This window comes from Microcebus murinus, chromosome 13 (genome assembly GCF_040939455.1).
Source record: "Microcebus murinus isolate Inina chromosome 13, M.murinus_Inina_mat1.0, whole genome shotgun sequence".
Taxonomy (NCBI): domain Eukaryota; kingdom Metazoa; phylum Chordata; class Mammalia; order Primates; family Cheirogaleidae; genus Microcebus; species Microcebus murinus.
The window spans coordinates 58144045-58216133 of NC_134116.1; the positions used below are offsets into that span (position 1 = coordinate 58144045).

The following is a 72089-nucleotide window of genomic DNA, read 5'->3' on the forward strand; positions in this document are numbered from 1 at the left end:
CAGCATGCGAGTGTAGAGACGTAGGATGGTGTGGGAGGGCTCGGGGGTGGGGCTGGCTGGGCTGATGATAGAAAGGTCAGATGGCATTGTGCCGTCCACAGGCTTTCCCAGCTGGGCAGGAAGGCTTCCCCCCGACTGCATCATGGTACCTCTTACACATACTCACCCACAGAAACTGAACTCCACGTGGGTGGAGGCTGTGTCTATGCTGTTTGCCCTTGTATGCCCAGCATCCACCACAGTGCCTGGCTCCATCAGACTCTTAGTTGAGTACATAAACAAATGGCTGTAAATAGGCTAGATGCATTTCAGTTGGGATACTCCTGATTTAAAATACAAGCCTCATGGTCTTTGTATGTACATTTGTGTTTGCCAGAACAATCATGCATGTTTAATCAATATAGAAAACATGCGTCTGTTTTCCCTTTTCTATGGTGCAAGCAACCCTTCAAGATCTAGGAAGAGGCCGGGCGTGGTGGCTCACACCTGTAATCCTAGCACTCTGGGAGGCTGAGGTGGGTGGATTGTTTGAGCTCAGGAGATCGAGACCAGCCTGAGCAAGAGCGAGACCCCCATCTCTACTAAAAATAGAAAGAAATTAATTGGCCAACTTAAAATATATATATATATATATATATATATATAAAATTAGCCGGGCATGGTGGCGCATGCCTGTAGTCCCAGCTATGCAGGAGGCTGAGGCAGGAGGATTACTTGGGGCCAGGAGTTTGAGGTTGCTGTGAGCTAGGCTGATGCCATGGCACTCTAGCAACAGAGTGAGATTCTGTCTCAAAAAAAAAAAAGATCTGGAAGAACATACATTTGAGAGCAGCATGTGCAGGCCATATGTGACTTCCTGGAAAAATGGACTCCAAAGGCGCTCCCATCCTATTTGGAGAGTCTTGTAGTATGCAGGCTCCTCCACCCAAGACTGACTGTAATTCCTTTAGATCTTGGAATCTTATTTCTCTTTGGAGAGAAGCTCAAAGTCTAAAGAAACTGCAGTTAGTGGATCTGGTGAGAAGGAAGTTGAATGGCACATTTTAAGGTTATGAAAGTTTATGTTCTTTTGAAGAGAGTGCTGGCTGCAAGAGTATAAATTAAAGCTTAACATATGAATTGAGAGCCTTAACATTTTACCTTTTCATCTAGTAATTCTTCTAGGAATATAGCCTAAGAATAAAATATGGAAATCAGCAAAAGGTTTATTTACCCAATAAAATTCATTGCATCATGATACATGCGAGCCAAAAGTTGGAAACAATTTTAATGTCCAACAATAGGCAATGGCTAAGTAAATTATGGGGTGCAGCTATTAAAGTGGAAAGCAGGACATTTTGTTGTGGCTGTTTTGATACCATGGATGCTTTCTCTCCCTAAAGAACAAACCACTGAATTTCTATGTTGAAAAAAAAAAGTGATGTGTTGACCACTTGCCCCAGCTGTGGAACCCTAATTCTTTCTACCTTTGACCCTAACCCCAGGAGCAACAGGGATTGGGTGGGTTTTAGACATAAAATGAGGCTGTCTGATGTCCAAATAATTTGTGATTTGGAATGAAAAGCTTAGTCATTTATTCTTAGTGTCACCAAATAGCGGTGGACGTTAAACACGACAACTAAAAAAATAGAGTCATCTTTACTTATGAAGGTTTTATTTATAAAAGACATTTATTGATGATATGGAGTTAAATTATTGAGAAACACTTCTAACAACACATGTAAAAAATGAGACACAAATGTGCATGCATTTATATAAATATATAGGTATTCATATGCTAAATTATTTACATTGATTTTACCAGCAAGTGATTATGAATGATCATTACTTTCTTCTTTACATTTTTACACAGATACACAGATTTTATATTAAGTTAAAATTGTATGCACCATGTTGTATTAAAAATAAAAAAGGAAATTAAAATTGTATATTAAATTTATGTTAAATATAACTTCATATTAAATTGAAATTATTTATTGAAAATACTTAAAATCACAGTGTGATGGAGCTGGGTTAACTATAAAGAAGAACTTATTCATGGAAAATGTTTTTAAATACTGTGCTTTAAATGAGCTCCTCAGGTGATATGTGTGGCTACTTCCTCCCTGAAACTGATGGGGAAAGGGAGACAACTTTTCTCCCTGAAAGGTTAATGAATCTGAGGAATGGCAACCCTGGATCACTGAATACCTCCTGTGTTCTAACTATCTGTTAAATGATGGTGACAGAGTAAGGACAGTTTAGCAGTGCTGCAAGAAATGGGTCACTGCATTGCTTGGCCTTGGTTTGCTTTTTTGACAAACACTTTGGCCATGAAGTGTCTTTGATACCTGTCCTAGGGCATTTGTAATAACGCCCTCTCTTAATAAGTTCACTATTATTTCTCACCACCTCTCCCTGTTCAAGTCTCCTTTCTGTCCCCCTGGAGTTGAGCTACTTCTCCCATGGCCTCCGACACATTGTAGGGTGCTGGGTGCGTAAGTCATGCTGGTAGATTCAATGGTAGTTTCAGATAACAAAGCCAGGAGCAGCCTAAGCTAAACATTTTCTTGTCTTGTGCTTGGCTCTGACCTGTACTTTCAATCCCTGAGGTACAGTTCTCTCAGGGATATATAGATCTAGACCAGCTTAGGCATCAGGACAGGGCAGGTGAGTCTTCTGTGGTCTTCAGTAGCCTTTGGAGTTCTCAATATATAGTTACCCGTCTAATATAGAGGTTATAATATGGCAATCTTGAGTAGCAAAGGGAATAGCATACTTGGGATAGGTAATAAAGACATCTCATCTTTCAAGACAAATGAAAGACAATGTACCATTCATTTCATTAATAAATTTGATTCTTTGTGGGCAGTACTCAGAAGAAAGTATTTTACAGAGCATGTTTTTTTATTCCCAGAGATCCTGACAAAATACTACTTGAACCAGAAGCATTTGGTAAGAGCTACTATCCATGGCAGCCTAGGTTTTCCTAGGGTCAACGTTGGAAAATTGGCTTGGACTTTGGGAATCCATCAGAGCTTCCTTAGTGGGTAGGCTGGATCTTGCAGATGTTTCCCAGGACACTAAAGACAAATTCATTCTAGGCAATGGGAGAGGAGGAAGCAATGGGAGAGAGGTAGCAAGTGAATTGCTACAACTTATTTGCTACATTTGGGACAAAGGAGTCCAGGGAGGGAAAATAGTTCCAACCTGGGTCAGAGGAGTGCCCTGGTGTTTCTTCCAGCTCTACGTTCTGGGCAAAGAGATCTTATCTCTACTAAGAAGTCTGTGACTTTACAGAGATAGAGCTAGAAGAAGCCTATATTAGTTTGCTAGGGCTGCTATAACAAGGTACTACAGACTGGGTGGCTTCAACAACAGAAATTTACTTTCTCATAGTCCTGGAGACCAGAAGTCCATGGTCAAGGTGTTGGCAGGATTGGCTTATTCTTAGAGCCATGGGAGAAGGATAAGTCCCATGTGTCTCTCCTTGATTTACAATTGGCCCTCTTCTCTCTGTCTCTTCACATATTCTTCCCTCTGTAGGTGGCTGTGTCCAAATTTGCTCTTCTTACAAGAACAGTCATATAAGATTAGGGCCCAACCTAATGACCTCATTTTAACTTAATTACATCTATAAAGACCCTATATCCAAATACAGTCACATTCTGAGGTATGGGGGCGGGGTAGGACGTCAGTATATGAGATTGGAGGGGCCATAAGTCAACCCATAACAAAGCCCGTTTATTTCTTATTCCTCTGACATAGGAATATCTCCCAATCTTTAGTATTTATAGGTCTGGGGTCCTCAATCCTTTTCACCAGTGGGAGAAAAGTGGAGAAAATCAGGCAGCAAACACTGCGTACAAGGCTTCCTCCTTACAGCAGGTACTGAATGAACCAGCTCCTCACTGCCAGCCTAGGCTGGTCTGCTCTCCTTCTAAATGGAGCAGTTGCAGAAAAAGCAGAGTCCTAGGGTGAATCCAAACAGTCTGAAACTATGAAGCTGGGCAGCTCGACTGTGTGGTGGAACCCATTAATTATAGTGTGTCCTGATCATGTTTATTTGTCTAAGCATTTCTTGATGTTGCAAAACTGCCCTCCTTGGACATTAAACAACAAAAAAGTGAGAAACCATGCAGCTGTATTCATCTTGCCATCCCCTGTGGCTGTAGGTCTATGGCGGGGTGGCTTAGCCAGACTAGCAGGGAGATCTGGGCTCAGGGATGGGCCCTATAGGATGCGGGCTCACCCGGGTCCCCTGGAGCACAGCTGGGGGGTGACTGGAGGGTCTCAAGGACCAAGCTCCATCTCCCTTATGATCAGTCAAAAATTGTGCAGATTAAACTGATGAAATGGGAGAGGGGGGGATGAGTGATGGGGACAGGGAAACACTCCCAGTCCTTTCCTAAATGTCTTTTTCCTGCCCCAGACTGTGGTAAAATAGAGCAGAGACCAGCTGGCCAGCCGTGTTTGTTTAAGTTGTTGACTAATCTCTGAGTTCATGTGCTAAGCTGGTTCATGAAGTTCTTGAACTTTTATTATCTTTGGACTTCTGGCACAGTGAAAACGAAATAAGAAACTGGTACAATCTTTAAAAGAAGCCTATGGGATTGAGTGAATTAAATGTTTAATTTTGAATCAAGAGCTTCAAGGAATTCCAGAAAAATCTGTATAATACTCACGGAGAGCTACTCTGTCCCAGGCACTGTGCTAGGATGTGGGATAAGAATCAAGTTGAATTTCGTCTCAGTTCTATCAAGCACTCTTCTCTCTCCAGAGTCACTGGGTCATGGAAAGCCTCAGTGTATTTGAAATGCCATGTTTTAAATGCAAAATACTAACAAGCAGATGTAAATCAGAGATTTTAAAAAGTGAACGTATAGATCTGTGCTCTCCAATGTGACAGCCTCTAGCTTTCATTGCACCAGCCACATTTCAAGTGCTCTGAAGCCACATGTGGCTAACGGCTGCCCTGTAGGACAGGATAGATACAGAACCTTCTCATCATCGCAGAGTGTTCTACTGGATATAGACAATGAAGAATAAATATGGGTTCATATAGAATATTGCTCATTTCAAAGCATTTTGCAAACCCCAACAAGCCACACCTGGAAGGACAAGTTAAGATTGCTGGTTTATATCTCAGAACTGGAAACAGCTTTAATGATCACCCAGATTAGCTACCTACCCAGTGATTAATTGACTCTATAGCATCTCCACCAAGCCTCCGTCCATGCTGGGCTTGATAATTCTAATAATAGACATTTACTTTCAAAGGCACTGGCTTCCACCAATGAACTCTCCCAATCTCAAATGGTTAGTATAACTCAGTACACGGCTCTTAGAAATGCTAATTTTTCTTTGAAAATATTAAGGAATTCCATATTCTTACAAATGCCTTTACAGATGAGTCACACAATTTCCATTAAAATTGTGTATGGAAGCAGTAAATGTCAAATGTAAATGCAAATGTCAGAAATAAAATGAGCTTATGCAGTCTGCCCCTTTGTCCTGCAGTTACCTAAAATATGCTGATAATAATAAAAACATAACTTTGGACATGTTAACACGCTAAACAGATGACTTATTATTACTAATAATGTTCTTATATATTTCTCATGATTGTTTTCTCAAAAATATTTTACAATCGAAAAATGAGTGAATTTTCCAGGTAAAAAAATTAAGTTTTCCTTTTATAACACCCACATCTTGAGAATGATAATTAACCATGGTAGAAATATTTGCATAGAATGCCTCTGTTTGAGTAAGCAGGGCATACTGACATACTCCAGTTTCCCTCAAGGCCTTGCATTGACAGCACTATGGACCTCAATCGGACCATTGCACCATTGTGGTGTGCTAGCTGTGGAACCTTGCATCCACACTACTGTTTTTTTTTTTTTTTTTTTGGTTGTTGTTTTTGTTTTGTTTTCCTTTTATGGAGACAGGGTCTCCCCTCTGTTGCCTGGGCTACAGTGCCCTGGCCTCACCTAGCTCGCAGCAACCTCAAACTCCTGGGCTCAAGTGATTCTCCTGTCTCAACCTCCCAAGTAGCTGGGACTACAGGCATGCACCACCATACTGGGCTAATTTTTTCTATTTTTAGTAGAGGTGGCATCTTGCTCTTGCTTAGGCTGGTCTTGACCTCCTGAGCTCAAGTGATCCTCCTGCCTTGGCCTCCCAGAGTGCTAGGATGACAGGCGTGAGGCACCGTGCCTGGCCCCTTACCTTTTGTTTTATTTTTCAAATGATGAATCCTAAGGCACAGATATATAGATCACTTAGCCCGTAAGTGGCAGAGCCTGGATTGAATCACACGACGTGTTCCTCAGAGCCCTCTGTCTTTAACCACTTGGTTTTAGGGTAGTTTTCTAAAGCTTTCAATCTGTAACAAAGCATGAAAATATTCATGTTTAGAACAATCACTCATTTTCATCCTCTATTTTGCATGGGGTGCTTTGGTAAAACCTGCATTGGGTTTTATGAGAAGTGGCTTGTTATAACGGAAAGATACATATGATCAGTAGGCAGAAGTGATATGACATTTGTTCAGGCATTCAATACATATTTGCTTGAACAAAGTCCCATTTGAATATTTTAGTTTGTAGTCTTTTTCTTTTACCTTTCCTAGAAGGCTAATAGTTTGCAGATGAGTACGAGATATACGTTTGTTGTTGTGATGATAATGTCTGCCACACTGGTTATTTCTGAAATGCATCTGCTCAGAAGCATCTTATGGATGCTTCTGTATTGCTGCTTCAGTATTTCAACATTCAGGAGGATCCACTTTATTAAAAAACACTGATAAAGCGCTTACTATGTGCCAGGAGTTTTGCTAGGTGATAAGGGGGCCTGTGATGAATAATACAGATTCTATGTCTTCAAGGCCCTTACAGCCAACTGTAGAAGATGCTTATACAAATGGTTACTGTCACTGTGATGAAGGAAGTGATAGCATACAGGTGGGTGAGGGACAGGGATTTGGGAAAAGCCAGAAGGAGATATCACCAGGGCTAAGAGTTGCAGGTTGAATAAGAGTCAACCAAACATACTGTGAAGTAGGGCAGATATTGCAGCGAGCTTATCCAACCTGCTCTTTCTTCTGGGTTTCTCATCTCACTGGATGGTGCCTTCAGTTGTCAGAGACAGAATCCTGTCTCCTCTCTCTTTGTCACCTTTCTGTGGCCAGTCACCAAACCCAGTGGATTCCACTTCTAAGTTGTTCTAAGACCCAGCACTTCTCTTCACAACTCCTGCCGTGCCCACCCTGGGTCTTTGCCTGGGTCTGGTGTGGTTGAGTGACCATACCTCTGTGTCCAGGCCCCCTCTGCCCATCTCTGTCTATCCCCCTTCCCCAAGCCCACTCTCCACACTGCAGCCAATGCACATTCTAAATTACAAACCAGACATGCCATTTCCCTGAAAGGGGGGGGGGAAGCTTTTAATGACTCTCCATTGCTCTTAGAATATCTTATTATAAAATTCAAATTTTTATCATGAGTGACAAAGTTTTCCTACTCAATCCCTGCTTATTTCCTACTCTCATTTCACCCTATTCTTCCTCACACTCTGCTCAGGCTACACTAAACTTCTTTCAGTTCCTTGAATACATCCTGTTTTGCTTCTTGGCTTTTTTATATGTGTGTTTTCCCACTTTGCTTGGATAACTATTACCCATCCCACAAGTCTCATTTTAAATATGGCTTCCTCCAAAAAGTCTTTTCTGGACTCCCCAGTCTAGGTTAAGAACTTCTCTCATGTGCTGCCGGATGCATTTTGCTAATTACACTATATGGTAAGTGGCTGTTTGCTTGTGTCGCAGCATGTGAAAGTGGGAAGTAAATAGTAGGTGGCAAAAACTCCCATATTTTGAAGAAAGACACTTGCAGAGAAGGACTCTGGAAACCAGGTTAAAGATATAAATAATTGAGATTGAAATAATCAAGAAATAGTTTTGTGGTTTTTTTTAAGAGTTTGTTTAGAGAATCTATGAGAGAGGCTTTGAGATAATCAGTTGGAGAGGGTTGACATTTGTTGTGGAGTTTCAGTTGACAAAGAGACTGGGATTTGTCCCATGTCTAAGAAGACTAAAAGTAAATGGCTGTGGCTGAAGCTGCCTGTCTGGTGGCCGAGCTAAGAGGAAGCTGCACATAGTGAAAACAAGCTGTGTTTTCACTGACAACAGGGCAGAGTGCGTGCCAGGGAGGCAATGTGGGCAACCAGGCAGGGGACACTCTGAGGATAATTTTTAAAGGGACCCCACCCATCCAAGAAGGCTTTGATTGCATTGATTATTTTTGGAGGGGGGGGGAGGAGGTATCCAATCTGCTACTAAGTTCATCTAACTAATTCTTAATTTGAGATATTTCCTTTTTATGTTCTAGAATAGAACATAAAAATAGCTGTTTGCTAAAATATCCCATTTCTCTAAGTTCCCTGTCTTTTCATCCATTTTGTTTACCTTTTTCTCTGTTTTCCTTGCTATCCTTTTAATAGTTATCTTAAAATCATTGTCTACTATTTTCAGTATTTGGTTTAACTGTTGATCTGCTATTAGTGGATGACTTTTTAAATTCTTCATTATGAACTTACACATTTTCAGCTTCTTATCATGTCATGCCATTTTTAAATTTGTATACATTGAATATAAAAGAACTAATGTAGATATTATTTTGCAGCTAAGGTAAGGACTTCAATCAGGAATTGAGCTAGACTATAGCTTTACTTGGTTTCAGTGCAGTTCTTATTTCAAATATCTCAAAGGATATACCTGTTTTTGTGCTTATTTTATATCTCTCTTTCCCCAGCAAGATTCTCTCGTACAATACGGGGAGATCTCTGTCTACCTTCGAAGATCAGTTCCCCAGCTTCTTAGCAGAATAGGAAAAATTTTGAGGGGGAAGAAAACCAGTAGTTGGAGAAAACTAGCTGGGCATTTGCAGTTTCTCCAGATGTTAGTTTGTCACATCTTCTCCAGTAACAGCTCTGTCCCTATAGCAAGCTCAATACTAGACCTACCTGTGTTTATGCTTGACAAGTGCTCCCAGGGAGGAAAGAGGTGGCTGATCTTCCTCACCTAGAAAAGATTTTTCATATGGAATTTAGTCCCTTTGGACTTTTTTTTTCATCAGCTCATTGATGTCTTTAAAAATACATACTTCTCCTTTTTTCTTATACACTGGTTTATCTGGTAGCTTTGTCTAGTTGTTGTGATTATGGTAATAGCAACAGTATGCTGACATCTTCTACATAATGAAGAAAAGCAGTTTGCTGAATGGTTTTAAAGTCTCATTGCACAGAGGAATTAATATGCTTCTTTTCTCTCTGCCTTCATTAGATTCTTTTGTTTCAATGTTACTGCAGCATTTCCCTTAGAGTGTAAGCTTTGTGGAGGGAAAACTCTGTATCTTACATAGTTTAAGGACGAGATATAGATTCAGCATTATATCTCCTGTGCCTATCATAGTACCAGACTCATGGTTGGTGCTCAGTAAATGTTTGTTGAATGAATAAATGATCAATGTGGAAAAAGACATAGGGGTTTGAAATAAATAGCATAATGTGTGGGGAAATGACAAATTATTCTTAATATTCTAAAACTAGAACTTTAAGTGCAAGGCAGTGTTGGAAGATGAGGCTAAAGATACAGATGGGGAAAAATTGAAGAAGAGTTTGTAAAGAGCTTGGACTTTATCTTAAGACAGCTGATGGTTTCGAAACGGGGAGTTCCATGGCCAGTTGCACATGATAAATGGATCCATCTGGAAGATGGGTTTAAGTGGGAGAAGGTTGATGGCAAGGAGGATGATAAAGAAGCCATTTTAGTACGATAGGCAGGAAAGGATGAGAGGCTGATTTAGACTCAAAGAGGAGAGGACCAGCATGCTGGGAATATGGCAGCTGGGCAAACCGCTTCGGTACCCCCCACTCCCATCTCAGACAATAACGCAGATATTTGTGGTGATGGGAAGTTTACCTGAGGCTTCAAGTGCTGAGGAGACAGTACAGGAATAGAAAAGCACAGACTTATTCTTGGACAAAATTACTTATAGCAATGAGTGGATGTAAACATTTGTAGATTTTGGGAGATCTGTAAAGAGAATTGATTCCATAGCTCACTGACGGAGAGACACTGGCCAGGTGATCCTCACGCAGCCTCAGAGACATATAGAATCTACTAGAAATTCTCAGCCCTGAGACACCCCTCTGGCCCTCCTTAAGCTACTCTCCTGGTAAGGAAGCACCTTCCCTACCCGTCTCTTCCTGGGTGTCCACCATTGCCCAAGACACTGCCAGTAACCTGACATATTCGGGTGTTATGGGGACTCACACTAGGGGACACCAGTAGGTAAAGAAAGGTCAAATGTCATTTAAAGAGCTTTAGGAGCTTGAATGAAGGAATCAAGGAAAATAAACAGAGCAATTTCTTTACAGAGGAGGTTGAGTAAAGAAGCAGAGGTGAATTTAAAAATTTAAAACAATTGTAAGGAGAATTCTTTAGGAGATACAGGAAAGTATTAAAAAAGATCAATTGAAGAGACATAAAGATTTCTTGAAATAAGATTTAATTCTAGACTTTAAAATGCAATATATGAAGTGAATAATAGAATAGAAAAACTCTATTATTGCTGAAAAAACTAAATAAAGATCTAGATCAAATGAAGGGATATACTCATAATAAAAAACACAAATAAAAACAAATGAAATTGCAAGTTAATTAATAAGGATTATGGGAGACCTAATATGGTAACAATAGGAGTTTCAAAGAAGAAGAAAGAAGAGATAATAAAAAACTATTTTCTGAGCAAAACAAGTGAGGATGCATTCAGGAAGCATTTGGGAGAGGAATATAATCATACCCTTTGATATCATTTGATTATGTTTTCAGAAACAACTACGATCTCTCTGATTAATTTCTGTATTTCCCAAAAGTTCACTTAAGAGGTCTAATGCTTCAGATAATTTTATTTTAGGAACAAGTCTGAGATAATATTAATTAAAAACCTATCACATAGAGTTTCTTCTTGGGAAGCTAGAGGTAAAATTACTCTAAATATTTCCAGCGCTGTGCACAGAAGAGATAAACAGCCATGGACAGGTACACTTCCTCCACCTCCCATCCAGTTTTCCCTGGAGTTGGATGATTTACCATTAGAAATGCACTCCTTTAGGGGTAAATCAGTATATTTCCAGAAGACTGCCAACATAAAACTTTAATTGTCCATTGACACAAGTCAGTGTTAATTGGTTATAGTTTATTAGTAAATTTGTTAGCTAAAGGGAATGTGATGAGAACAGGATGCTTGTAACGGGTAATGGGAATGCTGGGTTCGATTTTTAGGGAGTCCAGACCTAGGTGAGAGGTTTCACTGGGTCTTCAACGAGCAGAAATAGCCTAGCTCTGAGATCAGAAGAGGCAGGAACACTTAGAGAAGGAAAAAGTGATAAAAGAAGAATTGGTGAGTACCAAAGACAAAGTACACCAGTTTTATGAGGTTGCGGGCTGAGCCAGGGTAAGATACTTTCATGTCCTTATTATCATGGTTAAACATATGTAAAAAATTGCTATTAGCATGAAGGATGCATATGCATGTTATAATACCCATGCTTGTAAATTAGTTGTAATTGGCTTCAGATTTAGCAAGTATATCATATAGGGTCCTGGCAGAAAATGAGTGGGAAATCCAAGGGACTTAACTGAAAAGGCTTTAATTTGAAGAGCTGAGGTCAAGGTGAAGCAAATTAACAATGAATGGTGAGGAACCCAGAGCCTTTCCCACATTGTAGTAGTCTGCTGAATGCTCTGCCCCAAGATATCCACATCCTAAACCTCAGAATCTGTGAATATATTACCTTATATGGCAGGAGGGACTTTGTATATGTGATAAAGTTAAGGATCTTGGGATAGGGAGAAGATTCTGGATTGCCTGAGTGGACCCAATGCAATCACAAGGGTCCTTATAAGAGAAAGACAGAGTTAGAGTCAAAAAGAAGATGTGAAGACAGAAACAGAGATCAGAGAGCATAGTGGTGAACTTTGAAAATGAAGAAAGGGGCTACGAGCCAATGACTACAGGCAGACTCTAAAAGCTAGGAAAGGCAAGAAACAGATTCTCTTTTAGAGACTCAAAAAAAAAAAAAATGCAGCCTTGCAGATGCATTTTGGACTTCTAACCTCCAGATCTGTAAGATGATACATTTGTGCTGATTTAATCCATTAAATGTGTGGTCATTTCTTATAACAGCAATAACAAACTAATGTACACCCCTTGGCCTAAAGGGATAAGGAAAGAGGAAGATGTTAGCAGAGCCTAGAAGGAGCTGGAGCTATGGAGGAGAGAAGGCCAGATAGCAGCTGCGGCCACAGAGGAATGCAATCAGGCCTAGCATCTCAGTCTGGGGGCTGAAGTGGGAAGAGAACCAAGACCCCAATTTCTCCCTTCTTCTGCCAGCGCCTCCCACTGGCTGAGCTCAAAGTCAGCCATGGGATGCCTAAGCCCAGATGTTGTAGGCAATGGAGGTCAGCCTCCTAGACACAGAGAGCAGCAGAGGAATCTGGTAAGGAGAGGGGAGTTGGGTGGGCAAGTAGAGAATAATGAGAAGGATTTATTTATTTACTCATTCATTCATTCATTCATTCATTCATTCATTCATGTATTTGGAGATGGGGTCTCTGTGGCTCTGTCTTCTAGGCTGGAGTGCAGTGTCATGAACTTCTGGCCTCAAGCCATCCTCCCGCCTCAGCCTCTTGAACAGCTGGGACTACAGGTGCGAACTATTGTGCCAGGAAGGATTCGTGAAGTATGCCATCCTCGAAATTATAATAATCATTATTTAGGCTCTTTTATACATAAAAGATTTGTACCATAATATTTCTTAGTTTAGTCATTAGAGTTTGGGAAATCACTTTTTTCCTTTCTCTTCTTTAGCCAGAAATTGTAGTTGCAACATCAATAACATAAATAGACAAACAGAAAAAATATTAAACACATACATAGCTCATTATTGTTAAGTTTTAATGGTGTGGTCACATTATTGATTGTAAAGTACCAAACACATCCCATAGTCTCTGTCATCTGGAGGTGTCCAACTGGATTTTAGTTGTCATGGAAGTCTGAGGCCTGGACATCACTCTTCAATAATGTTGTAACTCACCCAAAAGTTAGATGTGGTTAAAATTCCATGCTGAATATGTTATAATAAATATGAAGACATTGGATCTTCATTGAAAGCATCTAAAAGAAAGCTTCTCCATAGAGACACAAATCATAAGGGTAAATATATTATGGAAATACTAACAACTAATGTGAATTATCATACTTAGAAGTTGGAGAGGGAGGTTAGGGAATATTGCCATTTCCATGAAGATGAGATCTAAAATATCTGAGTTTTTCGTATGTATGTTCAGAGGGAATTAAAGTGGCAAGAAATGGAAAGCTACTTCTGGGATTTCTGGGGAGATGTGATTGACAGGGAAATCCTAGTGATCCAGCCAAAATACTTCACCCCTGAAGGGAAAAGAATGCTCATGAAATCGGCTGAGTAGGTAGAAATATAGAAAGGGAAAATGTATAGTCAACAACCAAATAGTTATGGAATATTTTGCTTAAATTGTGTAGTAGGGCTGGACCCAGTGGCTTATGCCTGTAATCCCAGCACTTTGGTAGGCCAAGACAGGATGATCACTTAAGGCCAGAATTTGAATACCAGCTGGGGCAACATAGTCAGACCCCATCTCTACAAAAAATTAAAAAAAAAAAATTAGCTTGGCATGGTGGCTTATGCCTGTAATTCTAGCTACTTGGGAGGCTAAGGCAGGAGGATCACTTGAGCCCAGGAGTTTGAGGTTGCGGTGAGCTATGATGACACCACTGCACTCTAGCCTGGGTGACAGAGTGAGATCTTGTCTTAAAAAATAATAATTGTATAGTAGGAGAATATCAGGAATGACAGACTTTATATTACCAAATGAAGACTATAAAATATTTGCTCTTTTCTGTGAAGATAGTGTGATAGTTTTATGTATCAACATGACTAGGCCACAGGATGCCCAGATATCTGATTGAGCACTATTTCTGGGTGTGTCTGTAGGTGTTTTCTGGAAGAGATTAACCTTTGAGTTGGTGGACTGGGTAAAGCAGATGGTCCTCCCCAGTATGGGTGGGCCTCACCGAATCCACTGAGGGCCTGAATAGAACAAAAAGGTGGAGGAAGGTTAAATTAACTGTCTCCTGGACTGCTTGAGCTAGGATAGTGACCTTCTCCTGCCCTTGATACTCCTGGTTTTCAGATCTTCAGACCATGGGCCTCCTAGGGCTCCAGCTTCCTGAATCTAGACCTAATCCTATATTTTTCAACTATGTAAACTAATAAATAGTCATTTGAGTCCAAAAGAATTCTGTCTTATTACACTAAGGTGCTAGGAAATATAGTTTGAGGAATGTTGATATAATCATTGTGCTGTTTACAGTTGAGCATTGACATAAACTTTGAATCTTTAATTATGTTCAATTATGCCCTGGGTCTTGGAATCTCTTACTATCTATTAGATTACTAGGCTTCAACTTAACTATCTTATGATTTTGCTAATGAATTAATCAGTTAACTGATATATTATTAAAATCATAAATATATTGATGAATTTATGGTAAATAAGAGAGACATGTGCAATTGGAAAGACATGTTAAACAAATAATTATAATAACACAAGCATATATTCTGCTTACAATAGCTCCCTGGTCACTTTCTCCCTGGGTTGCTGTCACTCTGGGATTAGGTTTAATCATTGTCTTTGCCTCGGAGCCTTCTCTGACTCCCCAAAATAGGTTTAGGCCTCACTATTATTGTAAGGTTCTCATTGTACTTTATCTTCAAAGTTCTTATCTTAGTTTTGTTAATTATTTGTGTGATGATTTGTTCAATATTTTTTTCCCACGAAAGTGTAAGTCCTAATGCTCTATCTTCATCCCCAAGTTCTACAACCCAGCTTGGTGCTTGTATACAGTGGGGTCTCACTCAGGTATCTGTACAGTGAGTGAAGAAATGCATGAGTAGTGTGTGGTAGGAGAAGTTAGGGGTGTCAAGGGAACATAAAACAGAGAGAGCCACCCTGGGTTAGGGGAGCAGAGAAAGACTTCTGCAGAAGTGACATTTGAGCTGAGAGAGGAACGACAAGCAGGAGACTTATCCAGGTGTGGGAGACGGAAGTGCACTCCAACTAAGGGTAGCATTTGAAGGTGACATAGAAAAGGAGTCTTGAGCCAGCTTGTGAAGGATCATCTGAAGTTTTTATTCTCCAGAGTTTAGACTTTATAACAACAGCAATTAGAAACTATTAAAAGATTGAGAGTATGGAAATGATATACATATTTGCTTTATAAAAAAAAATCCTGATCAGTGTGTACAGAACCTTTCAGGGGCAAGCAAGACAAAGAAGTGAATCAGTTAGCAGATGGGATTAATTCAGGCGAGAAACTGTGGCTTGGACTTGGAGAGTGGCAGAGGCTTTGAAGATTCCTTCAGTCAAGTATATACTTTGCACCTATGGTACCAGGCAACATTCTAAGAAATAGTGAAGTTATAGGGGTGAATAATATAGAAAAAGTCCTTGAACATATGGGGTTTACCTACTAACTTGGGAGTGGACTGTGACAAATGAATAAATAGATAAATTGGCAAGAAAGATACATTACTTTTGAAGGAGCAGCAGGTGGACCATCAGTGGGGTTTCCAGTACAGTGGGATGGCATCATTAGACTCCTAGTAGAAAACAGCTGCCAAGCAATAGGAACGTCATATAAAGAGCTGTGTAGGAATGTAACATATGGCCCCTATACCTGGGTCGAGCATACATGAGCATGATTCCGAGATTTGAGGGACCTTTTTATAACCTCAGGATCAAGATGTCAAGGAATAAAAACCATATATAAAATATTGTTGTACAAAGAATTCATTAAAAAGAATGGAAGAGACTACTGTAAAGTCACTGTGGGTTTAGCTGTTATAACACATTTGAAAAATGTTTGATCCTAATAAAGATTTATAAGAAGAAAAAAATGAGAAAGAAGAAGGAAGAGGAGGAGGGGGAGGAAGAGGAGGAGTGGGAGGAAAAAACAAGCCTACTTCCCAAAGTTAATGAACAAACAAAAGAAGGAAGAGGCCAAGGACTACCTAGAGTAGAACGGGGGTCTGCAATCTTTTTTTTTTTTGAGACAGTCTCACTTTGTTGCCTGTTGCCCAGGCTAGAGTGAGTGCCGTGGCGTCAGCTTGGCTCACAGCAACCTCAATCTCCGGGGTTCAGGCGATCCTACTGCCTCAGCCTCCCGAGTAGCTGGGACTACAGGCATGCACCACCATGCCCGGCTAATTTTTTGTATATATATTTTTAGTTGGTCAATTAATTTATTTCTATTTTTGGTAGAGACGGGGTCTCGCTCAGGCTGGTTTCGAACTCCTGACCTTGAGCAATCTGCCCGCCTTGGCCTCCCAAAGTGCTAGGATTATAGGCGTGAGCCACCACGCCGGGCCTGCAACCTTTTTGATACCAGGGACCAATTTCATGGAAGACAATTTTCCCACAGATGGGAAGGGGAGATGGTTTCAGGATGAATCAAGCACATCACAGTTATTGTGCACTTTATTTCTATTATTGTTACATTATAAGATATGATGAAAGAATTATACAACTTACCATAATGCAGAATCTAATGCCGCTGCTGATCTGACAGGAGGCGGAGCTCAGGCGGTGATGCCAGTGATGGGGAGTGGCTATAAATACAGATGAAGCTTCACTGGCTGGCCTGCTGCTCACCTCCTGCTCCTAACAGGCCACAGACCAGTATGGTCTGCCTCCCAGGGGTTGGGGACTGCAGGAATAGAAGATTAAAGTTACTTGTTTCTATGTTACAATTTTTTTTTTTTTTTTTTTTTTTTTTGAGGCTGGTCAAGTGGAGAAGTGGGAGTGGAGAAGGAACAAAGGAATCTGTAACTGGTTGTCATCAATTAGTTGTAAACACCACTGCACTCGGGCCAACCTATGTTAGAATTTGAAGATTGTTTTTTCTCTTTTTCCCTGTCAAACTAGATATTCATACATATACAAATGCTAAAATCATTTCTACATGTGAGCAAATCATTTCCTTTGTATGGGTGCTGTTTGTAATCCAACCTAGTCACTCTTCTTCAACATGTACTGAGGTCTAAGTGTTCAATCTAGAACACAGGGTTTAATAACTGAGAGATGTGTCATTTGTGAGAAGTCTAGCCTATAGAAGGGCTCATTCGAGAATTAGGCAGAAAGAAAATACAAAACAAAAAAGTACAGTCATTCCTTGGTATTCGTGGAGAATTCCATGAATTGTGTTCCAGGACACCGCCAACCCCACTTCTTATAGATACCCAAATCCACGGATGCTCAAGTCCCTTATATAAAATGGCATAGTATTTGCATTTAACATACGCAATCCTCACGTATATTTTAAATCATCTCTAGATTATCTGTAATACCTAATACAATGTAAATGCGATATAAATAATTGTTGTAGTATATTGTTCAGGCAAGGACAGGGGAAAAAAGCCTAAACATGTTCAGTCCAGACACAACTATCTATTGTTTTTCCCCAAGTATTTTTGATCTGTGGTTGGCTGAATCCAAGGATGTGGAACCCGTGAATGTTGTGGGCTGAATGTATTAATAGAAAAGTGGAAACATCCTAAGATTTATGGGTGTTTTAATTGGCCAGCACCTCCCCTCTTTCCTTCTGAAAGATGTATCATAACTTGTGAGCAATGTTAATATTTTCGTTTTCTCACCAAGGGCCACAATTCCGAGTAGGGGATTTTAAAAAGCTCTGGAAAGGTTTCTTTAGCAATGAAGCTAACACTTACCTACACCATGAACTTTGTGTAACATCTCTCTTTCCTGTTTGGGGAGACCTCCTCGGTTGCCTGCTTCTGGCTGCATACCCCTTCACCCTCTTCTCTGCACTGTGTTATTTTTCATAAAGTCGGAGTGGGTGTCTATGTAGGCTCTCTGCTGCCACGTTCAAGTTCAAGACCTGCTTCACTCAAAGCCACTTTGAAGCTGCAGAAAGGGATCTGGGAAGGGGGTTCTGGAATTGTCTAAGTCTTTCAAAATTCTATGGGAAGCTATAATCGGAACCAAGACAGAGGCCAAACCCTCAAGATCCCTGAGGATGTTCCTTGCTGAATTTGGGGGGGGGGCGAGCGGTGCAGATAGAAGGCATCTTCTGAGATCATCAAATCGAACTTTCTAAATCCTAGGGAGGAAACTGAGGCTCAGGGACCTGAACTGCCGCATGCAACCCTTGCGCTTCACCAACAGGCTCATCGATCTTCCCTAGCCATCCCTTGGATCTCCAGCAAGGCAGCTGAGGATGGGAGAGTGGAGACTGGAACCACGGGGACAACCCACAGCCTCCCCCGCCGAAGGCCCTGATGGGGAGGAGGCCCTCCAATGACAGAGCCAGGGCGGGAGGGCGAAAGGAAGGAAGGGGACCCAGAGGTGGGAGTGGAAGAGGCAGCCTCGCCCGGGGCTGATTGGCTCCCAGGGCCGCCCTCTCCACGCGCTTTATAAGAGTTGGGGCTGCCGGGCGCCCTGCCCGCTCGCCCGCGCGCCCCAGCAGCCACCGCCGGGCTCCAAGTCGGCGCCCCACGTCGAGGCCCCGCCTGGCCCCGCGCCGGCCCCGCCGCAGCCCGTGGAGCTGGCAGCAGGCGGACGAGACGGGGAGGGAGCGCGAGGGAGGAGAGCGCCCGAGCTGCGGGCCGAGCGCCATGCGCCGCGCCAGCCGAGACTACACCAAGTACCTGCGCGGCTCCGACGACATGGGCGGTGGCGGCTCCGGAGCCCCGCACGAGGGCCCCCTGCACGCCCCGCCGCCCGCGCCGCCCGCGCCGCACCCGCCGCCCGCCGCCTCCCGCTCCATGTTCATGGCCCTCCTGGGGCTGGGGCTGGGCCAGGTCGTGTGCAGCGTCGCCCTGTTCCTGTACTTCAGAGCGCAGGTGAGTGGCCGCCTCCCCACCCATCTCGCGCCTCCCGCACCTGTAGGAAACCGAGTCTGGCCGCAGTGCTCGGCTCCTCAGATCTTTGCAGACTCTGGAGGGGAAAGTGACTCTAAGGGAGGAAACTTTGGGCTGGGGGACAGCCTGGCGGCGCTCGCCCCTTCTCGGCGCACGCACCCACCCCTGCCCTGCTGCGCGCTGGGGCTGCGCTCCCGGGGCCAGAGGATGGGTTAGATCTCCTCTGCCCGGGAACAGCATTGGCCTCTCGCCTCTGCTGGAAGGGACCGCACACTTTCTCCCCCCTGCCGTTTCTCCCTTGAAGTTCAAAACCAACTTATGCTCTTGTACGAAAAAAAATGAGCGCCGCCTGCACTTGGGCATAGACTCTTTCGTTCCCTTCCCGCCCACGACCTGGTGGATGCTGGTCTCCGGGCCTGGCTTCCTTGCAGGTGTGTTCTGGAGCACCACGCCGAGGGGGCGCGCAGAGCGGAAGGTCGCGGTGCGCACGGCCGGGATGCCCAGGTGACCCAATAGGCAGAATGACATAGCGCGACCAGAGGCGCCGGGTCTGGGGACAGGGGCTCTGCTACTGCTGCTTCTGCTTTGTCCCGTGGGGCTCCGCTCGCGCGGGCTGAAGGAACAGGGACTGCCCCACGTGCCTCCAGGGAGGTGGGCGGAGGACGGAAGCAAGGTGTGTCTGACGATGGCACAGCCTCACTACAGCCTAGCGAAAACCAACCTTTGGAAAAGATGAAGAGGTTTTGCACGACGGCTCGGAACTGCAGGGAGATAGTAGGAAGGAAGGGGTAAATTTGTAATATTATGCTTTCTGGTGGTTATGCTTTTGTGTTTTCTTGGAAATTGCAGTGCAGTTGGTTGGATTCATTCAAATATTCTTGTCTGGTGCTGTGAACGCTTTCTCAGAGGAAGTGGGGGGCTGACTGTGCATTTTTTTTTATGGGAAAAGAAAGTTGGGTTTGGATTTCATTCGTTTTCAGATTCAAAGGTGATTACTAAACCAAACTGGATGCATCAAAACATGGCATTGCTTGGATAGTATGGGTTTTTGGCAGTATGGGTTTTTGGCAGTATGGGTTTTTGCCATGTGCCAGAGTCTTGAACTCCATTACTTTTAATCACAGGCTTATTGTTAAGCACTCATTGTCCACTAGTTTGCATTTTATACAACTAGTATGATTATTGACTAGAAAGTAGAAATGCTATGAGCAATATTTTGTAAAATTTGCATTTAAAAATAGTCTTTACCCATTGAGAGAATTTCTTTTTCTAAAAAGACATCTTTTGAGTTGTTTGTTTACTTGCAAGATAGATTACACAAGCCTATATGAAAGTGACTAAATGTTTTTCTTTCATTAGAGTACGTTGCGGTAAAAAATGAATGGTTTATCCACTTTCTCATCCAGCATTTTGTGTTAATAACCCCATTTAATGTTTGTGCATTGAGTGTCTGCATTGTGCAGGGTACTATTAAATGCTATGGGATATGAATTAAGAATCATTTATTCAATACACAATGTCCACCTGCTTTGTGCATGGTGCCAAGTAATGGAAGGGCCTCCAACTAAAGACTGTTAAAATTCTGAGTGAAACCAGTGCAGCATTCAGAAAAGGGACCCAAGATGCACTAGTTCTCCACTTTTCATCTTCCCTAACACCTTATGGAGATGGCATTTTTGTTGTGGTAATAGTGAAGTGAGTGTTTGGCACTGAAGAACAGTAGGGAATGAAGGAGTTCTAGGAACCATAAACAGCTTAGCTTGTCAGGAGCCATGGAAATTGGTGGCATAGCTGCGTAGGAAAGTGTGGCCTGCTGGGTTCTTGTGACAGTTGTTAAGCTTTCCCACAGAAATTTTCAATGGTCAAGTGAGCTAAGAGGTCTGGCCTTCTGATGAGCACCTATCATGGTTCTGGTGATCACCTGTCGTCATTTAGCAATCTTGATGTCACGTGGATAATAGCGAAACACTCAAAACCTCTTTCCAAAGTAAACATATGCGTTAGTAAGCCTCACTGGAAAATTTTCATCTGGAGAATTTAATGTCATCATATTTTGGGTACAGTTTTCCTGAATACCATGACAATTGGGTTTTCCTAAGACTTAGGCAAGATATTGGAGCCATTATTTTGAACGCAATTTTGTACTGCATTTTTAAAAGGCCATCTTCTTCAGTAAACAAATAATATTAGGAGCAATGTGTTCCTATGGCTACACAGCTAGATCTGGTTGCATTTTACTAGATATTGTATTCTTTGTTACCTAAAGGATCCCTAATCATTTAGAGATACATTGTAAAATCATTACAAATAAAATACTACCATGTCTGGAGTTTGCTTCAAAATAATTGGTGGCGAGGGCAGGGTGTAGGGAAGTAGTTGCTTGTAGGTGAAACAAGATTTGCCAAACATTGATAATAGTTAAAGCTGGTGTGGGAATTCATTCTGCAATTCTTTCTACTTTTATATGTGTTAGAGGCCTTCTTTCAAAGATCTAGCTAAGAGAATAGACTCAATTTGACCTGCCACTGATTTAACATTTTCACTTATGTCAGCTCCTTTGGATTAGAACTTGGTACCAAATAAGAAGTGGTAGTTGTTTGATTTCCACTAAAGTTGTGGATCAACTACTTGGGGTTTCTGAATGCACTTGAATGAGAATGAAATAATGTAGTATTAGGTAACGTGTTTGTAGTTTATAGTAAAAAAAATTAATAAAAGAAGCCAGTTTTATTGTTTTTGTTTAAGAGGTGTTGGAGAAGGTATGTAAATGCTCAAGAAAAAGCAGTTTAATTCATTTTAAATGCATTTAGAAGAATGCCTAGAATAGTATAAAAATTATAGTGACTCTTTAAAAAATTCCCTTTTCAACTCATGTTTGAACAGTTAAAAATGAATCAGCCTCCTGAATGTTTGCAGATTGCCTGTGCCTAGATTTTTTTTTTTAAATATACGTACTAGATCCAGTGTAGATTGGCTTTTTCTCCACCATCCTGCCAAAGAGAAAATAGCATGTGGCTTGTGCTATATATTTACCACATAGTATTCATGCTTCGGTTTACAAAGAAAAAAGAAACCCTTTCAAAAAGTTGTTTGTAAAATTTGTGTGTTTTTTTTACCATTGGTATAACCACATTCAAAGTTTAGAGTTTAGCTGTAAGATAAGCTTTTCAGAAAACTCAAGATCTCTTGCTCTTTTAAGTTCTTCCCTTAATTCCCCAATATGCACCAACCAACCAACCTCCCTGGCTGTCACCCACGACAATAGTCACTACTGAAAATCAGATGTCGAGGTGTGCAGGCTGCCTGTTTGAAAAAGCAGATAACGAAGTAGCACAAATGTCAAACATCCTGCCTCATTTAACCCTACAAATGATTAGGTTTCAAGAAAGTTTAAGAAAAAAAAAAAAAGACTGAGTTTATCTCATAGGCACTATCTCATCTGATAAATGTGCATTTAAAATCAGATATTCAAGAATTTATTTAATGTTTTCAAACATGTCTAGGTACAGGGAATCCATTTAACAATTCAGTTTATTGTGATTTTTTTGTGAATTTCTGTGTTCCTCAGTTGAATGTACATGCCATGAAGGTATAGCCTGCTTTGTCCACTACTTTACTTGTAGCATCTAGTCCAGAGCCTGGCATGTTTAACTTACTGGAAAGGCTTTTCAAATGATTTGCAGCACTACAAATATGTCCATTTCTAATTTTTAATATGTAAATTATCAAAATAGTAGCTAAAATAGTGTCACATTTCAGTCATTCAAAGCCTCCAACCAGACTGCTGTTTACCAGGAGTAGGTTGTTGGGGGAGGAGATAGAATTGTTCAGTCACTTGATGAGCATTTGTTGAGTGTCTAGCACCAATCTGGCTCCCAGCCCTGCAGTTTCTTCAGCAAACAGGCCATAGCCGTAGAGGTCCTCATTTTCCTGTGTGTGTGGTTGACCTTGTACCTTCAAACCTCTGTTCCTTCCTTTTCTCCTGGTCTCCATTTTCAGGAAATGAGACCTGCAAGAATGAGAAAGATATTTGATTATAGGTTAAAAATAAATTTCTTTTTTTTTTTTTGAGACAGAGTCTCTGTTGCTCAGGCTAGGGTGCCATGGCATCAGCCTAGCTCACAGCAACCTCAAATTCCTGGGCTCAAGGGATCCTCCTGCCTCAGCCTCCTGAGTAGCTGGGACTACAGGCATGAGCCATCACACCTGGCTAATTTTTTGTTTCTATTTTTAGTTCCCAGGCTAATTTTTTCTATTTTTTTAGTAGAGATGGGGGTCTCGCTCTTACTCAGGCTGGACTCGAACTCCTGACCTGGAGTGATCCTCCCACCTTGGCCTCCCAGAGTGCTAAGATTACAGGCATGAGCCACTGCGACAGGCCCAAAATAAATTTTTAATGTGTGATCCTTAAGTAAAGAAAATTAATGAGTATATTAAAACTAATTATGCCATGCATTCTTTATTTCTTCTGGGAAAAACAATTGATGAGGTTTTATGCATACTTTAGCTTTTGCCTTCCAAAACTGTGGCTCTCAACTGCACATTTGCATTTGAAGTGCTTGGGAAGGTGTCTACAAGTGGACCCTACCTTAGGGATGTTGATGAAACTAGCTGGTGGGGGGTGAGAGGGTCTAGAGTGGGGTGGGCATGGGACCTGGACATGGGCATTTTTAAGAGAAAAGGGATAAAATCTTTGCATTGAAGTTATTTGCATCAAATCATTAACCACTATTAACTGTCGCAGTAGTTTCTACTAATTGGTGTTACTTGCAAAAAAAATTTAAAATTGGTGTCCAGGGAAATTTGGAATAATTTTAATAGCAGAAAATCTCTATTTGTATAGTTGACACTTTAAAGCAGTAATTCTCAAACTTTAATGTCTATAAGAACCACCTGGGATCTGGTTAAAATGCAGATTGCTAGGCCGAGATTATACATTTCTAACAAGCTCCCAGAGAGCCCACGATGCGCTGGTTAGACGACTACACTTTGAGTACCAGGAATATGGGGGACTGCTGCTTTCGTTAAAAGGCTCTTAGCTTGTCCTTGGAACTCAAGCTTAACCAATGTTAGGGTCCCCAGGCATTTCCCCACTCAGGCCACATTGTTCCTTTAGCTCAGCAGTTTTCTGGTGGTGAGCCAACTGAGGCCTCTGCATTTTCTTTTTCCTGAGGTCTGAACGCAGTGACCCTTCCTATCAGTTGCCGAGGCTTTTCTGGTCTTGTGGGAAACTTATTGGCGTAAGTGAGGCTTTAAAAAAAAATACTGAGTGATTGAAAGTTTTCCTTAGATAAAAACTCACACATTCTGACTTGTACTGGTTATTCTAAAGAAAATATGAAATGCAACTACGGATTGCAAGTAGTTTCGCTTCATGGTGGTACCTCTCCCATGATTATTGATAAATTCTTACATTTGCCAGACTAGAATATAAAATTTGTATCAGTGGCTGCACATTGGTTAAAAGGCTATCATTTCATTTTTGAGAATTTCAGATGTAGATAGGCTACTTTCCAGTTTATTTCTGATGGTTGGTTAATGAACTGGCACATCTTTCTGATTATTTTTTAAAAGATAATTAGACCAAGGACAGAGAGACTTGGTATTATTTTGGATTGAATTTTGGTTCTTGTAAACTTACGTAGTTTTCCTTCCCCCCCCCATCTAGTTTGTACCTACTAATAAGCAAATGAACGTGAAGTACCTTGAATATTTGAAAAAAAGAGGATGAGTTAAACTATTATTATTAAAACAATTGATAGCTAATTACCACTACCCTTTATTTGGCATCCAAAACCACTACAAAGGCTTGTCAAAGCCCTGGGAGGAGCAGGCAGACAGTTTAAATAGTAGTGCTTAGAGAAATGCTTATGCTGGACACGTGTTCTAACCAGGCAATCAGCTAATACCTTGATGGGGACATTTTAGGTGGGACAATACCTTACATCACAAGAATCTTAACATCCCCAGTACATATCTGTAGGACTTGCCCATGCAGCCTGCCCATCTCAATTTGTCACCTAGTATCACCTGCACACATTCCCAAACACTCCTGAATAGATGTACCACTCTAGGTTGCGAAACACTGATGAGAGGTTCAACAAAAAGAGAAATCATGCTTCTGGCTTCAGGTTTTGTTTGGAGCTAAGAAATGAATTTCTCTCTCCCTTCTTTAGCTGATTAGAATATACATTGATTAGGGAAAAAGGCCAGGCAAATGTTGTGGTTAAAAATGATGCTAATTTCGCCTGATTTATGTAGGCTTCATGATTTGAATATCCTAGTAGGTTTAGTAATCCCATCTAGTATGTTGCAAATGACTTAAATACAAAACACTTTCCCTGCAGTGACCACAGGTGACTTCCCTGATGTCCCTCCCCTCTGTGAGGACTTTTATGTTGTCAGACAATTTGAATTTCCCCCATGCATCACATGTGTATACTTTCATTGTTAACCCACTACTGAACTGATTGTGCCTTGTGCTGTGGGTGATAGTCAGCTATTTATCAAAATGAATTAGAAGAAAGTACCTAATGGGTACAATGTCCATTGTTTGGGTGATGAATACCATAAAAGCCCTGACTTCAGCACTACATAATCTATGCATGTTAATTGCACTTATACCCCATAGAAAGGGAAAAAAATGTCAATGTTTCCACCAATCCAAGGGTAATTGTATTACTTATTAATCATCAGGGACATAAAAACTTGAGTGAATGAATTATTTGTTCTTAAGTCATATTTTTTAAAATAGCAGAATCACCAATGATAACTACTCCAACATCTGTACTTTTCTTCCTCTCTCAGATGGATCCTAATAGAATATCAGAAGATGGCACTCACTGCATTTATAGAATTTTGAGACTCCATGAAAACGCAGATTTGCAAGACACAACTCTGGAGAGTCAAGACACAAAATTAATACCTGAGTCGTGTAGGAGAATTAAACAGGCCTTTCAAGGAGCTGTGCAAAAGGTAAGTCCACACTGAGGTTGAGAAGTCAAGGGCCCTTGCTGACTCTGCCAATACTGAAAATTAAAACTGGTTAAGTGCTGTTGACTCCATTCTTTTTATTTTAATAATTTGTAAGAGAGCTAAAGGGAATGTTTTAAAGACATTAGTGGGGCTGGGAGCAGGGGCTCACGCCTATAATCCTAGCACTCTGGGAGGCCGAGGCGGGGGGGATAGCTTGAGGTCAGGAGTTCGAAACCAGCCTGAGCAAGAGCAAGACCCGTCTCTACTATAAATAAAAAGAATTAATTGGCCAACTAATATATATAGAAAAAATCAGCCGAGCATGGTGGCACATGCCTCTAGTCCCAGCTACTTGGGAGGCTGAGGCAGAAGGATCGCTTGAGCCCAAGAGTTTGAGGTTGCTATGAGCTAGGCTGATGCCACGGCACTCACTCTAGCCTGGGTGACAAAGTGAGACTCTGTCTCAAAAAATAAAAAAAAAAAGAGATTAGTGGAATTCTTTTAAAGGTGGTAGTGGTCTATTACAGGGACCTGAGACATTCATGCAAATATTCTTTTCTTCCTTTTCTTCTTTCTTTTTAAGAGGATGGATTTAAATTAGCACTTGAAAGGGGGACAAAGGTGGCTTGTGGATAGTCTCTGGGTTGGTTTGCTAGTTTGAATCCCCTGAAAACCTTCCCCTCCATTCATAGCACTTTCTGGGAGCTCTTTCCTTTACATTTGGTTTTGTAATGGTGGAATCTCCTATTCCACATCTGTTGAGCCAGGAATCTGTTGAGAAGCAATTGTAACTGTTCCTTTGTTGTCATTTGTGGTGAGCAGGTGAATAAGCAGAGCAGAAAGTGATATTGTGGGTGAGATGGAAATTCTGTGTCTGCTTTCTCATTTTCTGGGGGAGCTGGGTGACAAGAGAGGACGTGTAGAGGCAGAGTATACCAACAACTCCTTTTATGCTGACAACTCCAGTCGAAAAACACTGTAATAACTGCCTGTTTTACTTTCCTGGACAAAGCCAACTGATAATTGTGCAGCCTTGGAATTATTTTACTTACTGACTTCACCAAAAACTGGATAGACTCCAAACAGTGACTCCAGTTCAAAACACCTGTGTGCAGAGCATACCTGTATGCACATGGCATGTATTCATGCACACACCATACATCCCAACCTCTATTTGATCATTCCAGAGCCAGTTCATTCTGAAGTTCTCAAAACCCTTAAATCTAAATTAAATTTAGTTTAATTTTTTAAAATCCACATATAGTGATAGCATTTTTTAAAAAAGAGGATGTGTCAGAGATGAATATAGGGTTGTTTTGTATAACCAACTAATAAAGATAAATGCCTATAACATCCTTAATGTTGAGATTTGCTGTATTTTATCAAATCTAAGATACCACCAATTTTTAGCCTAGTTTATTGTTTCATGTATCACTAAGAAAAAAAAGTTGACTAGAAAATTAACTATGATTATCATAGCTATCATAGCTATCTGAGTAGCATCTTAATTTCAGAAATACTAAAATGTAAAAAACTGTGCATCATCGAATCAATGAAGTACATATTATTCTAACATCTATAAGAAAGCACATTGCTTATGAAAATTATTTTCTCATTATATTAGTATATAGGTGCTTAGCTTTATGCAGTAGGTGCATATTTTAAATTGTGGGTTTAAATTCACTGGTATTTTTTCTTATATTATAATTTTCCATCTATAACAACAGCAATTCTGCTACTCTATTCATTTTCATTATTCTGTTTCATATTTCATTTTCATTACTCTGCTTTTCACCCTGTTTGTGAAGCTTGTCTCTCAAATGCTAATTAATCTGTCTATAAACAACAATTTACATATACTAGAGGTAATCTACTAATTCAAAACTGAATCCCTTGTTAAGGTAATTCTGGTTAGGCAAATGATTGTGTCCTAATTTTCTGTTTAGATTGGCCCATATTGTGTCTCTTTATTTTAATTTCACTGGTGTCCTGATTCTTAAAGATTATTCTTTGAGGTTCTTGTGGAACAATAAGCATTCAATATTAGCTAAGATTGTTTTGAAAATAAATAATATTAAGAACAGATACCATTAATATTGATTTATGAGCATGCAAGAATGGTTCAATCCCAACAGATCCAAGGACAAAAACATATTACCATTGCATAGATCCTGAAAGTGACTGACAGAATTTTGTATCTATTTCTCTTGTTTAAAATCCATCAGAAAACAGAACCAGATGGATTCTTGATGCTATTAAAAATATCTCAAACTAAAAGTTAGCTGCTGATGGAAAAGGTTTCTTGAAGTCAGGAACAAAACAAAGATCCCTACTGAACCCACACTATTTATTGTTGTTCTGAAGATGCTAGCCAATGTGATTACACAACAGAATGACATAAGAAAATACCTACAGAGAAAAGGAGGTGGAATTTGCATGTGATATGACTGTACACTTAGGAAAATTCAAAAGAAAAAGTGAAAGGCTGTAGGCAAAATAAAATAAATCAATTCATAAAAATTAATAAGTAATAATCACTAGCTGTCCACATTTCAAACAACAATTAGAAAACATGAATGAAAGATTCCACTCTCAGTTTTCATTATTGTAAGATTCTTTTGGAGACAGAGTGCCTCATTCCACATGAGTAATACTAATGATGAGAAATTCAGTATCTGGCAAGCCGGAAGGAGAAAGGTTTGTGGGCAGGCAAGAGTAATTAACTACTTTTAATAAATGCAAGTAGTCTTAATTATACTGATAGATTTTTACAACTCACAGGATGAGTGGAACTTTATTTCATAAATTTCACATTTGCTTTTGTTGTACTATAGGATCTTAACCTTTTTGCATGGGTAATATTACATATAAGTAATTCTTTTTTTAAGAATAAGGAGCTGTAATAATATACCAATGTGTTTTTGGAGGTAAAAGATGCCCTTTCTTCCCCCTAGACAAGATATTTAGGAAGGAGACGAGCCTTAGACTTACCTTATCATTAGAATCAACCAGTGTCCACCAAGTGCGCATACTGTGCCGGGCACATTGCCATATATCTTCTCCTATATCCAAGGATTTATGCTTTTCTTACCCTAGTCAAATAAGGATTTGCCAAATGTGTTATCCTTTGATGAGGATTACTGGTTAATGTGACATTCTACACATCTGGCCAAAATGATCAGATTTCTCATTTCTCTTGCCAATGCTGAAAATAGGGTAGACACACTAGGCATTCATAAGTAGGTCTGTGTCTTAGTTCTAGTTCTAACATAGATATTGAATTAACCCGTAAAACAAAATTACATGTGTGGTTGCAATCATTATTGAGAGATCAACCCATCCAGTGGTAACAGATACCAGACATAAGCACAATATCACATTATATGTGTGCAAAAAGTGGTGTTTACCCAGCCCGTCTTTGGTCAGACATGTAATGCTGTTTTTTTCCTCCTTTTTTGTTTGTGGCTGGGTTTGCTTGGCTTTTTCCCCCGCCTTTAGCAAAGAACTCTGAAAGCCTCTCAGTGATCCAACTTTACCAACCACAATTTATAAAGTCTATCATAACAGTCTATGACAATAAAGAAAACACTAGCACAAATATGGTGTCTGATTTATAAAGTGATTCTTATTTCCAGTTTTGGCAGCCTCCCTGGCTTCTGCCAGCCAGGAGGGTAGAGAGGGAGTAGTGAGCTCAGGCCCTAATGAGAACTGCCCCACCTGGCGGGGAGGACACTTAGCCCTCCGACCTCCTGAGAAGTCTCAGTGTCTCAGCGGAAAACCATCTGTTTACACACTAACTATACCTTCTGAGTACTCAAGCTGTAACTCCATTTGACTTTAGAGTGCCAGGTTGTTGATTTCACATTGCATACCTGTTTGTAAAATCTCCTGAAATTTACTTACAATAGTGTTTGAAAGAATGATATGCAGGAGAGAGATCAATATACAAATTACACAAATCAGTTTGTTCTCCAAAATGGGATGTTCAGTGTTTTCAAGATGATCCCCTAGGACATAGGAAGGAAGCATGGGAACTTATCTGCGTATTTATTTTTTAATATTAGCTTTTAAAAGCTGTGTTTCAGTAAATATTTTGCACTGTACATAACCTACAGGAGTGGTTTTATTTAAATAGTAAATAAATATGTACTTTTGAGAGCATTAAAATTGTGTCCCTAATAGAGGTGCACAGTCAAAAATATTAAGAGGTCATGGAATGAAGCTACCAAGTCCATCGGGAAAAAGACTATAGCTATTTTGTGCACATTTGAATATGTCACACCTAATTTCATTTCTGCAAATTGCAGAAATTGATGAATGAAAGAACAAATAAATTATTGATGATTGAACTCTGTAAACTAATATTTTTGAATAAAAATGGGACATTAACCAACTCACTCATAAAGCCATTCAGAACTTTATAAACCTGGCTGTCATTGATCCGATGTCTTACCAGTGCCACAATTGATAATTATGAACATTATAACCTGAGGCAATAATGCTTCAATGCGTTAATAATGATACAGTAATAATACAGGTTAATTTTTTGGTAGAAGTTGTCTCTAGCTGAACTTCCCACTTTGGTCACATTTCCTTCAGGTTTCTTTGCCTTTCCATAGCCTGTTAACTGTGTAGAGGCTGGCTTATAAAGTGAGCTAAAAACATGATTCTGGCTCTTTCTAGAAGTTCAATTTTATAAAACTCTCTAATTTCACTCTAGAATATGAAAAGTCAATGATGATACTGTCATGACTACCAATAAGTTATATTTTTGACATATCCTTGACAAACCATTTTTGGAGGGCAAGCCTTTGAGCATCTAAAGCAGTGGTCCCCAACCTTTTTGGCACCAGAGACTAGTTTCATGGAAGACAGTTTTTCCAAGAGAGGGGAGGCAGAGCTCAGGGTTTAGGCTGTGATGCGCCAACTGGATCCTAATAGGTAGTGGGCTGTAGCCCAGGGTTGGGGACCGAAGCTCTAAAGACTTACTGGAACATGGGGAGAAAGACTAGAGAGCTATAATTATCAAACAATTCATTCATACCTAAAATTTTTTTTTTATTCCTTAAGGATCAGTACATACTTGGCTTCATTTCCTTCAGAATTCATAATGTAAATTGCACAATATCTCCGATATTAAGGACAGTGTGCCCAAATATTTGCAATGCTTTCATCCTCAGTGCAATTTGCAATGCTTTCATCCTCACTGTTGGTATAGTCTGAGCTGGGTAACTCATAAATGCATTGAACTATACAAGAAGATTTTTCTCTTGTAAATCCAGAGGTGAGCTGCCTAGGGCTGGTAGGGGCACCCCTGCATCCTCAACGTGTACCTTTCATCTCTGTCTCCAAGTTGGCTTCTCTATTGTTGTCATCTCTAGATGGGTGGAGGGTAAAGGAAAAGGTGAAGGCCATACCTGGGAGTTGAGATGTCACTTCCAATAGCATCATATTGGCTGGAAGTTACTCATAAGATCACATCTTGCTGTCAGGCAGGCTGGACAGTGTAGTCTGCAGCTGAGAGGCCATTTACCCACAAAGCTCAAGGAAGGAGGTGGCTTATAGTTAATAGGGGAAAAGGAGAGGATGGATATTAGGGGACAATGAGCAGTCCCTGGTATTCGCTAAACCCTATTTAGGTAGGAAAGTGGACTCACTATATTAGCAAGGGTTAACTCTGAGAATATGCAAGCCTATAAAAAGATCTTAATAGTCAAGATTGTGTTTTTTAAAGGTTAAAATACTTTAAGATTATATAGATTGCAAGAGAGAGAGAGACATTTAAAAGTAGATTTAAATCATTCATCTTTTTGAGGAAGTTTCAAAGGTCTGTTTAGACATATGCATCTGTGATCATTGAATAAACCTTGATTGTCACTTGCACAGTGTCTGCTAATATCCTGTAGATGCAAGATATTAATTAAAAATCAGAAAGGTAATCAATTAAGTGATTGTGTTTTCTCCATATGTAAAGCCGATCTTTAGAATTCCAATTTCCGTTATTATAAAAAAGCCTATTCTCATTTTTAAAGGAAATAAGAAATCAATTAAAATTTAAGTAGATTTGTAACTACTTGTGAAATTGTAATCATTGAAGTTATTATACAGCCATTATTTCTCACTTGCTTTTTAGTTTAAAAAAAGGGAGGGGGGGTAATTAAACCCCATTCATTGTCTTTGTATACAAGAGTATATGTCCCAGGAAAGTTTCTCATAAACCCACAAGGAATCTTGGGTTTTGGGGCACTGATGTTCCCAAGTCAAGATGTTAGTCATGTCGTGGTTTTCCAATAGGATTTTGTCTCTGTTTGCCATAACAGTTTTGGGAACTGCAATTCAACCCCAATCACATTTAGCATTTATAAAAGCTATCTTTATGGGAAAGCTGAAGTAAGACCCACAGAGTTTTGCTACAAAACCAAGGCCATCTACTGTCTTTTGCCCAACAATAAGCTACTGGTTGTGTACTCAGGCTCAGGGGAGACCCAAGGAAGAAGGTAGGAGGTGGGAGGGTTTGCAAGAAAGAAATTAGTAATAACAGCGAGTGCTGGTGTCTGAGGTGGGCTTATCTTTGTGCTACAAGTATCCCAGGATGGAAGAAAAGAGATTCTGTGTTGACATCTTTAAAGAAATGGAGAGCTAGAGAGACGTGTCTGAAAAAAGAGCATGCGGTATGTGGCCTTAGATCTTGGGCTAAGATTCCGGAAGTGGATGAAACTGAGGGGCCTGGGTTGGGGAGCAGGAGAAGGAGGAACAGATTGGGTTGTTCTACCAGGAGTGGTGTATCCTAGGAGAGGTACAGCCTGTGTCACTAGAGAAGAGGATGTGCCCTAGGGCAGTGGTTCCCAAACCTGCTGGATCGTAAGACAAACTTGGGGCTCTCGTTTAAAGAAAAAAGAAAAGGCTCCCAGATCCATCACTGAAGATTCTGAAGTGGTAGTTCAGGAGTGAACCCTCCGTCTTCTTCAAAGCATCCTAGGGAGAGGTGAGAGCCACTGGTGGACAGGAAGCCACTCATGACTGTATTTGAAAAGTCAGATCAAGAATGTGTGGTGTTGGAAACTGTAGAGACTGCCTGTATCTGAAATGACCAGACAACTGAAATGACTTGACCAGTTCAAGTTTGCTTGAACATTTTGAAGTTCAGAGTCTTTAAGAGTTCCATTCTCACTTAGTTTCCTCATCACAAGGATGCTGCTCCAGTCCTCAGCCTTCGCCTTTCAAGAGCACTAGGTAGCGATGGTGGTGATGGTGGTGATGGCAGCAGTAGTAAAAATAATAATTATACCCTTAAGGCTCATATCTATCAGAAAGTTCGAATGAATTCAGAACTCAGTGCCCAAGGCTATTTCTCCTTTGATCTACTCTTTCATGGTGAATGTCAGTGCCATCATGTCTGACATCCCGAACCAGAAGCCAGAAGATGGTCATTCACTTTTACTCAATCACCCTTCACCTTACCCCATCCTGTGAATTCGACCTCCTTACAAAACTTCACGTATGCTTTCTACTCTGCTCACCACGGTGGTCACTTTAATTTAGGTCACCATCATTGCTTGCCTGGGTCAATGCAACTGGCCTTCCTGTCTGTGATCTCCTGCCTCTGGCCCATCCTCTCCAAAACCGAGTGACTTCAAAAATGCATATCTGAACACGTCACTTACTTTTCTCCTTGAAGTATCCTTTGGTGGATCCCTGCAGTCATCAGGATGAAGTCTGCACTGCTGAATATGCAGCACAAAGTTCTCTGTATTCTGGAAAGCCTTGCCCCACCCCGCCTCTCCAGGCCCCACACCTGCGAGCTCATATCATCAGCCCCACCTCCACTTGTGCTCCCTGACTCCATACTGCAGGGCTGGAACATCCCCAGCCCGGCTGCACCCTCTCTCCTCTCTGCCTCCCTGCTGTGGTCGGTAAGCACACAAGGGCCATGAGGATGTCTGTCCTGGGAATGCAATAACCTTAGCAACACGGGATGTCTGACCCCTAGCAGCCAGCAATAAACTTCATCGAGTGGATGAATGGATGGATGAGAGCCTGTGTGCATAGCCCTTTCGATGCCATTGCAGACCCTTCTTTGTGTAGTCAGTTTTCTAGTTGTCTTTCAACATTCAACTCAGGCATTAGTTCTTGAAGGAGGGCCCCACTGAGTACTGCGTCTGCTGGTGCAGTTAGGATCCCTCCCGGGCATACCCAGGGCTTCTTGTAACAGCAGTAACCACATGGGCTTGGGGTTGGGCTCACTCAGACGGGAGCTTTCCAAGGACGGCGACTGTGTGGTGTTTCCTTTCCAGCCCCAGGGCCGGCATATAGCTGGTGCTCCACAAAAGTAAAAAGAACAAGTTCAAAGAATAAGCAAGTGATCTGTGCCTATCTCTGCCCTTGGAGTCCTTGGGTGGCTGGTTGTTTAACATGGCCAGAAACTAGCCACAATATCAAGTCAGAAGGTTCAAAAGTGGCTGGAGGTCGCTCACAAGCATGGTGCTCTCTTGCTTTTTCAAGAGGGGAGCTTATTCCCTCTTTGGAGCTTGAAGACATTAGGGACCTTGGGCTGGGGGTCCTTATTCACCGGCAGCCTTGGTCCTTCCCTTCCTGGCCTCATTTGTCTACAGCAGCTGGCCTGGTACCCCTCCACTCCCTTTTGGGTCTCATTCTTAGCAGAGGAGATGGGGCATTGTAAACGTAGAAAGCACTGCCAATGCAAGGTGGCATTATTCTTTTTCAAGTGGCAGAGGAAAACAGAGACATGGTAAATAGCACAGTTAGCCCGAGATGCCACACTGCAGTTACTCTGTCAAACCCTTAGATTAAACTTTTTTAACGAGTTGCGTAGTGTTAGACATTTTAAAATTGGGCTCTTTATGAAGACTAATATTGCTGTCATAAGGCTACTTTATGAAAACCCAAGGGGACCTTTAACTGTAGCAGAAGCTTCCTCATTTAAACCATGAAGGTTAAACAATAAAAACTAATTTTCTATTCCCAGCATACCCATCACACTGCCGGGAAAAGCATCAGTCTGCTCCACGAAAACAAGGCCACACGATTCTGTAGCCCTTTGGCAGGTAGAGTCCATTAGCTGGCTGCAAAGATGTGTCTTTTCCAATCGGCTGACTTCTTTTGAAGAAATGGTCTGCTGGTGACAGTGTTTGGGGAGGGAGGGGAGGCTAACCCACATCTTGGTAAAGTTCTTCACTGAGAATTTCCATAGATGGGATGGGATGTTGGTGGCTGACTCAGTTAGGAGGTGAAGAGGTAGGAGGTTAAGAGTGGGGTGGTGGTGCAGGGTGTGTAGAATCCTTGTGGAGAAGACTTTGGCTTTGGGAGAATTCTTTCAGTCGCTAGTTTTATATAAATAATACAGAATCATGAGGGTCAAAATGTAAAATTACAAATCCAAGTAGGAGATGGCTTTTATCTTCAGGATTAGTGGGGTCTATACTCTGTCTACCTTCTCCCCTCCCATCTACTTGCTGGGCTGCTGGACCCCTCACCCATCCCATGTCCCCCCTCCCCTGGGAATGGTGAGGGGCTGCCTTCTCTCCTGCCCCAGTGCTGCTGTCCTCTCCTCTCCTGGTGCCTCGCAGGGCTCTGCTCTAAGGAACCTGGGCTGGGAAGGACAGGCCCCCTGTGATCTTTTATAATGTGTATTTAGGCAGCACACTGCTCAATGGCTCCCACTTACAGTTCTTTGCTTTGGGGTGTTTTTGAGCTGTCGCCACTGACTCTTAATAGAGAACTGGGGTTACCTGCTCCATCCAGGTGCGTAGAAAGTGTTCTCCCTGGGATTAGGAGGTCAGTGGGAGCTTTAGGAGAGGGAGGATAGGGAGAGGCCGAGACAGCCATTCTAAATCCTCTCTCTTTAGTTGCTGCACAACCTCTGATGGCTACTCTTTCTTTACCCAAAAATGCCATGGAAATCAAAGCTTTGCAATTAAAGATGAGATACTGATCAAACACCAAGGCATCTTTCGGATGGAGCAGCATGTGCAAAAGTCTGCATGAACAGGAGGGCCGGATTGTGGCTGGAATCTATGTTGTCCCTGAGTGTCCTTAGGGGTGGTGGGATTGGGGAAGTCCAGGGGAGAGAGTAGCAGGAGAGCCTGCAGTGGTAACCAGGCAAAATGAAAACCACCGACACCAAATGTGTGGGGGTTTTCCCTCTCATTAAGCAGTTCTCCAATTCCCTGGATGCCAACTGGGTCTTCTACAATTCAGTTATGCCACTAGCTACTGCAAGTTAGCACAGACTTCACAGATTGGGGCTTCAGTCTTATAAGACTGTCCCACTTCAGATGCTTGTCTCAAGTCCCAGGTTGTTACCTGTATTTCTGACAATCCAGCTACAAATAGGGGGTTCCTACCACCCCCCCTCTCCACAAGTTCGATAATAATATTGAATGGCTCATAGAACTCAGTATAGCACTTTACTTACTATTGGAGACGCACAGGGCCAGGCGTGGCAGGGGGAAGCGGTGGAGTGGCACCTCTCAGGGCACGCCACCCCCAGCGCCTTGATGTGTTTGCCAGCGCGGAAGTGCTCTGACTCCCGTTGTTTAGGGTTTTCATAGAGGCTCCACTACATAGCCGTGCTGATTACATCATTGGCCATTGGTGACTGGCGTCTCCACTCCTGGGACAGAGGTGGGATGGGGGCATGGGCCCCGAAAGTTACCATTCTCTAATCACGTGGTTTGTTCCTCTGGCAACTAATTCCCATTCTCCAGGAGTCACCTCATTAGCACAAACTCTGGTAAGGTTGGAAGGGGCTTATTATGAATAACAAAGGATGCTTCCATCACACCTATCAATCAGGAAATTCCAAGCATTTAGGAACCTGGAATGAAGACCAATTATATATTTTTCATTACATCATGAGATCGTACAGGCCCACTCAGGCACGGCCTTATAAGCCTTGGTAAGGAAGATGGAGTTGTTTCTGAAGTCTGCAGTTAGCCCCTGGAAGATTTGAAGAAGAAAAGGGGCAGGCTCCCCTGTGTACCTTATGTTACTAACTCTAGCAGCAGTGGATCCGTTTGAAGAGGGCAGGAGACTAGGAAAAGAGGCAGGGAGGAATAATTACAATTATCATAATGCTAATGAGAAATGATGAAAACTTGAAGGAAGGCGCTGGTACCTAGGCTGGAGGGGAGGGGATGGATTTCTGAGCTATTTACAAGGTGGAAGTCTGCTGGACTGCTCTACAGGACTTGGAAACTGGCTATTCATTTTCAGAAATAAGCCATGTGTGGCATTCATGTGCTAACTGGGCTGATGAATGCACTATTCTTGTAACTAGGTTGGAGAAGAATTACATGAAGGGTATCATTAAGATGTTAAAATGAATGCATTACATATGTTAACAAGTGTATGAACCCTGTATTATATCTGGCAAACGGGGTGTTAAATCCTTGTTCAACCAGCCAGATGTCTCTGCAGCTGCTTGCTGGTATTGCAGAGGGAGCAGCCAGCCACCTGAGACCCCAGCTATGAGCTGGTGCCAGTGATTTCCAGAGCACCTGGCTGTACCAATTCCTTCTTCCATGCTCTGATTGACAGATACCACATGGACCATACCATTCACATCACAATACACGGGTGGGATTTTCAGCCTGAAAAACTCAGATTCCAGCAATTTGATCTTTTCAGGGTATCTTTGCAACTGGGAATGTCCTCAGTTGAAGCTTAAATCTATTTATATTATATATTTTCTAAGATGAAAAAACACTGCAGTCAAACAAACTTAAGACCAATTTAATAACATTCACTCCTGGATTGGAATGTCATCAAAGTCTTGTTTGGGGCAGTTAGTCAGCCCAGTTTGCAAAGGGGGGCTTAGTGTTTGCTGTAAATGTTTAAATTACCTGAGGTAAAATTCCCATAACTTTCAAAGAAGTTGAAAGTACTCCTAAGTGTTTGTATACAGTACACTCTCTCCTAAGTGGCCCCAACTTATCAAGATTCAGCCGACTCTGGGATGTCTCCTCTATCCCTACGTTTGCCAAAAGATTCTAAAACATTTGGAAAGATGTTCAAATGTCTGAAGGAAGACAAGGTCTGCACTCCCTTGAGTTTTCCCTCTAATGTGACTGGTAATTGCACTTCTTGGATGCTGAGTTCAGGAGAAGTTGAAGAGAGGCGGTACTAGAGACCACAGTTACACAATCACATTGATCTTTTGTGTACTTTGTTTCCTGGAGGAGAAATTGTGTAATCCTATCATTTTTCTATGAGTTAAGTAAAAGTTGAGATTCAAACAAATCACATTGGTTGTTTTCCTGTCTGTTCAAATGCATTCTGACAGCAAAGATGAAAAGTTAATGCAGTCTAAATAGAAAGATACCACAACAAGAAGATGAAAAGAAACATTGTGTAATTTCCTCATCTTCATTGTTTTGTTGGGATTTCAAATCTACAAAAGGCTGGCTGCGGTAGCGTCCCAGGCTTGTCAATGTCAGACAGTATCCACTAGGTGGCAGTATGTCAGAGGGTTTCTTTTATCCTGGAATGAGCAGCAATTTCTTTGGTTGCCTACCAGTACTTCAGCTTTCCTTTTTTGTCTTGTTTTGAAGGGTTAAATGAAGCTATCATCATTTAGGCTCAAATTATCTTTATCTAAAAATGCATAAATTCAGTGAAAGGCCTACTTGTTGCAGTGTGACCATACATAAGTTGATAAGTTTATTCATTTATGTGAATTTTCTTAGTAACTTATTGTAGTTAATGATTATAGCTGTCCTAACAGATGATGGATGTGATGTATTCTGAGAAGACAGATCACAGATCTTCCTGGGGAGCAGGCCATTATGTTCTCTTTAGGAAAGGTCCCTAATGGCTCTTAGCCAGGAGAAGAACTCAGGGAGTGCTCTCAGCTTCCTCCCTGGAAACTGTTTCTGGCTTCAGCTCCAGGTGGTTTGCTGGAAGGTGTGAAAGCTACCTGCACTTCTTCATGCAAATCTGCAAGCATCCTGATAGTGCAGGTAACATAAGATTGCACTGGATGTTTATTCAGACATTTCACTAACTGGTTCTTATTAATTTACAGCTGGCTTAAAATAAGATAAAACGCGTACTTTTTTTTAAAGATCTCTTTCATCTGAATAATTTGTTCAGAAGAAAGGAGTTAGGATGTTCTTTTGTAGTGTTTTCCCAAAATTAGATTATCAGAACTTTCTGAATTCAAAGAAACCAGAAGCAACGTCTGAATGATAAGATTTGGTAAAAGAACTCTAGAAATCTAAAGGCACTCTAATGAATCTGACAGACGTGGAAGACTAATGTGGTTGAAAGTAAATGTGAATTTAAAGCTTAGAAAATAAATGGAATTGTCAGCTGCGGTGAAGTTTGGCTTCATCTTCAGAAGGGTTCCTATAATCCTGAAAATGAAAAATATTAGGGGCATTCGAGAAAAAGCCATGCTTGGGACTTATATGGCAAAGTGTCCAATCTTTGAGAGCATGATGAAATGGAGTTGCCCCTGCTCTGTGGAGTGACCTCGATAGGGTCATGTGTGGAGACCCAATGCCCCTTATCTGTAGGGCCTGCAGGCCTTGGTTTTGGGGGTTCACCAGCCAAGCCTAGAGCAGGGCTTGGCCAGTTCTGAGCAGGTTGTTTTCTGAAGCCCCTGGGAATTTTGAGACCATGTTTCCTGGTGTGTGTAGGTTCCTTTCTGTCAGATCACCAGGTTACCAGGAGCCAGAGGCCCAGTGAAGGTGTACCCCCTTTTCAGAGTTCCTACTGCAGGCAGGGTCTCGGGTATGGGGCAGGCGTCTGGGATTTTGTCCCAGCTTTCTAGATTGTATTTGATGCCTATGTCTTGCAAAGCGCTATGGACAGATAGCTCTAGAAGGCAGAGGTTTAAGTCCCAGCCTTATGAAGTGAATTCTTATTCTCTCTTTGCCTCCATTTCTCAGTCTGAAAAATGAGGTTAAGTGATGTCGGGTCGTAGCCTGTTCTGTGTTCTTGGTGTGCTCTTGGCCGAAGAATGACCAGACACAACAAAAGCAAGGCAACCATGAAACACGGTTTGTTGAAGAAGGACAAGATAGGTCTATAGAACAAGAGCAGGATACAGGTTCACGTTCGCCACAGACAACGAATGGACCCCCTGTCGAAACAAAAGGCCTTGGTTTATGGTCTGGTGTCTTATTTTATAGTGTCTGGATTGGGCCCTCCTCGTGGTTCAGACATCACTTTGTCACTTTGATGGACAGTTTGGAGTTAGATAACCTGAGTCTTACTACGCATCTGGATCTCCCATGAGCCTCTCTGAAAGCCCATATGGGCGAGTGAACTGCAATGTAGATTTAAGCTAATGACATGATAATTAGCCTTAGGTTGTTCTAGGTCACCTTCCAGACCCTATTGTGCCTGTTCTGCTTGCTCATGGCTAGGCAATCCTCTGTATCCTTTGCAGTTGGTGTGCTAAGTTTTGATTGGCAGATTGGTGGGGTGTTCCCTTCCCCCCAGGTGTAGCAAGTGCTCTGGGCACCTGCCTTTGTCCCCAGTAAGACCAAAGTCACTCACTGTCTACCTAATAGTAACAGTTACCTGGCCTCCGATTGTAACAAAAATCAAATAAGGGAAGTATTTTATTGTCTATACATGTAAGAGGTTATTTAATTTTCAGTATACAGAATATGGATGCAAGTTGTGAGAATATAATAAACCTTTGACTAAATAGATATGTTACCAAACAACTATTCATGAGAACACTCAATTAATAATAATGCTTCTCAGTGCCTGCTCCATGTTAGACTCACCTGGGAGCATCTTTAAAAACTACCAAGTCAAGATCAGACTAGTTGGGTTAGTTAGCCTGGCTGGGCTTGGGGCCAGGGTGTAAGGTACCTTCAAAGTTTCCTGGCTGGCTCTAAAGTGCAGCCAGGTTCCCCACGGGAATGCATCAAGTTCTGCCTACAAAAGTTTACTCAGAGTCTCAGAGCTGGGAGATACCCTAAAAGCTTAGTTTTAGAAGAATGTTATCTTTATGATGAATATCTATGCACATAAATAACAATGATCCTAAAGCTCAGAAAGTCAAGGAGGGCTGGGTGTGGTGGCTCACACCCGTCATCCCAGCACTTTGGGAGGCTGAGGGGGAGGATCACTTGAGGCTAGGAGTTTGAGACCAGCCTGGGCAACATAGAGAGACCCCCTTGTACAAAAAATAAAATATTAGCCAGGTGTGGTGGTACATGCCTATAGTCCCAGCTGCTTAGCAGACTGAGGCAGAAGGGTCACTTGAGCCCCAGTTGGAAGTTGCAGTGAGCTATGATCATGCCACTGCAGTCTAGCCTGGGCAACAATGAGACCCTGTCCCTATTTAAAAAAAAAAAAAAAAAAAAAAAAAAAAAAGCTAGGGTGGAGATACAGATATTGGGAATCCTTTTTATTTTTGAACCTGAGTTTGTAGGTACACGATATGCCTCCTTTCACACTGCAAGTTCCCTGCAGGGTTTCTGAGGTGAATTGCAGTTCCTGGATACCCAACAGATATAACATGAGAGGAGCGTTACCTCCTGGCTTTCTACCTAGAGCTTTAATTCATCCTGGGTCATGAAGCCTTTTTTGTTTTGCTTTGTTTTAAGCAGATTTTGAAAGTGCTTCTGAGAGGTGCTGATCATTGAATTTTCTTGTAACGAAATGGGTCTGTAGCAGCTCTGACCTAGAAGGTACTGATTAAATGGGCAAGGAAAGGTCATTCCCAGGTGGGAGAGAGCAGATTTTTTCCTGCCCATTTAATCAGTGGCTCAAGTCTGCTGCTTCTTTGGCCTGGGTCTCAGGCTTCAAGAAAACCTCCAGTTTGCCCATCTGTGAAGTCTTTTGGGACATGAAAGGGATTGTCATTGTCAAATGAGGCCCCAGGCCAGCAGCACCAGCTCACCTGTTAGAGATGCAGATTCTCAGACCCAGCTACAAATCTGTTAGATGAGAAACTGAGGCTGATCCCGATAGTCTGTGTGGTTTAACATGCCCTGCAGGAGGTGGTGATGCATTCATATTCAAGTCTGAGAACCACTGACTAGGACAAAGACATTTTCCTTGTTTTTCTCGATAATAAGTGTGTTTGTGTAGAAAATTATGACACAGGCATTTTTAGGTATATGCCATACTTGGCTTTGCTTCCTCCTTCCTTCCTCCTCTCCTCTGATGGTGAGGCAGATCAGAGCTAGAGGGAACATGAGGGGTAGTTTTAAATTATTGAATTTAAAATAATTTAAATTATTATTAAATAATTATTTAATATAATTATTTATATTATGAATTATATCTGAATTATTTTATCACCAAGGTTCTTCCAATCTTTGAGAGCCAGTACTCAGGTAAAGATACATGGTTACATATAAGTATGTAAAAGTATATACAATGTATAAAGATACATTGTATATGTGTGTATATATAATGATATATACAATGTATAAAGACACATTGTATATATAAGTGTACAAAGTTATATACAATGTACAAAGATACACTGTATGTATATAAATCTCTTGTGAATGCAGGGAAGACAAAATCGAAAAATTCCAGAAATCAAGCACCATTGAGAATCTGAAGGTCTTGGAAAAAGCTTGGGAGGATGGAGGTCAACAGGAGTGGGGAAGAGAACCTGGCTTAGCATGGGCCACTCAAAAGGGGCCGCTGTTTGCCCACCTCCCTGCAAATGGTGCTTCCAGAGCTGTGAGGTGCAGGGCCCTTGGTCTAGGCAAGGGCAGAAAGTAGCCTTGGACGGGCCCCTAAGGTTTCTTTCTTAAAGTCAGCTGTGGCCAGGCGCAGTGACTCGCGCCTGTAATCCTAGCACTCTGGGAGGACGAGGCAGGCAGATAGATCGTTTGAGCTCAGGAGTTCGAGACCAGCCTGAGCAAGAAGTGAGACCCCATCTCTACTAAAAAAAAAATAGAAAAAAATTAGCTGGACAACTAAAAATATATAGAAAAACTTAGCTGGGCACGCATGCTTATAGTCCCAGCTACTCGAGAGGCTGAAGCAGGAGGATCGCTTGAGCCCAGGAGTTTGAGGTTGCTGTGAGCTAGGCTGATGCCACAGCACTCTAGCCCAGGCTACAAAGTGAGACTCTGTCTCAAAAAAACAAAAACAAAAACAAAAAATTAAATGAATAAATAAGAGTCAGCCACACTGTGACTTTAGGACTTTAGAATAGGTGACTGAAGACATCCGTGCTGTCTCCTTTGGAGGTCTAAAGGCAGAGAGAAGAATAAATGTTACCTTATCTTCAGAACCCTTCCAGCTGAAAACAGGTGACTTTATGTTATTGCCTCTATCTCTCCAATCTATTTTTCAAAGCCCTCTTTTCCATATACACAAAGAACTTAAGTGATATAGCCTATCTTTAAACATCATGGGGGGGATGGTTACCATGAATAGTTGTCCCAGTAACAGAGAAATTAGGAATCTCTCCACAGCTTCTCTGATATCTAGATAGGAATTTACCCAGCACTCTGCCTGAGTGCCTACATGCAGTATTTCCATTCATCTTCACAACCAACCTGTGACAGAGATGTTGTCAATGTCCTCAGTTTATGCAGGGGTTTGAACCAAGGCAAAAGCCTGCGCTTTCATCCATTCCACCTTACTGTGTCCTGAGATGTGACATTTAACATTGGCTAATGTGTGAATTCAGGTGGACGTGTGGTTACCTGTTTTATCCTTTATTCTTGGCTCAAATTGAGATATGCAATTGCCTAGGCTTCTTATATACTCAATTCTTTCTTTTTTTGGCTTGTGCTTCGAAACCTCCATTTGTGGCAATATTTTAAGTTAATTATTGGTACTCTAAAGGCTTTTAGAAGTCCATATAATACTTTAAATGCACTGTGACTTTAAAATAAAAAATTAACCACTGGGAGCTAGGCATCATTCTCTTTCCTTTGAGCTGAGCTTTAGTTTTACAACAGGAATTCACTAATGAAACAGACATAAAAGGGGCCTCCCAGAAGATTTAGGAGGGTCATATATTCTGTGTAATTGTTATTTTCCTAGTTAATTTCATCTTCATTTGTGTACCTGCTATGGATTTTTCATTATGTCTAATTATTCCATGTTTTATAATTTACATTGTCATTTATTTTCTTTTATTGTCCAGAGTATTTTGTTTGATGATGTGTGGGGTCTAATTTTTAAGCTATCAAGATCCAATTCTTTGGGATGAACTTCCCTTCATAGCTACCTAGAACACATAGGAATTTCACTGCCTATGCACTTATGGCATCTTTTGAAGGAAAAGAGGGTTAATTTATTTCATGTCTAACAGTCTTCAATTCTTACTGTTTTCGGGAAAGAATGAGTTGATAAATAAGATTCTTTTTCCTTTCTATTTCAGGAATTACAACATATTGTTGGATCACAGCATATCAGAGCAGAGAAAGGTAAGTGCAGATCTCTGTGAATATTTAAAATCCCACAGGGTCACTACTCTTTGGGCTAATATGGTTTCTTTCATTTTCAGCTATGGTGGACAGTTCGTGGTTAGATCTGGCCAAGAGGGAGAAGCCTGAAACTCAACCTTTTGCACATCTCACCATTAATGCCACTGACATCCCATCAGGTAAGTTCTATTTGCATCCATCTTGAAAAATATTTTAGGAGTCATTTATCAGCCCATTTATAGACTCAAATGTATTTTTATCCTGCTAGTTTCTTTTTTATTATTATTATTATTTGTAGAGACAGGTTCTGGCTTGTTGCTCAGGGTGGTCTCAAACTCCTGGCCTCAAGTAATCCTCTTGCCTCAGCCTCCCAAAAGGGTGGGATTGCAGGTGTGAACCACCCTGCCCAGGCCTGAAGCCCAGACTTCTAAACCAAAAAAAAAAAAAAACAAAAAGTCATTAGTCCTCAGTTGTTGATCCACTGAAAACACTGATTCTCAAAAATGCTGGAATGGACATCACCACTCTATTCATTTTCAGATCATCAGAGTGGGTGTTTATTTTAAATGACTGCCAGTTGAGAGTTCATCATGTGGAGGGACAATCCTTGTTATGCTCATCTGTGTTTTCCCAAGCTGAAGTTGACACAGCTTTGAGGTGAATGAACTCATCAGGTAGTGGCATACTCAGCCATCTCCTGCAGAGTTCCAGGTAGGGGACCTTTAAAAGATCCCCTTTAAGATCTTTAAGAGACAGTAGCCTCTAGAAAATGAGACCTCTTCCCCTTCTCCAGGTGTTATCATTTTCTCTGGGTCAACGTTTAGTTCAATGGACTAGAGCCCCGTTTACCTTCTCAAAATGAGGAAACCCAGGGCTCTGTGTCTACAGCTGCCTTAATGTCCCAGCTATTCCATCACCTAACCCCCATGGGTTCCCTCCCTTTGCCCTAGATGAGGACCAAAAAGATTACAAAGAATATTATGATAGAGTGATCGTTGAACATCATCATCATTATTATTATGCCACTTATTGAGCAACTACTATGCATCAGGCATTTTTCTCTGTGTACATTATCCCTAATCCTTACTACAACCCTGCAAGGTAGGGAGTATGATTCAGATTTTGCAGACAGGGAAATTAAATGATATATAGTTTGTCATTTGTTCAAGGTCACAGTGGTGGCAGGAATAGAAGCTGAATTCCACCCTGGTTGGTTCCCAAGTCCATCCTTTTTACACTATCCATTATCATAGAAACAGGCCACAGGGTACTTGTGGACAGTTGTCTTTGTCAGAGGGGAATAAATTCAAAGCTCTCATGTTGCTCTTTTGCTGTAAAAAGTGGATTAGTGTAATATCTAATCTAATAAGAGGGGCTCTAAAATCTGGCTGCCTGGGTTTGAGGTGGCACTGTACTACTCACTGGCTCTGTGACTTTGTACAAAGTACTGGAGTGATTTGTGCCTCAGCTGCATCATGTCTAAAACAGGGATGGGGATAGTATCTATCTACCTCAGGGAGTAACTATGAAGATCAAATCAGGTAATGTACTGACATTCTCACATGGAAGATGGCATATAGTAAGCACTCAGTGAATGTGATCTGTTGTTACTATTTGAGTATAATTAAATAATTATACATACCCCACTTTTTTCCTGCAAATAATTTAAGGCAAGTTTTTTTTTTTTTTTTTTGAGCTTAAAAAAACTCCAACTTATAACAAATGATTTTGAAGGCTTTATGATAGTGTAGGCCATGGAGAGATTTTTCATGACTGAAGACAGAGAAAGTGAGAAACCAACTCTTTGGCTTGTAGAGGATTTTCCAAACAACCTATCCTGTCCCAGATACTTGCTTTATAAACAAATTTTCTCTCTTTCTGTCTATGTGTGCCTTAGGGTGGAGCGACACTAATTTTCTCTGAGTAGAAAACTATTTTGCATGTTAGCAAAGGCAATCACATTAATACTGATGCCGCTGCTGTTAGCGCTGTGAATGTACCATACATTTATCTTTTCAGCTCACTTTAAATAGCATATGATAAATATTGCATTAGCCTGCGTGCCAAAGTCTATTTGGCAATAGCAAGCATGTTTTAGTTATAAAACTCTCTCTGCAGGCACCTAGCATCAAATCATTGCCAAAGAAACAAGGCAAAACTCCTGGTTATTTTCTGACAGTTATTGAGTTTGTGTCTGAGTGAAATGAGTTAGTGTATGCTTCTGCTTAAGAAAATAGAATTTGCTGCTCTGGCTGGGCCAACAAGCCCTGGAGTCTGTTTATTGCCCAGTTTTGGCCAGTACTGGATATTTCAGAGTCAGTTGGCTTTAATTTTGCATATTCATTTGGGAGCTCTGTTTTATTCTCATTTACATGTAAGAAATCAGAATCTGCTTTATATGGACTGTTATCTTGTGCCTTTTCAAAGCCTCTTGAAGAAAATGCACTTGGAAGTATTTTGTGAGGTCAGAATGTATGGGTTTCTTTAGGGGATGCTCTAAAGCATCCCCTAAAGAGGGAGAAGAGGGGATGCCCTCTTCTCTGGCAGTATGGGGGTGGGGAGGCTGGGGAGGTTGGGGTCACAAGTCATCATCTCATTAGTGATGAAGACTCATGTTGCCATGTGAGGCTGTCCAATCTGGTCCCAGAATATTTTTCTCATCTTTTCTCCTAGTGTCGTCTGTTTATGCATCCTCTATTCACACTCTTTGGCTTTCCTCTCCTTCTTCTGTGGGTGCCATGTGCACTCCATTCTTTGCTCAGTTTCCCTCACTGACAGTACCCTCCCTTTTCTCAGCCCGACCAAATTTGACCCAAGTTCTTGCTGTTCTCTGGCTCCACTCTCTCCTCACTGAGCTGAGCTCTACTGATTGCCATGAATTTCTGTAGCTTTCACTTGGCAACTGCTTGCAACTGAATGTCAACTGTGTGCCGTGCAACATGCAGAAGTGAAATTATGTTTTATGTGCCCATTTCTTATTTTCTCCACTATTAGCATTAAGTGCCATGAGGGTACAGTTGCTTGATATAATTCTTAATTATGAGAAGAGTGAATGGCCATAGAAAGTATCACATTGATATTGCATGATTGATCAACAGAATAAATCAGTGAACGCATGAGTAAATGAATGGATAAATATAAAGAGATGTTCAGTAGGAAGTAAAAACACTTCTTCCACTGACTTACCTAACAATGGGAGTGGTAGTTGGTTGAGGTTCTTGTATTTTCCCCTCTCTATGTTATATTCCTTCCCTGCCTTCTATATCTTGCTCTAACACTAGTAGATCCATCCATCCCACTAAGAGAGTAGAATTCACCTTAGTTGTTCTGCTTCTCTCTGTTAAGAGGTAACTGTAAGACAAATAATTGATTGAACAAATGATTTACTACAGGAGTGGGGTAAGAAGGAGGGCAACCTAGGATAACTTGAGATGAGAAACATCCTGAATTTTGTTGGCTGTGTCAATGGATCAGGTGGCTGTTTACCAGCTTAGAGGAGTTATTTCATTAGTGTTCTCTAGGATGTGATGAAATGGGGTCTTATAGTCCCATGTTGACTCACTTGGGACCATAAGGTGATATTTACATTGGGGATGCTTTAGTCTGGGATGACCTGAAATAATACTTCCAATGAAAATGAAGGACGTTTACTGTGGTGGACCTACGTGGCAGTAATGCCTGTGATGGCCCTTCTGTGGATAGGCCGTGGAGTTCAGGAGGTATCTAATTGTCCCTAGACAATTGGAGCCATTGGATTCTTGGCCTTCTAATGATGTATTGTGCCACTATAGCTTGGCCTCTGCTGCAATTTTTTTTCTTCCAAGTGGTTCAAAGAACCACCTGTTTGGTTCTTGAAACAGCCTGGTTTTGAGGTCCTCAGATCACATCTCAGGCTGCTTGTGGTGCTCCAGAGACAGTAGAGCATTCTCCATCTGTGGCTTTCTACATGTTCAAGGTTTCCCAGGACTCAGTCTAGTCTGGGAAGGTAGCGAGTATGTCTTATTCTAGGAGGATTCCCTAGAGGAGGGTTCACTCTAACCAGACAGTTGCCATTCTGCTGGATCCTTAGAATCCACTATAGGTCTAAGTTTGTGGGCTGGTTTCTGCCCCTCAACATCTCAATACCTGTCCTAAATTGTGGGCAGGCCTGACAGGCAGCAAAGAACTTCCCTGTGGCTGCAGAAACTAAGCTGAACCCCAGTCTGAGATTCAGCTCTGTTTTGTCTTGTTGATTCCAAACAGATAACAACCTTAGCTTAGCATAAACTAAACAAAATCCTCTGGAGGAAAACATGGTTTTGCACTTTCCATAGTATTACAACTTCTTCCATCTCCCTCCTTGCTCCCCTCCCCCATCGCCAGTTAGTTCCTGCTTTTTCTAGTTGAATAATAGGTGTCCACGTAAATATAAATGTTTGATTAGTTGGGTTTATCATAGAGGTATTGCCAATTTTTGAAGACCCAGTAAAATGCACTAAGGACCTGAAATATGAAAAGCAATGGACACATGGCTGATTTAAAGACTCTTAAGAATTGCACACTGTTCAGAAACAGTAGCAAGAGGATCTGTTGTCACCTTATTTCTGGTGTGAGAAGAGGCCAAAAGAGAAATGGCCAAAGGATCAGTTGTCAACTCTCATTTCTGGTGTGAGAATGGGCCAAAGGTCAATCAAGAGAGATTTTACAGGACTTTGCTCATAAAGGATTGTGTGATATTGGTAAGGTGGGCGTTGCAATGCCAAGAATATTTTCTTTTTGAGCTTCTCTGGGGGTAGCTTTTCAGTTGTGTGAGCCTGGGAAATGTTGGGGCTATTAGAAGTGGGGAAAAGAGATGGTGATGAGATAGAGTTTAGGAGCTTGACCTTTTAGCCAAAGTTACCAGATTTTCATCTCCTACTTATTTCTGTCCATGAATTAAAAGAGAAGATTGAGACATGTGAAGAATGGAAATTCTCTTCCTATCTTAGTTTCTTGCTTTCCTGTCCTAATTGCCTTAGGCTGTTTTCTTCCTTGAATCTGGAATGACCTTTCTGCTCCTGCATGGCTGAATCCTATTCCTCTTAAATTCTCAGGCTCCAAGCCACAAAGCCATTCTTGATCTCTCCCTCTTTTGAATTCCTTAGCAATCACCTGTGCCTTTCCTGTTGGTACTCAGGCCTTAATTCCTATCTGAACACATGTCGTACTTAGCTCTAGTGAACTGTAGGTCCCTTAAGAGCAGGAAAAGTGAATTTTTGTCTTTGTACCCTCTCATGTGCCTAATACAGAGCACTAAATACATCTGAATGTGTTTCTCTCCCTTTAGAAAATAAATTCCAAGAAGTTATCCTCCCGCTGGAATAATAACTGTTAGGCTCTTTTTCCCTCTAAACTCATGGAATTGCAAGGATGTCTTCCTCAGTTAAGGAGTGGATTTTGAACGATGTGCCTCTCTTCTCCACAGGTTCCCATAAAGTGAGTCTGTCCTCTTGGTACCATGACCGGGGTTGGGCCAAGATCTCCAACATGACTTTCAGCAACGGAAAACTAATAGTTAACCAAGATGGCTTTTATTACCTGTATGCCAACATTTGCTTTCGCCATCATGAAACTTCAGGAGACCTAGCTACGGAGTATCTTCAGCTGATGGTGTATGTCACTAAAACCAGCATCAAAATCCCCAGTTCTCAAACCCTGATGAAAGGAGGGAGCACCAAGTATTGGTCAGGGAATTCTGAATTCCATTTTTATTCCATAAACGTTGGAGGATTTTTTAAGCTACGATCTGGTGAGGAGATAAGCATAGAGGTATCCAACCCGTCCCTGCTGGATCCCGATCAAGACGCAACGTACTTTGGGGCTTTTAAAGTTCGTGACATCGATTGAGCCCCATAGAACGTGGAACATTATCATGTATTTCCTAGATGTTTAGAAACTTCGTTTTTTAAACAAGCCAACAAAGATGTATATAGGTGTGTGAGACTACTAAGAGGCGTGGCCCACAGTGGTACAAGACTCATTATCCATGCTCTTGACCTGTTGAGAGTGTGCATATTGACAGCCAATGGGAGATGTTGAACTCATGGTGTGTTACACAATGGTTTTAAAATTTTGTAATGAATTCCTAGAATTAAACCAGATTGGAGCCAACCAATATGGTTGCATTTGTAAAAAACAAACAAACCTGCATTTGGGCTATGGGAGGGGTTATTTCTTGGGGTGTAGCCCCTGGTTATGTACCTCTATGCAACTTAAGAGGAGAGGGTGTCATCTAATGCAAATGAGTGATCTTCAGAAGGGGTAAGTTCTTTTGAATTGTTACATCATGCTGGAACCTGCAAATAAATACGTTTTCTAGTGAGGAGAGAAAATATATGTATTTTTATATAATTTCTAAAGTTATATTTCAGATGTAATGTTTTCTGTGCAAAGTATTGTAAATTATATTTGTGCTATAGTATTTGATTCAAAATATTTAAAAAAAGTCTCGCTGTTGACATATTTAATGTTTTAAATGTACAGACATATTTAACTGGTGCACTTTGTAAATCCCCTGGGGAAAACTTGTAGCTAAGAGGAAAAAAAAATGTTGTTTTCTAATATCAAATGCAGTCTATTTCTTCATTCTTTTGAACTTAGGATTTTTCAGACTTGTCAAGTCTGTGCAAAAAAAAAAAGAAAAAAAAATTGAAATGGATGCCTCGAATAATAAACAGGATGTTGGCCACCAGGTGCCTTTCAAATTTAGAAGCTAATTGACTTTAGAAAGCTGATGTTGCCAAAAAGAATACATAATGGGCTACTGAAATCTGTCGAGAGTATTTATATCACTATTGAACAGGTGTTTTTTCTACAAGTGCTGCAAATTGTAAATTTCGGGTTTTTTTTTAATAGAAAAGTTATTAGTGACTTATCAGCAAAAAATCCAATTTTTAATTGAGTAGAAGTCATTTTATACTGTACAATAAAAACATTGCCTTTGAATGTTATTTTTTTTGGTACAAAAATAAATTTATATGAAAACCTGCCTTGAGATTTTGTACTTTTATGTCTGTCTTGCTCTGTGATCCTGTTCTTTCCAATATGGTAATGTGGCTTCCATCGCTTTCCAAAGGTTACTGGGAGAAATGCAGATTTAATTAAAAATTAGGAACAGATTCAATTAAATTAATGAAGCTTAGAATTTGAAAAATTATTTGCAGGGATTTGTATGCAAGAATGTAGCCAGATAAAAAACAGAGGTTTCTTCACTCAAAAAAGAAAAGTTCATATTATGTTGACATTATGAGACAAATATGATGCTTTGTATAAGTTTATAATGTCCTAAAGAACAATGTTTGACCTGGAGGAACACCTGGCCATTTTATACCTTACTACAGTAAGGAAGGAGTAACAGTGGCGTAGACTCATGTTCTCATGGAAATTTATGTGAGGGAGCTGTCTAAGTAGCCCCGTTGGCTTCTATCATCAGAGAGAGATAAGAAAACAGGAAGCTTGCAAAGACCCAGTAAACCATAATTTAAGGCACTCGCCACTTGTGGGTAAATGTTTCTAGATGATTGTGATGAGATGGAAGGAGAGAAGAAGTTGCAAACAAAGAAATGATGAATTTTGAACAATAGAGCTATGACGGTAAAACTCAATCATTGACCAAAATACACATATTATTTTAAAACTCTCAGCAAGTTGAGGTTGACTAGTGCAAAATATGACTTCAGTGCTGCATAGTCCAATTGCTGAGCCTTGGTTTAAGGAAAATTATTTTTGATAAGCAAGTAGAGAGTGCCTATCTCTCCATTGATATAAAATCTTGCTCTATAGAGAGCATCATTAGCTACCCTGGCTCTTATAATGATTTTCAAAGGTGAACAACATTCATTTGTTTGTTCATTATTTGTTGAGCACCATCTCTGTGCTAGGCACGTGTCCCGCACTGTGGATGCTATGCCAGTCTGAAGACTGCCTGGAGGAGTTTCCATTCTGATGGGGAGAACCTAGTAAAGGTGTGGGGGGCTTGCAGAGCATGCTTTGAGAGCAGAGAGGAGCCTATCGACCCCAATCTTGGGAATCACAGAAGACCCCAAAATAAAATCAGGCTGGATAGGATATGGGGTAAAAAGCTTCAAAAGTAGATACAGAATATTCATTACCATTTTTTACCTAGAGGCAACTGACTTGCGATCTCTCAAAGATGAGCTCAAATCCAAGGTCTAGGAATGCAAAGAACCCAGGATCCAGTGAGGCAGTACGTGGTGGCACCAGCCAAACTGGGGGGCTGCCAGGGTGGGTGGTCTGCAAAGCCAAGGGAGAGCCTCCAGAGAAGACTGCAGTAGTTCAGCCTGACTGTGATGTAAATTGTATGTACATTAGCACCCCAGTAGCTCAGGAATTTTTAGAGCTCTGTTGAAATGAATCTAGAACCTAGTGAAAAATGGATGGTAACTGGCCTGTGTCTTGAAGGAGGCAGCTGTAGCAAGTGGACGTGCCAGGAGTTATAGAGAAGGTGTTTTCTCTTTTCTAGCATGCTCGAGACTTGCTAGTAGTAGGGTCTAAAATGCAGAATACAACACCTTGCTTTCTCCACTCACATGCTAAGCTTTAGTTCTGATTTTTCTTCTGATTCATCCCTTTTTCCTCTTCTGTATGTCTTTTAACCCTGCCCTTTTCTCTTTTCCTGTTTCCCTCAATGCCTGGCTCTTGCCTGGGAGGATCATGGAGCCTCTCCGGGTGGCCCCTGGGGAAGGAGGAGGCTGCTGCATCTGACTGAGGTGGAACCAGAGCTTGTCAACACTCAGCAACAGTGAAGTAAACGTGCGGAGTTGTGACAAAATCATGTCAGGGAACCAACACATACAGGATGCGATGGCAAACTGAATTGTTTGCTCATTTTAACTACTTCATTTCAATCTTCTTCCTAACACATGCCAAATCTGAAGGAAGGAAAGCAAGCCAAACTTGAAGTCATCTGTCTTCTTGAATCAACTTTTACAACTACACCAGACGCGTGCATCCTTGTATCTTTCCAACATGCCACGTGTGCGGCCAATCTTATGCGTGTGCTCACTCCTCCCCTTTCTGCCTGTTTCCTTTTGTCTCATTCGTCTCCATTAGGTCAGCCCAGAAAAATATCTGGGGAAGATGCGACCTATTTTCCCAGTGACTTTGGTGGGAACCTGAGCAGCTCATGCCTCATCCTTTCTCTCTCGGCATTTAATTATTGGTTTGGCTTGAGATAGTGACATCAGGTTATACTTACACATTTTGGGGGCAGAACTTTGACTCAATTTGCAGTTCTATGTTTCGCCTGGCCAAGCATGTGCTTGCTTCACGTTTGGCTTTGTTAATTGATTCTCCCTTTTCCTTGCTATGAAATTGAAATATGTTTCCCAGTAGCTGCATTTATAAATGCTAATTAGTTATTGATTCACATTATTATGATTTAGCCTGTGTCACTTTTTACAATAAAAAATGTGTACACAGTGAGTGTTAGATTTTAGCAATAAACCAGAAATCTATCCTTTTGATTAATAACATTTTTATGATACTTCTACTCTTCTATTCTTGTAATTAAAATTTTTTATTTCCTAATCATCTACGCTCACCTGCCTTCTCCTTTGTTGAGTGATTTTCTTTGCAGGGCTTGTTGCCGTTGCATCTTGACCAGTGCTCTAGCTATTTGTAATGACAGTCTCTTTGCTATTATCAGATGTGGACAAGTTACAGAATTATTCATATTGCTACTGGCTTTCAATGTCTGTAAAGAAATCCTGTAGAGGTGTCTCTTCTGGTTGGCAAAGGAATGAGCTATAAGCTACTCCATTAGCAGCACCCAGAATTAAGAACCAGGGCATCAGAGCTGATTTTAGAGACAGTAAGTTCTCCCAGCAATGTTAGGAGATACTTCAATCTCTCTAAAGAGGGCCCTAGAATCATGCAATGTCACTGTCGTGGGCAAAACGCACTTTCTTCCTTTTCCTGTGGATTCTGCAGAAACTCCATTTCCTCAAAAGTGTGATCTCAACAATCTCAGGTTGGTGGAATAAAAACTCCTGGTGAGATGTGAACATCTTTTGGGAGAATAATTGTAGATTTGGGTATTAGCCAGTCCCAGGGTTGGAATCTGATCTCAGCGGCCTGGCCACTTGGGGCAGGTGACCATCAGTGGGACTTCAGGTTCCTGCCTTTTGAAGTAGGAGTCCCCTGTCTGTGCTGGAGAGCTGTGGGGATTGGCACGAGAGGGACCCAACAAGTGGGAGCCACCATTGCTATGTTCCTGTCCCATTTGTGGCCTTCTTTGACCTAGGGCCAAACACATAGCTTATTGCCATTTTTTCTAGCTGCAGTGCAGGGCCTGCAGTAAACAATAGTGTGCTCTGTGTTGTGCGAGATAGCAGGACAGATACTGTATGAATACAGATACTGTATATTAACACATTACCACAAACGGAAAATATATTTTCTCCAAGTTCCAGAAACTACAAGTCCAAAAATCAAGGTCAGCAGGACAGTGTCATCTCCAAAGACTCTAGAGAAGAATGATTCTTTGCTTTGTCCAGCTTTTGGAGGTTGCTGGGAACCACAGGTGTTCCTTGGCTGGCAGCTGTGTTGCTGCAGCCTCTGCCTCAGTAGTCTCATGGCTTCTTCCCTGAGTCCCTCACATGGGCCTTCTTCCCTGTGCGTCTGTGTATTCTCTGTGTCTCCCAATCTCCCTCTCCTTGCAAGCACACCAGTCATTGGATTGAGGGCCCAGCCTAATCCAATACGACCTTACCTTGATGACATCTGCAAGGGCCTGATTTCCAAATGAGATCACAGTCACATGTTCCAGTTGGACATAAATTTGGAGGGAACACTATTCAATCTAGAATGGATATCAAGAAATTTAGAGTCCAGGAGTAAAATAAATATCTAAAAATCAAGCCATAACCAAACTAGAATGAAATAAATGCCATGATAAAAACACAAGCAATGTGCTGTTGGACTCACCTATCACAGTAAGGGTTTGTTTCCACTGAAATATGAATGAAACCATATTTGGATGACATTCAAATAACCATGATGTGCTTGTTAGTGTTGGCTGTGTGTTTCCATGAGATTATTTTGGGATTAGAACAATGGTCTATGAGCCCTCTTATGCCCTCCTTCCCCCCCCTAGGAAGTCCCCCTGTACACACACACACACACACACACACACACACACACACATCATGCAATCCATCTGCCCCACACCAGGATGTCCTGACCCTGTTAGTGTCTGCTACCAGGATTTACATTTGCTAATGGTCGATGTGATTTTGCTCAAAGATTAGGAGTTAAAAGTGACCAGTGTGAAAGAGTTCCTATCTCTAATAAACATGGGACAAGATGGAAAAAATATTACTCTCCTGAAGTTCCAGAGTGCAGAGGAAGGCAGGCCAGCTCAGTGGAGCTTTTCCCAGGGAGATTCGTAGGGCTGGCAATCAGCAAGGTGCTCTGGCTGTATGCAGGGGCTGCAGGCAGTCACATGGGCGATGGCAGGAGGGGCAGGTGGGTCAAGAGGACAGAACCACACCTGGAATTCTGAATTCTTCAGTAAAGTCACCAGCATCCTCATGAGTTTGTTATTATTGCATTTCTGGTGGGAGCCAGTGGAAAGGCCACAACCATGACCTTGGGAATGGAGGTGCTGGTGCTTTGAGGCAGGTGTCTTTGAACTTCTCTGGGCAGGGAAGACTTTGTGTATTAATCAGGGTTCTCCAGAGAAAAGGAACCAAAGCAAATTCAGATATATGTAGAAGGAGATTTATATTGAGGGATTGGCTCACCTGATTATGAAGGCTGAGAAGTCTTCCTCCTGTAAGCTGGAGGCCCGGGAAAGCCAGTGGCGCATTTTCAGTCCAAACCCAAATGCCTGAGAACTGGGGGAGCTGATGGGGCATGTCCAGGTCTGAGCCCAGAGGCCTGAGAGCCAGGAGCACTGCTGTCCAAGGGCAGGAGGAAAATGGATGGCCAGCTCAAGCAGAGAGGATGAATTAACTTTTCCTCTGTCTTTTTTGTTCTATTTAGATATCCAGTGGATTGGATGAAGAGGGTGATCTTCTTTACTTGGGTTACCAATTGAAAGCTAATCTCTTCCAGAAACACCCTCATGACACACACTCAAATAATATTTTACCAGCTTTCTGGGCATCCCTTAGCCCAGTTAAGTTGACACATAAAATTAACCATCCTGCTGCACTGAGGACATGTGGGTCAAGAATAAAGTAGCTTATTCAAATTTAGAAGGAAACCATCTTAAACCCTAATAGATGAAAGGAGAAAAGTTCATACAAACTCTAGGGGAAATACAAATAATAAGCAAGACTTTTTGACAATACCTAAATGAGGAATTAAGTCATAAAATAGAGGACAGGAGTTTAGATGAGTTTGCCTACCTTGTCAAGGTTCAGAGAGACACTATAATAGTAGGGGGAAAAGACCCCCCCCCCCCCGCCCTGGCATCTGATGTGTACCGGAGACGGGGCAGTCCCTGCCATTTCCCTTTCTCCTACAAAATCGCCAGCACAGGTGGCCCATCATCCAAAAGGCAAGGCTTGTCTGTGTTCAGGCCCATGTCAGCAGTACAGGAGTGGCAAGGAGTGTCTGGCCCATAGGAACGAGATAGGAGTGTAACCTGGGGGTGAGCCTCCACGCCAGTTCAGGCCATCAGCGTGGAGACAATTTTAATGTGTGACTGGAGTCTCAAACACAGGGATTCAGCTCTGACTGGCAGAATCCCCAGAAGTGGGTCAGACCTCAGGTGGCTGGGGGTACAGGCGGTGCCCCTGCCAAGACACCAGAAAGCCCCAGGTGTGGGAGGAAACCCCAGGTGCCCATGGTCTCGGGCAGGAGGGGCCAGACAGGCAGACACGCTCCCCTGTGGGGTAGATTCAGGAAGCTGCTGCGCAACCTGCCCCTGAAACTATGGAAAGCTGTTACCTTCCGCTTTACTTTGCTAGGGCTGCCGTGACAACAACCACACACTCGGTGCCCTAAAACAACAGAAATACATCCTCTCCCAGTTTTGGAGTTAGAAGTTTGAAATCAAGGCACCAGCAGGGCCATGCATCCTCTTGAGGTTCTAGGGAGAACATTTTTCTTTGCCTCCTTCTTTGCCTCTTCCAGCTTCTGCTGGCTCTAGGAGTCCCTGTGGCTGCTTCACTCCCACCTCTGCCTCTGTCTTCGCGTGGCCTTCTCTTCTTTCTGTGTCTTTTCTGGTTTGCTTCTTAAAATGTCTGTCCTGATAAGCTAGGATGTTCTTATCTCAAGGTCCTTAACTTAATTACATCCACAATGACCCTTTCCTCAGATAAGTCCACACTGGCAGGTTCTAGGCTTTGGAACATAGGTATGTCTTTTGGGGGTCACCATTCAGCATACTACATCCTCCAAGGGACTGTGCCCCAATTCCAACTGTTCATGGGGCCAGGCACCCTGATATCCTCTGTTTGAGGGCTACGGCTCCCAGAGAGGGTCAGGAAAGCCTCCTAGGAAGAGGCTGGGACTGGGAAGACAATTAATAGTAAAACACAGAATGATACAAATTCCTGGGTCTGCGAATTTCCAACCCAGAGGGGACAGACAAACGTGAGGATGTGGCTGCGGCAGGGAGGTAGGCTTATGGACGCTTTCTTCTTCTCAAAATTTCCCAGATTGTTGTTACACTGTCATCGAATTCAATAACAAAGAGCATTAAAACTGATCTTTTCAATAGAAAAATGAGATTGCAGCTTTTGGTGCTAAATGAATCCAGGCTCGGAGCTGCGGGCTGTGTGCTGTTGAAATGGAATCTACTAGGGGCTGGGAAAACGCATGTGCATGTGGGAGAGTGAGGGTCTCGCTGTTTAGAAGGGGAAGAGCTGACTTCTCCCCAGTGCACTGACTTTCATTGTTTCCCGCCTCCGAGGTGGATCGTTTTCAGAATTAGGGGCTAGACAACCCTGCGGGAGCCAGGCTTAGTGTCCCACATGCCATCATTCCCCGCAAACACTTGTCTTCTCACCATTCTCCCTGATCCCAGAAGACAAGATGAGGAAGGAGCCCAGTTTGAAAGGAGGAAAATGTTTTCCTAAATGCCTTAAACAAACCCAAGAGGCTCAGAGTTAATTTTTTAAAGAGGACTTGACAACTTGTTCACCTTGTTTTCTGCCACCAACGAGGGAGTAGCATGGCAGGCAGAGATAAATTAATTGAAATGTCCCCACAGCATGTAAGATGCTTGGGTCAAGATAGTATCCTTGCGGCATGGCTGTTTAATAAGGGGTGTGAGTGTTTAATGGATGGTTGGAAGGAACTTAAAGTCAGCTCAACATTTTTTGTGTGATATAATAAGGGTTTGTGAGAAAGGCTTCCTTTTAAAATAGAAACTTTGAGGTTTCAGATCTAGGAATTCCTATGTAAGCCTGAGATATTGGTCCACAGAGTCCAACCCTGAAAGCTGAAATATCTGAAGAACATCCACTGGGCTGGAAAGAGTTAAACCTTTGGCCCAACAGCATTGTGAGAATTCAGATTTCAGTTATTGAAAGCTGGCTAAGGAGAGGGAAATGAGCAAAGGGGGTTTAGGAAACCTTTCTTATTTGTGATTTACAATAGAATCCTTTTGAATATATTAGGAACTATTAATATTAACATTTATAGTGTTTAAATTATTTTTCAAAAAGCAATTTTTATAACATGATCTCGTTTTTACAGGAGACTTAGAGAAAGAAAAGAACTATTCTTTCATATCACTTTCTAGGGAGCAGAGAAACTTTTCCCTAAAGCATTCCAGGTAATATCTTCCTGTTTCTGATGGCCCAGGGATTGGTCAAGGCTCCATTCTTGATCCTTGGTAGTGATCAAAGTTCTGGGGTTCCAACATATAGGACAAGATGCCATCTCCTAAATTCCCTATTCCTAAAAAAGAGTCTCAATGCTACGTGGCCAGTATGGATTTTGAAGGCAACATACCCCACATTTGAATGTCCTTGAACCATTTTACTGAGTCAGTTGAAAGGCTGAGAGCTCTGAATGAGAACTGGATTTTAAACAGGCTTCTCTAGTTGACTCAGGCTGCAGAGATACCCACCTATCCCTCAAAAGTGTGTGCTTCCTACTCCTGGGGCTGTTACTGGGAAGTGGTTGCCCAGGCAGGGACTGGATTTCTTAATACCCATGTAGTGGAGCCACGTGACAATGTCTCTCCAATGAAATGTGAAAAGAAGTGAAATGTCACCTCCAAGCTAAGGTGGTTCAGATGCACTCTTTCCTTTCTACGCAGACTTTAGTGGTCTAAGGGACAGCAGACCCACGGATGGAAAGACTCTGGATCCCCAAATCTTCACGTGCAGGAAAGCCATCTCCTTGTCAGGGACGCCTACCACGTGAGTGAGAAATAAACTTCTACTGTGTTGAGACACGGATATTTTGGGGTTTCTTTGTTATTGTGGCCAGCATTACCCTACCAACCTGTCATAATTCAAAGTAAAAGCACCCAGGAGTGAAACCCTTTTTAAAGTTTCTGTCACAGAGATCCCAAACTCCTAACATAGTTTTTGTCCTAGATTGCACCTGTCTCAGCATCAGCTTCTCCTTATTCTAGTCTTTGTACGTGAAATACCCCCTATCAGGAAACTCCAACCTCTCCTCCTGGCATGGTGCTCACAACCCAATGCTGCACAGTCCCCCACTTTGACAGACGGTTGTCAGTCTCTGGTCCTGCAAGTCCTTCAGCTAGTCTGGGGTTGGTGATGGAGACAGGAGCATGGGTAGGAAGAGTCCCATAGAGAGGTCCAGAGTGTGGGACTCCAAGTCCCATCTCCATGAACATCTCTTCACAGTGGGAGTTGCAGACAGTCTTCTTCAGTCTACTACCTTTTCAGTGAGTAGCTGCTAAATAAGAAAACACACACACACACACACATCTCCCAAAGGCAATCATAAATCCTTAGGCTCATAGAGTAAAGGTTCATTATAAAGAAGAGAAACACATTACCAGCTGTCCAGCCAGTTTGTAAGACTCTCATTCACTATAGAGTAAGAAAGGCACTGGCTTTCAGAGCAGTTGACATATGTCCTGTTTTGCAGAGCAGAGTTAACTCTCTTTTTTCATGTCCCTCTTCTTTCAAATAGTGTCATTTTTGGTCTGGTGGGAACAATAAACTGGCTTACTGCTGACTTATATAGTACTTAATGATGGCTTCCTTAGCTAATAAAATAACTCACAGAAGCTTTGCCAAGTAGGAGACTGATTTAATTTTCAATGTGGGATAGTTGGTGCTCCAGCGTGGTTGTGTGACGTGGGAATTGAGTTAGGTGTGGGCTCTGGCTGGTTTCACTCCTCCAGCAAGAGCTGCATGCCTCGAATCAGGACAGGTCAACTCTTCTGAGAGCTGGAACCGTTCTTACTCTTCATGTGTCATTCCACTGCAGTGTAAGATCCTTTCTGGCAGTGGTCCCAGGTTCTCCATGCTCCTTTTTCCCTCTCTTCCATCCTTACCATATGATGAGTTTGTATCAGAACAAGAGTCTATGATGGAAGAAAAACTGTTGTTAATGCTTAGAACACTTCCAACTTCCATAATGGGAATGGCCTTCTTGATTCAGATACCTGCTTACCGCCTGGTGCTTATTCTAGGTAGTATAGATTAAAAGTCAGATCTCAAAAATTTCAGGTTTACCACTCATAACTCCTGCAGTATTTGAAATTTCCATCCAAAGGAAAGGAGCATGAGAAATTTCTGCAGGACATTTTTGGGCAACATCTTGAACCAAGAGGCTTTGTGACAATTTAGTCCTCCATTTATTTAGCATCGATTAGTGCCAGACAAGCTGTAGGAACAAAAGGATAAATGACAGAGCTCCTGACTTCTAGGACCTTTGGGGAGGAAACTGCAAATTTCCATGTAAGATGAAAAGATGAAAAGAGGAGTTACGTAGGCACTGGCTTGGTCACCACTGCTGGTGTCCCACTGGGTCACTGCACCCCGAGTTCACTGGCTCTGAGCCCAGTGCGGCACCAGGACTTGCCCAAGCACTGCGGCCCCTGTAGTCTGACTGCCTTTCGAACTTATCCCAGCCCCTGGCCACTTCAGTTAGTGGCGATGGAGCTAGCAGAAACTTGAGGCTTCCCCAGCTGGGCCTGTTCTAAATGCTCTCCTCTTGGGTTGGGTGCTGGCAGAATTCTGCCCTGTGTTTTTGTCTCTCACTGTGACAGGGAAGAACTGAGTTCCAATGCAAAGTCCCGCAATTCCTTTGCTCTCTCTCCCCCAAGCGCACAGATTCTCTCCCCTCGTGGCCCTGCTGGGACCTGGGGTTATGTAGACAACCCAAGACCGTCCTTCCTACCCTCTTCTGTGCCTCTTTCCTTGACATGATGTTAAACCCAGGTACTGGGATTGCTCTCCTGACTTTGAAGATGCTTCCTTGCATGGGTAGTTGTTCAGTTTGGTGATCCTGAGGGGGGCAAGTGCTGGAGGGTTCTATGTGGCCATCTTCGGTAGAGCAGAGAAGGATGAAGGTAGGTTACAGGGATGGGGACCAACAGAGGATGTCACAGCGGTGTCCTGGATCCTCCCAGTCACACCAGGGAGCAGTTCTCCGCCCTTCTTAACAGTCAGAAATGAAGTCAACAGAAATATTTTCCTGCAGAATGGCTTTCTTTGAACTTCAGCGATATGCTAGGTGACATGTGTCACACCTAGGCAGGAGCATTTAATTCCTGGTGCAAAAGCCTCTAGCTTGCTCTTTCCTTTCCTACCAAACCGAGTGGCTTTCCGTATAGCGTGGCTGCCAACGTCTCAGGTCCTGGCTCGAGCACAGAGTGAGCAGAGCCTCCCACAGATACCCGAGCAAGAAACAGACTCTTCGTCTTTTTGATTTTGGAGTTGTTTTCTTGCTTCAGCATAATGGAGCCCACCCTGAAAGATGTAGAAGTGCCACCTCCTCCCTGGGACTTGACAAGTTGCTGCCCTTTGTGGCTGTTCAGCAATAATAAGCACAACTTGCCCAGGCTTAACTAGTGCCCTGGAGGGGCTCCCAGTGGTGGGAAGAATACATTTTGCAATTCCCACAAACAAGCCTCTAGTCGGAAGTCAAATGAGAGCAGAGGGAGCCCTACGCTTAGCTTATGGGGAACCATATTGATAAGGACTTTTATGCTACTTTTGTGCACAGAACACAAATTGGACGATTTCTCTGCAGCAAACTCCCATTGAGCTCTAATCCACTCGGAGCTGTGTGACCTTCGCCTGAACCTCCCCCCCCTCATGCTCACTTGGGCTACTAGCAATGTTTTGGGGGCTGAATTTCCAGCACATGCATATTTTTCTTAAAACCAGTAATTCCCTTTAAATTGTCTGCTCTAGCCAATACACTGAGAATCTGGAATAGAAACTTTGCAATCTTTAACATTAGCCCCCTTTTGGCCTGATGGAGCCTATTTGAGGCTTATTTTTTCCAAACTCGTTTGGCTGCTCAAAACATGAGATCGATAACCACTTTGGGTTCCTAGAGGACTTGACAACTGTTTTGGATCAAATGCACAACTGGTCCAAATGACTGCGGATATTGGTCATTAAGATGACCGAGAAACCTGTTTCAACTGCGCAACAGTCGATCGATTGTCAGCGAGTTGACGTGGCCTAGCCCAGGTCTGGTCTTCCCACCCAGCTCCTGCCTCTGTGAGGCTCTCAACCCACCATCATAGCATCCAGCAGGACGATTTTCCAAAATACAGTTGCAGTCCTGTTGCTGGCTTGTCCCAAAGCCTCAAGTCATTTCTCGATGTCAACAGATTACGTGCAAAACTTCTATTGGCGTCAACTTCCTTTTGCTAGTTTTTCTCCTGAAATCCCTGTTCCCTGGCCTCTATGCACTATGCCCCAGTCCCACCAAAATACCTGCTGCTGCCTCATTAAGCATGCATAGCCCGCCACACCTCTGTCATTGTGCATACGGATCTGGGGAGCTTCCCCTCTCTCTGTCTCGTTATTTGCTCCTCATCCTTGAAGTCCTCTCAACATCACCTTCCACACAGAGCTTCTATATTCCACACGGAGCTGTCAGTCAGCCAGTCCCTCAACTGGGCCCCTCTGGCACAGGGCTTGAAGGTTGTATTGCTGTAAATTATTTCCCGATTTTTTCCTTGCTACTGTGGGGACTATGTCTTATTCGTGTTTGTGTACATGGCCCCTAGCCTAGAGAGCAGTACCTAGGGTCTGTCCAAGAAACATTTAATAAGAGAAGGAAGGAAGGAAGGAAGGAAGGAAGGAAGGAAGGAAGGAAGGAAGGAAGGAAGGAAGGAAAGAAGGAAAGGAAGGAAGGAAGGAAGGAAGGAAGGAAGGAAGGAAGGAAGGAAGGAAGGAAGGAGAGAAAAAGGGAGGGGGGAGGGAGGGGGAAGGGAGGAAGGTCATCCCTTCAGGTGGGGGCTGCCCCTGTCATGGGTGGAGGGGGATTGGGAGGGGACGTGACCTGCAGTGGACATTCCAAGCCCCCTGAGCACACTCCATTTTCCTATGAGACTTCAGTTGTAAAACACAAACTAAAAGGTAAAAATTACTAAGAACTTTCAATACCTCATGCAGGCACCTTCTGGGTGCAGGGCCCAGTGGGACTGAACTGGTCCCAGGCCTGTGCCCTGCTCGGCATGGTGGGCTTGGTGAAGGAGGCGGTGTTGGCCCCGCTCCTGCTGTCTTCTAAAGACAACATCAAAATGCACATTTCAAAATGTATTAATAAAACCCCAGTTCGGTTTCCTGCCTCAGATCCACCTGATCCACCTCCTCTGCCATCCCTTTAGGGAAGCCCTGGTGGTCTTTCTTTGTAGTGTTGGTTGTTGCTGTCACCCATGGGAGGAGGGGTTTGACAGTGATGTTCTCTGAACCGAAGTGGTTATGCTAAGTGAAAATAAACACAAAGAAATCCTGCCTTTGGCACTGGGGTTATAGGCTGGCTTTGGGGAGCCATTTGCATCTATCTGTATTTTTCACTGAAGCTCACAGTGGCCAAGTCACATGATTCACAGGTCACTGTTAGACATACACTTTATGAGACGTAAGCCCTCTAAAACCATCACCCTCCAGCCAGCTTTAACCCCTCTGCTGCTACACTGTCCCGACCCGCAGGACCTTCTGTTACTCGCGGGGGCGAGGGGGACCGTGCCTGAAAGAGATGAGGGAGAGAAAGAAACGAGACCAAGCGAATGGTTGTCAAGGTCTGCTTTACTTAGATTCTTAGTAGGTTTTATAAGCATACAAAAACAAGGAAGTAGAAACAAAAAAATAGAGTGTTGACGATGAGGCTTGGGTCTGGGTTAATTAGCCCCAATCAGCGTCTTATCAGTATCCTGTTTTTGACTGGTTACTCATCTCCAACCTGGCAGGTGGTCGGGAACAATTGCAGTCAGCATACCCTGGAGCATCCCGTGGTCAGCACGTCATGGACTGCATTCTTCTCGGAGCTATAGCTGGAATTTTCCAGGGCGAAGTCGAAGTCCGTGTGTAGGACGAGTCATAGGGGAGTTGAGGGTCTTTGAGGGTCCTTGCCTCTGACACTACACAATTGCTGCTAACTTCACCTCTAGCAGTGTCTTGTTTAGATAGGTCTATTTTTTTTTTTTTTGGACTTGATTTAATCCTAAAAATGGCCCTTCAAAATGAATTACCATAGAAGTGGGTTGCATTTCCTCAGATGCCACAACCAACTTACATCTGACTATAGTTGCAGCCAATGATATAGAATATAAAAGCACAGATAAGTTGCATCTTGCATAAAACCCCATGGCCGACTGACTGGAAGGGTTTCACATGCCTTTTAAATTTTATGAACAATGCCTAAGAGTACATTTCTGATGGGTTATCTCTTTTATCAAAAATTATAATGCTGGCTATGGGAAGTATTAATTAAGCTCTAAATTAATTAGTGGAATTTGTGCTAATTAACAAAATTAATTGGATGATACGAATCTCTTTTGAAAATTACACAGTAAAAATGTATCAAGTTCCTTAGAAAGTCCACATTCTTTCAGGGAGAAATTCTATCTTAGAGGAATCAGAATGAGAGATTGACATCTCTGTAGAAATGTGTTTACTGAAGCATTATTTGCAATTGCAAAACACAGAAAGCAACTTAGGTGTGGAATAGAAGAATGGTCGCAAAAATGGTGGTGTTGGAAAGACAGTCTAGTCTGAAGATTAAGAGTGAGTCCTAGCAACAGCCAGGTCTGGGTTTGAAAGCCAGCTCTTTCACTTACCAATTCTGTGACCTGGGACAAGTTAGTTCTCTCATCTAATATGTCAATTAGCTATTGCTCAATAAAAAGCTGCCCCATAACCTCAGTGGCTTAAAACAACAATCATTAATTGTCATAGCTCACACCAGTGCAGGTGGGCTGGATTCGAATGACCTAGGCTGGGCTTGGCCGCCGGGCAGCTTTGCTTCTCACACTGGTCCATGTCTCTCATCTTCCTTTCAGAGCAGGTTCTTTCCATGGTGATTAGAGAAGCCACAAGAGCCAAAAATGAAAACACGTTGTAATTTTCAGCCCATTCTATTGGCTAAAGTAAGTCACACTGGCCAAACCCCAAGTCAAGGAATAAAAATGAAAAATTACACAGCAAAGGGCATAGTTCTATAGCAGGGTTTCTCACCCTGGTACTATTGACCTTTGGGGTCAATTTTTATTGTAGAGGGCTATCCCATGGATTGTAGGATAATTTAGTGGCATCCCTGGCCTGTCTCTACGCAGTAGATGTTGGTAGGACCCCCACAATGTTACAACCAAAAATATCCTCAGACATTGGCAAATATCCCCTGGAGAGAGGATAGAAAAATCCGTCCCTCCATTACAGGGAGGAGCGAAAAATTAGGTATAATAATGAAATCTGCCATTGTGGAGGCTATAATATTATTGACCTTATATTGTATTTCAAAGGATTAAACTCAATTGCTGCTATTTTAATGTGTTTAATAAATGCTATCTTCTATTATGCTATAACCATGTAATGTAGTCATTAAAAATTAAATTTTGGAGGATTTCTAATATCATGGGAAATGTGTATGGTTTTAAGTGAGGAAGAAAGGATTTGCAATGATATATACATCAACAAAACAAAATTTTTAAGAAATATAAATATAAATACTTAGGATGAAGAATATGTAGATACAAAATAAAATGTTAAAAGGTAGTTTTCTATTTTGCTGTAATGATGGCTGATTCTAATTTTCTTTATATTTTTCTGGTTTTTTTCCTCAAATTTCTTATAATGAGATTGTATTTATTTTTTAAATTAGAAAACACACAAGTACACACAGCATAAAATTTGTTCAAGGTATTCCAGCCAGACTGTTTTCTTCCCTTCAAATATTTCCTTAAAATCATTCTATTTACCATGGTCTTTTAGAGACGGTATTGTTATAGGTGTTCAATAAATATTTGTGGATGATTTCATTTCTTGTAAAAAGCACTTACAAAGACAAGAGTGTATTAAATTGGGCTTTAAAGACTTTTAAAATAGAAAAATATTAAGTATTAGAGATTATATGGGAAGGGAGTAGATTTACATATTGCAGATGGAATTACAAATTACTGCAATCTTTGTAGAAGGCAATCCTTTAAAGTGTTTATACATAACATTTCTATTCTAAGTAACTACCCCTGTTAAGTAAATGATCCAGGGATGTCTATAAAAACTGCTGAATAAAGATGTTCACTAAAGCATTATATATTGTAGCCAAAATTGGGAAACAATGTCCAATGACAGAGGGATATGATAAAATATCCTACAGCCAATAAAATTTGTATTTGCAAAATCGTTTAAGGATATTGGGAAATACTCGTCATTCATTGGTGTGGAAGAGCTCTAATTTCCCCTAGCATTCATCTATTTAGTCATTTGCATTTAGTAACAGACACCTACTTCCTGTATTAGCAAGGTACAAGTTTCCCAGACTTGAAATTGGGATATGAACAGAGGTGACGTGAGTCGCATCTATCAAATAAAGAAACTGTTTGCCCTTCACTTCCCATCTGCTCACCCTGGGCGGGGAAGCAGCTGTGGCACTTCTGAGCCAGGTGACATCACACATCTAGGGTGGTACCTTAGCAGGTGAAGGAGCAACAAGACAGTAGAGACCTAAGTCCATGCCTGAACCCTCACAGAAAGCTGTTTTCATGTCCCTACCTCCTTAATCTGTCAGTGAAAAATCAATCTATTTTGCAATATTGTATTGGGGGGTATTTTGTAACAGTAGCTTAGCCTGAATCCTGACTAAACATATCATTATCAGAAACAGAATCCTGCAGGGGTAACAAAAACATAAATTATATCATCCTCATTTAACAGTTCTGTGATAGGGAACAAGAAAACAGACAGTGCAGGCTGGAAAGCTGGTGACCTCTCTTAAACCACAGCACAACATTTGGTAACATGTTGGTAAATCGGTCCTGGTATAACTTTGAAGGCAGGTTACCTGCTTACCGAGCCTGGAGCTCAGGGGGAAACAGAGAGGCAAAGTCAGAATGTTGGTTTCTGCTGGCTGTTCCTTGCTGCTTTTAGGAGGGAGGGATGAAGTTTGGCAAGAATCTGTCAGTTTGCAAGTAGCGATGGAAGGAAATACAGCTCTGATAAGGATGTCCCCTGTGCTTGAGTCTGCAATCTGAATTCACTAGAAGTCTAGGAATTTAGGCCTCAAGGAGCTGGAAAATTGAACTGCTTCAGCACCAAAAACAGAAAGAGATAATACTGTGTCTATGAGCCTTCCTCCAGGCCCTGTTGTTCATGGCACCGTTGGAGCCAATCCAACCGCAAATATAGAATTAAGCATATTGTTGTCTCACCCAACCCTATTATTTCAGATGGCCTCAAAGTTGCTACTTAGTTAGAGAGAAAATAGTCCAAGTACAGAGATGAGTAAATAAATGAGTGCCCAGAAACTTAAGATTTATGCAGACAAGATCTTTGGCTATCCTTACATGTTCATGAAAATGACTGGAAGCAAATAGTCCAGAAAACTGCTAAGAATTTTGAAAGAATTGTGTGTTCAAAGAAACCACAAACTGGACTGCAAAAGCTGTAATTTTCTGATTCCCAAAGCAACCCCCAGGAAAGGCAAGTTGTGCATCCCCAAGGAAGGCATGTTCTCCCACACGTTAGTTGTGGCCACAGAAGTTAATGGACAAGCAGAGTCTCTAAGAGGTCAGTGGACAAAGAAGTTTCTGCCAGAGGGGAGAACCAGTGACTACAGGCCAAGGAATTTTCTCCAGGCTCGTGGCAATTCCTTCTCAGTAAGATTTCATTATTCTTCAGGACCATGCTGATCCCATTTTCCATTCACCTTTTTCCCAAATGAGAGCTTATCTTGCAACTATTCTGTTTGACTCCACTACTGACTGCGAACCATTAAATATGGGGAAGTTGCCAGAAAACATGCCCATTCCTTTGTAAGTCCTCAAATCCAGCCACCTTCAGCCCTGATGGAAAATACTTTATGTCATCCAGACATCTTGGACTTAGAGTAGGAGTAGCAACTGGGTGATTGCTTAGGCTGTCTCCCTTGGGGGAGGAATAAGTGTGTTCAGGAAGGTGACTTGCTTGAGGCAGAGGCTGACAATCCTCTCCAGTATCCATTTTCCCTTTACATTTAGAAATAAGCTCTTTCTCCGGGGGGTTGGGGTGGGGGGGTGGTTTGCAAGATACATGACTGTGCAATGAGTGACTAACTTTTCCTAGCCTCCTTTATGACTAAGTGTAGTGACGTGGGTGGGTTTTGGCAAATGCCAAGTGCAGAAAAGAAGTGAGCAACTAATAGGGCACATTCTTAAAGGAGGAAGCCTCTTGCCTTCCTCTATGGCTCCTTCTCCCTTTGGCTTGAATACCACGTGGTACTGCCAGGCCTGCTTCAACCACGTGGACTAGCGCAATGCTCTAGGGGATGTAGAGCAATGAGACCGAATAGACCTGGGTCCCTGGGCAGCGGCAGGAGCAGAGCAGCCCAGGAGCCTGGAACATAGCTCCTCTCTGTCTGCACAGTGGGAGGGAAGAAAGCTTATATCTTGTTGGAACTACTATACTTTTGTATCTTTTTGTCATAGATATAGCCCCTAAAATTCAATCTAACTTAATAACTCAATTATTTAGGTAAGAAGAAAAAACAAGATGTATTGTGATCTCAATTTTTTTAAAAAAAAAAAACTTACATAGGCATAGGAAAAAACCCTGAAAAGCTAAGTATCAAGATACTTATTTCTGGATAGTGATAGTGCCAATAATTTTTATTGTCTTGTTTGTGTTTTTCCCTGTTTTCTACTTTCTTACTTAGTGTAGATGTTATTTTTATAATTAGACACCAATAAATGCAATTTTTAAAAAAGATAAATAACTACAGGTCCCTCTTTTCTCTCTGTCACATTCAACGACTAATATTTTCTTAAACTGCCCCATTTTTTTCAAAGCTAGGAGCCTTAGACCAAATAAATGCTCCTGAGGAAGCTCTATGAGCTCTTTCTTAGCTTTTCATGCCATAAGACCTGTTCAACACCTGGTTGACATTTATCAAAATATTTCAAATTTTATCAGAAAACTGGAAAAATAATTATCTGCTGATCACTACAGCTTTTTAAAAGGCCCTCATTGAGCTGGCGCCCCTGGACTGACAGAGCGGGCAGTGACCTACACGGAGCTCAAAGGTCCCATTTAAGAGCCTCCTATTCACTTTCACTCCAGAAGCTTCTGGCAAACATGCTTCTTGCACTTTGCACAGGGTTGTTGGGATTGCTTCACAAAAGCGTCTTTATAATCTGTTCAAAACCCTCTTTCTCTCTTCCTACATCCAACCTTCCAATAGGTAAATCTAATCCAGATTAAACCAGCTTGTGCTCCATCCCTTCTCTGGGTCCTCAGTGCCATGAGTCTAGCGTAGGCTACTTTCATCTGTCAGTGATGACTGCAATGACAACTAGTCCCTCTGTGGCTCATCTTCCCTCCTTTTAATAAAGTCTCTACCCTGCAATCAGAGTTGTCCTTTAAAAAGGCATATCTGACCTTGTGACTGATCTGCATAATGGTTTTCCGTCACTTTTTAAATGGGGTCTAATGATCCGCAGGACCTTTATGATCCGGCTGGTGCCTACATCTCCGATCTCCTCTCTAGCCGGCGGGAGCCACCTCCTCTGCCCCAGCAGACACACCCTACACCTGGTACTCAATGATTTAGCTACACTGAATTTTTTTAAATTAATAGTCTTTAATTTTGAAAGTTCCCATATGTTCCCCATCCCCGACCCCAGCTTCCCCTGTTATTAACATCTTGCATCAGTGAGGTATATTTGTTCAATTGATGGGCCAATATTGACACATTATTATTAATTAAAGGTCATAGTTTATATTAAGTTTCACTCTTTTTTTCATACATTCTGCGTGTTTTGGCAAATGTATCACTACATGCATCCACTGTCATAGTAGTGTACGGAATAGATTCACTTCCCTAAAAGCTACCTGTGCTCCTTGTTCATGTCTTCCTTCCTCTCTCTTCCCCCAACCCCTGGTAATTACTGACCCTTTATGGTCTCCACAGTTTTGACTTTTGCAGAATGTCAAATAGGTGAAATCATACAGTATATAGCCTTTTCATATTGCTTCCTTTGTTTAGTAATATGCATTTAAGCTTCCTCCACATTCATTCATGGTTTGATAGCTCATTTTTTTAAGTCACTGAATAATATCAGTGTATAAATGCACCACGGTGTGTTTATCCATCCCACTATTGTAGGATATATTGGTTCCTTTTAGCTTTTGGCAATTGTGAATAAAATTTTATAAACATCCATGAGCAAGTTTTTGTGCAGACTTATTTCAGCTACTGAATGTCTTTTAATACCACAAATGTCATTTAGATAAGGGTCCCTTATCTCTGGGCTTCCAAACATGCTGTCCTAACATCCTAGAACATGTTTCCATCTCTGTTTTTCTGGGTAACCATTATTCACTTATCAGATGCAGCTGAGAAATCACTTCCTCTGGGAATTCTTTGCTAATCCCAACACCTGCCATCTCCCAGTAGGTTATGTGTGTATTCTATGTGCTCCTGCAACATTCTATTCTACCCCCTAGCATAGCATGTATTGTCCTAGACTGAAAATGTCTATTCATTTCTTTGAATCATGCACTAGACTCTGGGCTCAATGAGGTCAGTTATCAGGTGTGCATTGTCACCACTGTGTCTCAGCCATGTAGCACAGCCCCCAACACATAGTAGGTGCTCAAAAAATATGTATTGAATAAATAGCCAGTGGGCCCTTGGCATGCACTGCCTAATCTCCATTTAGACATGTTTTATATTGTTTGGTAACTGTTCTAAAGTCATCATAATCTTTATTTCTTTTATATTTCTTTCCTCCTTAATCCAGAGCCTTAGTACACATCAGGAATTCAGTAATGTTGCTGACTACCCAAGGGTTCTTGATGCTTTCTCATTTCTTTATACAAGAATAGCCCTGAATGTTTGCTGATTTTCCTCCAAATATTTTATCCAGCTAACATTTTTTCCCTGAGCCCCACTCTAAACCCAGAGATGTTCTCATCTAGGAATAACCTTACTCTGATTACAACAATAGAATCGCTATCATTTATTGGGGGCATCATGGTCAGGTATTGTGCTAAGTACCTTGAAAGGAATGCAGTATGTATTATTAGTAATCCATTCTGCTCATAAAGATTTCTGGAGAGCCAG

General features: G+C 41.8%; 1 protein-coding gene across 1 annotated transcript; it reads left to right on the forward strand.

Annotated features, from left to right (window-relative positions):
• Nucleotides 1-18600: 18600 nt before the first annotated feature.
• On the forward strand, nucleotides 18601-51391 carry TNFSF11 (TNF superfamily member 11). Its single transcript, XM_012761007.3, has 5 exons — nucleotides 18601-19002; nucleotides 25828-25995; nucleotides 44339-44384; nucleotides 44465-44563; nucleotides 49828-51391. The coding sequence occupies exons 1-5, from the start codon at nucleotides 18775-18777 to the stop codon at nucleotides 50247-50249; spliced, it is 963 nt and encodes a 320-aa protein (XP_012616461.1). The 5' UTR covers nucleotides 18601-18774; the 3' UTR covers nucleotides 50250-51391.
• Nucleotides 51392-72089: the final 20698 nt, after the last annotated feature.

Excerpts from the sequence above, each read along its gene's own strand:
- TNFSF11 (XM_012761007.3), top strand. The coding sequence starts at position 18,775 with ATGCGCCGCGCCAGCCGAGACTACACCAAGTACCTGCGCGGCTCCGAC. Across the intron at positions 44,385-44,464 it reads GCATATCAGAGCAGAGAAAG|CTATGGTGGACAGTTCGTGG; the intron begins GTAAGTGCAGAT and ends TTTCATTTTCAG. Across the intron at positions 44,564-49,827 it reads TGCCACTGACATCCCATCAG|GTTCCCATAAAGTGAGTCTG; the intron begins GTAAGTTCTATT and ends TCTTCTCCACAG.